The 72,089-nt window shown below is 31.1% G+C and overlaps 3 protein-coding genes across 3 annotated transcripts; 2 read left to right on the forward strand and 1 right to left on the reverse strand.

Annotated features, from left to right (window-relative positions):
• Positions 1-6,600: 6,600 nt before the first annotated feature.
• LOC112763841 (uncharacterized) lies at positions 6,601-7,367 on the forward strand. Its single transcript, XM_025809400.1, has 2 exons — positions 6,601-6,696; positions 6,987-7,367. Exons 1-2 carry the CDS (start codon positions 6,601-6,603, stop codon positions 7,365-7,367), a joined length of 477 nt encoding a protein of 158 aa, XP_025665185.1.
• A 12,617-nt stretch (positions 7,368-19,984) lies between these two features.
• Positions 19,985-23,846, reverse strand: LOC112767421 (probable indole-3-pyruvate monooxygenase YUCCA10). Its single transcript, XM_025813277.3, has 4 exons — positions 23,006-23,846; positions 21,810-22,043; positions 20,998-21,123; positions 19,985-20,319 (listed from the first exon to the last, which is right to left on the reverse strand). The coding sequence occupies exons 1-4, from the start codon at positions 23,621-23,623 to the stop codon at positions 20,110-20,112; spliced, it is 1,188 nt and encodes a 395-aa protein (XP_025669062.1). The 5' UTR covers positions 23,624-23,846; the 3' UTR covers positions 19,985-20,109.
• Positions 23,847-41,776: 17,930 nt separating this feature from the next.
• LOC140180739 (uncharacterized) lies at positions 41,777-42,772 on the forward strand. Its single transcript, XM_072222025.1, has one exon. It carries the CDS (start codon positions 41,777-41,779, stop codon positions 42,770-42,772), a length of 996 nt encoding a protein of 331 aa, XP_072078126.1.
• Positions 42,773-72,089: the final 29,317 nt, after the last annotated feature.

The raw sequence follows: 72,089 nt of genomic DNA on the forward strand, positions 1-72,089 counted from the left end.
TTAAGGAAATGGCTATAAATACTAGAAGGCTCGAAGTCACAAAGATTGTAACTTTGCTTCAGAAATTACTCACGCACACTCATATCTCCAGCGACTTATTGAGTCTACTTTGAGTCAATTTTCTGTAGGGTTCCTTCCACTTATTTTACTTTCCATTTATATTTTCTGCAAACTTTACTTTTCTTGTAAATTTATCTTTCCAGCAACATTTAATTTTCTTGTTCAATTTACAATTTTCAGTATTTTTATTTTCGAAGTTTAAAAGTCCTTTGATCTAATCAAAGGCATTTTATTGCTTTATTTAAATTCAATGCAAACCATTTCGATTTCAGTCAATTTTACGTTCAAAATCTTTATCTTTCAGTCCTTCAGTCTTTTTCTTTAATTTTTGTCTAATTCGAGGAACTTTGATACACTTCTAGAAAACTGGTACTCGCAAAAAAGAGGAGTAGGTTTCGCTCCCAAACCATTAGAATCGAACTACCATTGATTTGCTAAAAATCGCAAAACAAATTGGCACGCCTGGTGGTGGACAGTTTTTAAATTGAAGTGTGTCAAATGATTTTGGTGTCACTTGGTGTATGCAATTAAGAAGTGGAAGGATTGTTCACATGGCTGATGAAGTGTCGAATGTGAATGGTGGTTCGTCCACTAATGATAGTGCACCAATAACTATATAACCTTCAAAAGTTACTTCACGTTCCGAAAGGGTGGTTATCAGTGAAAGTGTGGCAGTTATAAATATGCAGGCTGAAAATAAGGGACGTAATACTCGTCCACGTGGTAATTCACCACCAATTCAACCTCAAGTAACTGCTGGTTGGCCTCCTTATGGCCTTCCTCCTGGTTATACTCCGTCAGTGAGTGGTTTTGTACCTCCAATTTGATTTGGGAGGGCATAAATGGAGTAAGTAATGTCCAAAATTCACAACAATCCGAGTTTTCTCGAGATTGTAATATGGGCTCTACATCAAATGCTTCTAATTCAATAGCAGCATTTCGGCAACATGTGAAAGAAAAACATCATGATTTAGTCAATCTATTCACCCAGCAAATGACCACAATTTTGAATCCTATGATGGCTGATCACAAATTGAAATTCGATCGTCTTGCAAGGCAAGTCGAGCGAATTGCTCGAATCGTTGATTATGATGAAGGAGAAAGGCAGAATGCTAGAGGAAATAACGAGGGTTTTAAAATTTATTTCAAAATGAGAATGATGTTTATAGAAATAGAGAAAATCCTCAGTTAATTCTTCATGGTCAAAATGCAGAAGATGTCCTGGCTCGATTACGCGTTAATCCAGTTGGTGAACGTTATCAAGTTACTAGAATTGTGGAACATGTTTTAAATAGGGTTGGATTCAATATAGGATTCATGAATCAACCCCATTTTGTGTCAGCTTTTTTCCAAAATGTTCAAATGGCTGAAGTGTCAAGAGGAATGAAAAATCCTAAAATAATTACGAAGTTTGCAGGAGAAGTTGGAGAGTCAACTATTGAACATGTTGCTCGATATTTGGTTGAGATTGGAAATTTAGCCAACGATGAAAGTTTGAAAATGAAATTTTTTCCTTCTTCGTTAACGAAGAATGCATTTACTTGGTTTTCGAATCTTAGACCAAATTCGATAACAATGTGGGCTCAGTTAGAAACAGCCTTTCATGCCCAGTTTTATCGAGGAGAATTGATTGTGGCAGTTACTGACTTAGTGGCTTTGAAACGAGAAGATGGTGAAACCATTGATGATTATATGATTCCTTTCAAGAATGCTAGAAGTCGATGCTATGTATCTCTTCTTGAAAGTGAAGTAGTAAAGATAGCAGTTATGGGGTTAGAATTTTATATGCGTAAAAAATTACTCAATGTGCATATTCCTAACTTAGCCCATTCAGCAGAAAGAGTTCGCCAGGTAGAAATTTTGAAGAAGGAAAAAGAGAAGTATAAGAGCGAAAGGAGGTTGAAGAGTAAAACTTTTTCTCGAAAGGAAAAATTTGCTCTCGTGGCCCTGGAATCCTCTGAGGAGGAGTCCGATTTAGAGACGGAGGTTGATTTGGCCGAACTTAAGAAATGTCCTCCTTATGTGTGTTCTTTACTTAAGAAACTCCCTAGCAATGAAAAGTCGAATGATTCAAAACTGAAAAGTGGAAAGAGATACAATTTTAATATTTCGAAATCTGATAAGATTTTCGTTGTATTGCTTAAAGATAAACAGTTAATTTTACCAGAAGGCAGAACTTTGCTTTCGGTGAAAGATTTAAAAGGAAAACCTTATTGTAAGTTTCACCAAGCAACTAGTCATTTAACTAACAATTGTGTTTGTTTCAGAGATTTAATACAAGAAGCCATCATGGAAGGACGATTGAAGTTTGATGATGGTAAAAAAGAGATGAAAGTTGATTTTGATCCTTTCGATTCTGAAGCCAGTTTTGCTGAGCCATATTTGGGGGTGAATACGGTTGGAGTGTCTTATGGCTTTGATGTGACCTTGGGGGACTTCGGATCGAATATCCATGCTGTCTATCCCGATGTAGGAGATGGGTTATCGGAGTTTTGATGCAGCAGAAACTCAAGGATCGAAACGTATCTCTATGTCTCCGATGCAATTTAGTATTCGATGCTGAGGCTACAGCAATTTTTGAAAAAGAAAGAATGAAGAAGGAACTGGCTCATCGAGAGGAGCAGGCTCGTCAAAAGCATCCTGTTCGACGAGTAGAGGGTTAAAGTTCTAGTGATCGTCAGAAAAGTACTATGGCTCCTATAAGCCGTTCTCAGGCTGTAGGTGTGCAATGGATTCGAAATTGTCAAGAGTTCTAGAACAGAGATACTCATTACAGGCGTAACCCACAGTGGGGTATAGGGGGCCTCTTCGAGGTCGATATCCTTATTTCTATGGCCGAGCCAGGGGAAATCCAAGGGGTAGAGGAAGAAGGGGGCAACCGCTGTCTAAAGTGGCTCATGCTGATAAAGGGCAAAGGGGCAACTCCATCGGTGCATTCTCGAATAGTCTTTTTGGTTGATGGAGAGACATATCCGAAAGGAGTTCTTTCTCCCGTGAAGTTGGACAAGGGCAAAGTAGTGGTTAGCATTCCAGTCGTTGATAAAGACAAGGGTGCTAATCTGGATGAAGAATATTTCGAAGAAGGAGACGAGGAAATGGTCGGTACCATTTTGATGATTCCAACTGAGTATTTGGGAGAATATGAAGGTGATCCTGAGGTTGATTATGACATTGATGATGAGGAAGCCTTCTCGTTCATTCGATTTGAGGATGAACCAGGTTATTTTCAGAGGCCTTCCGAGAAACAAAAATTCTATCTGCGCCCACTTCACATTACTTCAATTATGAGTGGGATTAAAGTAAACAAAGTTTTGATAGATGGAGGAGCAGTTATAAGCTTGTTGCCTGAGAAGATGCTGATGAAGGTAGGCAAGCATCTTGATGATTTGATCCCAACCAATATTTCAGTGACAGACTTTAGTGGTGCTTCGACTCCTGCTAAAGGGTTAGTTACTCTGGGGGTGAAGGTTGGATCTTCTTATCGAAACACTATTTTTGTGGTGGTGTCTTCGAGGGAAAGTTATAATACCTTGTTTGGCCAAGACTGAATTCATGGAGTTGGGGTTGTACCATCTACCGTGCATCAGAGTATTCTTCTTTGGACAGATAATGGAAAACCTGAAGTAGTCAAGGCTGATTCGAATTTATATGTCGAATAGTTTCATGTTGATTTCAAGGTGTATAGTCCAAAACTAAAGCCTTTGAATGTTGACAGGGTACTTAATTTGTTCAATTGTGAAGGGTGCTATCTGACTTCAGAGGGTATAAGTGTGAAGCTTCGCTATCCACAACTTAGCGTTCCTCCAACTGGGTGGGATTGTTCAACATAAATGGTGATTTGAAGACGCTTTTCGATGGCAAGGGAGCAAGATGTCTCGGATTATCTAGTAACTTTAAATAAGTATCTAAATAATTTCCTTTTAGTAGAAAAAAAGGTGATTCTTCTGATGAAGTTGGATCATTTAGGAATGTAATTTCTTTTTCTTTTCATACTAAAGATTCGATCTCTTCGATCAAATTTTGTCACGGTTTAAGATCTTCTTATTTACATAATTCTAATGATATTGTTAGTTAAACTCCTGTTGAAATAGTAGAAGTTCAGTGTATTGAAAATGAAGCTGTTGTTAATCTAGCAAATAATCAAGTTCGTTTTAATCCTAGTGAATCAGTTGATTTATCTTTTGATTGCATCTATGATTTAGAACCTTTGAGTTTTGAAAAATACTTAGTAAAAGATGATGAACATGCAAAAGGGTTTGAATCATAGGATCCCTTAGAAGAAATTAATCTGGGATCTATTGATGATGTTAGAATTACTTATATATGTAAAGGTCTTGCGGCCCCATTTCAAACTGAATTATACCATCTTCTACATGAGTTTAGAGATTGTTTTGCTTGGGATTATTATGAGATGCATGGTCTCGATCGTTCTCTTGTGGAACATCGATTAGCACCGAAACTAGACGCTCGACCTATAAAGCAAATGCCTCGACGATTTGCTCCTGAAATTAATCAAAAGATTAAAGAAGAGATTGAACGCTTGATTAAAGCAAAATTCATTCGAACCGCTCATTATATTGAATGGGTTTCGAATATTATGCCTGTGATGAAAAAGAATGAAAAATTAAGAGTGTGTATTGATTTTAGAGATTTGAATAATACCACTCCGAAAGATGAGTATTTTATGCCTATAGCAGATATGTTAATTGACTCTACTGCAGGGAATGAAATTCTAAGTTTTATGGACAGTTATTCAGGATATAATCAGATCTTCATTGCTGAAGATGATGTGTCCAAAATTGCTTTTTGATGTCCCAGGGTGTTGGGCACTTATGAGTGGATAGTTATGCCATTCAGTTTGAAAAATGCTGGTGCAACATACCAATGTGCTATGAATACCATTTTTCATGAGTACATTGAAAAATTTATGGAGGTATATATTGATGATATTATGGTTAAGTCAAATTTGGTAACTCAATACATCGATCATTTGAGAAGAGCATTTATTACTATGTGGAAGAAAGGATTAAAAATGAATCCTTTAAAATGTGCGTTTGGTGTGTCAGCAGAAAACTTTTTAGGATTTGTCATCCAGAAAAAGGGATTGCTATCGATAAGAATAAGGCTGATGCAATTCTGGCATTATCCCCTCCCAAGTCAAAAAAAAGTACAATCTTTTCTTGGAAAAGTTAATTATCTTCGAAGGTTCATATCGAATCTTTCAGGTCGAACTCGAATATTTGCAGCTTTGGTAAAATTAAAAAATGAATTACAGTTCGAATGGACAGGAGAACATCAATAAGCTTTCGAGTCAATTAAAGCTTATTTGTCCAAAGCGCCAATAATGGCGAATGTTCGCTTCATGACCTTTGAAACTATATATTGCTGCATCTGGGAACACGATTGGGTGTATGTTGGCTCAGGATGATGAGAATGGCCATGAACGAGCTGTTTATTACCTTAGTCAAGTTTTAATTGATATCGAGACAAGGTATTCACCTATTGAAAAGTTGTGCTTATCTTTGTATTACGTTTGCACAAAGTTAAAGTGCTATATGGTTGCCAAACCTGTGAAAATCATTGCACAAATTGACCTCGTTAAATATATGTTGACTTCTCCGATGTTGCAAGGTCGACTAGGGAAATGGATGTTGGCATTAATAGAGTTTGACTTGCAATATATTCTGAATGAAAGGACAGGTCATTGCAGATTTTCTAGTTGATCATTTGAATAATCCGAATGATTAGGGGGCAAATATAATTGACGTTCATGTTGATTTTTGGAAGTTATATTTTGATGGTTCAAAGCACAATGATGGTGCAGAAGTGAGAATTTTAATTATCTCACCAAAGGAAATTCCGTCAGAATTTTTGTTTGAGTTAAAATATTCTTGCTTGAATAATGTGGCTGAGTACGAAACTTTAATTTTGGGCCTTGAAATTTTGATCGGAAAAAGGGCTTTAGAAGTTCAAATCCTTGGGGATTCTCAGTTAGTTTTGAAACAGATATCGAAGGAGTTCAAATGTAACAATGAGAAGTTAAAAAAATATTTAGCAATGGCACGAAAATTGCTAACTTCCTTTCGAAAGGTTTCATTAGTCCATATTCCGAGAATTCAGAATGAAATTGCTAATGAGTTGGCTCAGATTGCTTCAAGATATAAAATAGGCCCTGAAACACTAAGAAAATTGACAAAAATTTGCCAAATATTAGTGCCAGTGGATGAAAGAAAAGCTGTGTTTGGATGAATAGGAAGATGATGATTGGAAAAAACTTATTGTTGAGTATTTAAAGAATCCCAGTATTCAAGTGGACAGAAAGATAAGGTTGAAAGCAATAAATTTTGTAGTAATGGATGATGAGTTATACAAGAAAGGGATCGATGGAAGTCTTTCGAGATGTTCAAGCCGATAAAAATATTGCTTTAGGGGAAGTCCATAGAGGTATATGTGGCGCTCATCAGGCTGGGATAAAAATGAAATGGGTTTTACGTCGAAATCATGTTTATTGCCCTTTAATGGTTAAAGATTTCATCGATTATGCGAAGGCGTGTCAAGAGTGTCAACGCCATGGAGTGGTGCAACAGATCCCAGCATCTGAGTTACATTCGATCATTAAGCCATGGCCATTTCGAGGTTAGGATTTAGACCTAATTGGGTTGATACACCCTCCTCCTTCGTCGAAGAATTATAAATTTGTCTTGGTGGCCATAGATTATTTTATGAAGTGGGTCGAAACTATTCCCTTGATAGAGGCTGGGCAAAATGAAGTAATAGATTTTATTGAGGAATATATAATCCATCGATTTGGAATTCCTCAAATGCTAAGTATTGATCAAGGGACTATGTTCACTGGTCAGTGAATTAAGAATTTTGCAGTTTCGAGAAATATTAACATGATTACTTCAACCCCTTATTATGCACAGGCCAATGGGCAAGTCGAAGTGGCAAACAAAATTTTAATTAGTTTGATTAAAAAACAGATTGGAAGCAGACCTCGAACATGGCATGAGACTTTGAGTCAGGTATTGTGGGCTTATCAAAACTCACTAAGAGGATCAACAGGTACTTCTCCTTATAAATTAGTATATGGGCATGATGCAGTTTTGCCTTTAGAAATTAATCTAAATACGTTGAGGATTTTAAGGCAAGATGAGTTGCTAGTTGATGGTTATTGGAATGCAATGTATGATGAATTAAATGATTTAGTCTCCGAGCGTGTTTTGGCTCTTGAGAATATGATTCGACAAAAGGAAAACGTTGCTCGAAGTTATAATCGTCAAGTAAAAGAGAAATATTCAGTATAAGAGAGTTGGTCTTGAAAGTTGTATTGCCAATGGAAAACAAATCGAGATTTCTTGGCAAGTGGTCCCATACTTGGGAAGGACCTTTTCAAGTAATTGAATTGTATTCTGGAAATGCATATTGAATTAAAGATATTGATTCTGGGAATGTGATTAATTCGATAAATGGAAAGTATTTGAAGGAATATCGATGTATGCCGAGTCAAGATTAATAATGCAAGTAAATAAGTCAGGATACAAAAGAGTTGTTACATATAAAATATCCTAAGGTGGTAGAATAGTAGGCGCCAAAAGTTCTCCTAAGTTAGAATGGAGTTGGACTCTCTCACTGTCCAAGGTATAGAATGCTTCAGTTTGCTCGTACTCCTCATTTTTGTGCCTTGTCAAGTTGCCTTTCACAATCTTCTTACTTGGCTTCGATAGTGCGGAGCTCCTTGAAGAGTTTTTATTGTTTGTTCTGGGCGGTAGCCAAGGGTATTGCCATGTCAGCCTTTCTCTTCCGAATCTTGGCTAGTTTTTCATTGATCTGGACTAGCTCTGCTTCAAGTTCTTCTTCTTGTTTATCATAATGAGCTCGAGCAGTGAAGGCTTGAGAAATTCTCAGATCGAATTCTTTGTAAGAAGCCTTTATTGGTCGAAGAGCTTCGCCAAATTTTTCTGACTCAGTTCTGATTTTGGCTACTTTGCCCTGGGTTCCTTGTAGTTTATCTTGGAAGGTGATGCAGTCATTAGAAATCTTTATGAATTTCTTGACTATAGCAGAGAATTGAAGAGGAACTCGAAACTTAAGGGAGGAACTCAAAATTTCTGAAAGGAGTAAATTCAGATCTGAGTGGCTAGTCCATTCAGTAGGTGGATGTGATAAAAGTTGAAGAGTAGTAGTTAATTGTTCACGGGTGTTTTCATTAAGTTATGAGGGAAGGTTGGATGTAGAAGGACCTGTAGGAGTTGGAGTTGAGATCGGTACTTCATCTTCTTGAACGATTTGGTTCAAAAAGGCAACCAAACCATCGAGGTCGACATCAGATGGTTGAGAGGGCATATCAGGGACTTCAAAGGATGGTTTTGGACCATGAGAGGTGGAAATCTCAATGTTTTTGTGTGGGCTTGGAGATTTCTAAGGAGAAGGAATAGTTTCTGGCATATGAGTGGGTGAATCGGAGTCAGGAGCAACGAGAGAATCAATGAAATTTTCAACTCAAGTTGGAGAATGAAGGTTGTCAGCATTTTGATTTTGAGAGAGTGAAGGCTATTCTTGTGTCAAATCGACTACTTGTGTATCGATCGAAATGGGTGGAATGACTTGAATTGGTTCAGCAGATATAATAGTTTGAGTTGGAGAGTGAGATTTTTGTTGCTCTGGCCTCGGTTGATCATGTTAAGTGGTTTGTTCAGGAGCGAGTGAGAAAAATGTTGACTGAGGAATTATTTCAACCTGAAATAAGACACTTAGTAAGTCAAATCTTTCAACCAAGTTAATATGTTTAAAATTAATATGAAATTACCGGAATGGATTTTCTCCGAATCAATGGTGGGGCGGATTCAGTTGTGGAATCTTCATCTGAGTCAGAAGGAGCGGCAAGAATATTTTGTATGGACTGTTTGCTTTCCTCTACAGAGCTTTCACTCGAAGATTGAACCTGATACTAAAGAAAAATCAAAATCATGACAAGTTCGAATGAATACAATTGAGAAAGGTTTCAAAGAGTTTGATTGAAAGATTACCCTTCTGGAAGCTCTTGTAGGAATTTGTCGATTCTTCTTTGGTGGTTGCCTTGAAGGTACTGCAACCTCGATTCTCCTTTTTGAGGTTCTTCTTGGCGAACAGTCAGTGGTTGTGGCGGTCTTGATGGCTGAGTTTTTAATCTCTTCAAGGGTGCGACTATACTTAGAATAATATGTGGTCCACCAATCAAAAAATGATTTGGTGATGTATGAACTACGCTCCTAAAGAAGGTGATTGTAGTTCATCTTTTGTTTTTTATTAGAAAGAAGACAGATATCGAGTGCTTCCTTCGAAACTAACTCGACATGACAGAAAGCTTTGCTGTTTCAAGGAAGTGGAGTTGGAATGGTTTGAGAAAAGCCCAACTGCCTGGTTGTGTAGTGAGGAGCATAGAGAGTTGCCTTGAATTGTTTCTTTTTGTATTGAGGCAACCTAGTTGGGATCACCTGAATAGCCCGTAGGTTTGCCCAATTTCTATTGGCAATCTCATTTTCTTGATCATCATTTAGAAAGAGAAGGCGTTCGAGCCATGAAGGACCACAATTTCGACGCAAAAAAGGAGTGAAATTGAGGTCATTATTGTTGAAATTATTGCAAGAATGAAAAAGAGAAAAAACAGCCCAGAAACGGTCCTCAGTCGAATGGGCATCTGGGAAGTTTGGTTGGAAAGAGGACAATCGAAACCTTTCGATATGTTGTTTGTCAGATGAGCTATGCCCATCTTTCTGCATGAATTTCTCAAAAATAGCATTCAACCAGAGTTGGAGGAGCCAGAGGGGACCTCCTACGTTGATTCGAGAATTGTTTCGAAGGCAATTGACCAGATAGCCAAGTTCTTCGAATAAGTGACCCAACATCAACTTGGCCAAATTAAATATGTTTCCTTCATGTAAAATGGCAGCAAGAGGGAGAAAGAGTTTTTGCATCTGAACACTTTGAGAACAGAAGACAATGGCATTTAGCCAGTAAAACAGAAACGTGACGTGTTTATAGTCGGTCACAGGTTCATTTTTCTTACCCATGTTGTGGATGATAAAATCACTATAAGAAGTTCTATGATCTATTCTGTATTCTCAGTTTGGTTGTGTGCTGAGCGAATATTTTATACGATTTTTACCATCATTTTCATATAGTTTTTAGCATGTTTTGTTTAAGTTTTGTTAAGTTTTCATAGGTTTCGGTACAAAATTCATATTTTTGGATTCTACTTTGAGTTTGTGTATTTTTATACAATTTCATGTATTTTCTGGCTGAAATTGAGGAGCTGGAGCAAAAGTATGATTCAGAGACAGAGAAAGTGCTGTAGATGCTGTCAGGATCTGACCTCCTTGCATTCGAAAGAGCTTTTCTGGAGCTACAGAAATCCCAATGGAGCGTTCTCAATGGCTATGGAAAGCTAACATCCAGATCTTTCCAGCAATGAATAATATTCCATACTTTGCTTCAGAATTGAAGGCCCAAAACTAGCATTCAATGCCAGCATCCTTCCTTGTTCTAGCGTCCAACGCCCACAAGGAGGAGACCAGCGTTCAACGCCCTAGCCAGTGTTCAACGCCCTAGATTCCTCCTAGCACGTGGATCTCAATCAAGCTCAGCCTAAACACTCACCAAGTGGGCCCCATAAGTATATTTTAGCACTAAAAGACTATTTTACCCTTCTTATATAATCCTTAGTCATTAGTTTAGTATTTATTTGAGAACTTTTACATTCTAGAAAGACTTCCGACATATTTTCAAATTCCACATTGTATTTTCTATCAGTATGAGTTTCTAAACCTCCTAGATTGAGGGGTGGAGCTCTGCTGAGTTTTATGAATTAATAAAGTATTACTGTTCTATCTTCAATCCGTGTTTGATTCACTTCGTTCTTCATCAATATGAATGCGTTGAACCGACACAAGGTTATCTCATTCTACATGGGTTCAGAGTGAGCCTTTTATCGGACAATGATGAACCACTAACTTGATTATACATCACTTAGACAACTAATTCACGACTTCATTGGGGTCTTCTCGAGACACCAGTTCAGCCGAGGTATGGGGAGATTAGATTCTTTGTGGTAAAGGTTAGAACCAAAGGCGCAGCATTCTCTGATCCGAAAGATTCAACATTGTCTGTGGCGTTTTGAGTAGGATCACTAAGCGGAATAAACTGCAGGAGCTTCACCCTCAATCAACATGGATCCGCACTAACCCTGGGGTTCAGATCTGGAGGAGCATTAGCGACCTCTCAAGAAAGGCACTGATCACATACAGCCAGCCATAGAAGAAATCATTCACAGTTGGAGTAGACAGTAAGACTGAATTGATTCAAAAGAGTAAAGCATCTCCAAGCCTTAACCATCTTCATATCATTACATTCACCATCAACTGAGTAACGTTTTATTTATTTTCTTTTTATGCGTTTAAATAATCAAACAACTTTTCTATCCGTCTGACTAAGATCTACAAGATAACCATAACTTACTTCAAATCACAATCCTCGTGGGATCGACCCTGACTCACTCAGGTATTACTTGGACGACCTAGTGCACTTGCTGGTTCAGTTGTGCGAAGTTTAATTCCGCGCACCATTGTGCATCAGAGATCAGTTCAGGGGAGCTTATGGGGAGACCAGTGATGGTAGCCACGTCAAGGAGTGAAAGGCCAATCATTTCACAAGGGAGGTGGAAGTTGTTGGTAGTCCTGTTCCAAAACCACCGCTCCTATCATCCAGGGGTGAGCGATTGGTGTGAAGTGAGAAAGTCGTAGGAGCTCTTGGATGCCAAGAGCTCTCCAGGCAGTATTTTTCTCCGATTCAAGATGCCTGTGCCAGGTTCTAAAATCAGCCCCTCGTGGAGTAATTTTAGGGTTGTTCCTGAAGAATTTTTGAGGATTAACGAAATGAAAAATGACAAGGTTCTGGTTGATTAGCAAGTCTTCTCCTTGTGCATTGGGGAAGTAAGGGATATGTTTGTGTGCCCGTTCCATGTTAAACAATGAGTTTCATCGTTGACGTTGAACGGGATGAAAATCCTGGTGTCATCGACTTGAGGTTGAGGATCTTCAATAATTTTATCATTAAATTTATTGAGTATTTTCAAAGTTGGAGGAGCATGAGGTTGAACCATAGAATCTTTGCCCTTGTCTTGTGCGGCAACACGGGTTAAAGAGGAAGCCATTGTTGATTAAGGTGAGAAATGAAAAGGAGGATTTGCAGTTGTAGAGCAGAAAAGAGTACATAAGTAAAAGAAGAATTATCACTTTGGAAGATATGGATTCAGGAAGGAAGACAATGGTAAGAAGTTTTAATTTAAAAGAAGAAGATTTGTTTCTTAACCATTGTTACAAAGGAGAATTCAAAAGAAGGAGACAACTTCGTAGAGAAGGTGAAGTGTTGGAAGAGAGAGATTGTGAATTGTGGGAGACGTGTCAAACGGCTGGAAAGTTAATGGGCGAAGTAAATGTCATTTATGGCTAATCATGGTGATCCTCGTTAATGATAAAATTAGGATTAAATGTTTTACCTTCTAAAGAATGATTTCAAGAACAAACACATTAATCTTAGGGGGTAATTTGTTAGTAAAAAATAATTGAATTCGAAGAAGAAGGTTATTCGAATTATTAATTAAGCTTTCGGAAGAAAAGTTAGTGTCGAAGGAGATGTATTTGGGGGCATTGAATAAGAGATCGATTAGCTTAGCAAATCGAGGAGTTACTCGAGTTAAGAAGATCGAAGATTCTTAGAATCGAAGGTTATTCAACAGTCGTTACAGAATCAGGCAAAAGAGCGGGAACGGTTACCTGTGTTTTTGCACACGTGGGATTTTCATTTCGAAATGATTAGTTAAGGAAATGGCTATAAATACTAGAAGGCTCGAAGTAACAATAGTTGGAACTTTGCTTCAGAAATTACTCACGCATACTCATATCCCCAACGACTTACTGAGTCTGCTTCGAGTCAATTTTCTATAGGGTTCCTTCCACTTGTTTTACTTTCCATTTACATTTTCTGCAAATTTTACTTTTCTTGCAAATTTATCTTTGCAGCAACATTTAATTTCCTTGTTCAATTTACAATTTCCAGTATTTTTATTTTCGAAGTTTAAAAGTCCTTTGATCTAATTAAAGGTATTTTATTACTTTATTTAAATTCAATGCAAATCATTTCGATTTCAGTCAATTTTACGTTCAAAATCTTTATCTTTCAGTCTTTCAGTCTTTTTCTTTAATTCTTGTCTAATTCGAGGAACTTTGATGCACTTCTAAAAAATTGGTACTCGCAAAAAAGAGGAGTAGATTTCACTCCTAGACTATTAGAATCGAACCACCATCAATTTACTAAAAATCGACAAAATACCTTTACTTTAATTAAGTTGTGAGAAGTTTAGTAAAAACTAATATGTGCGTGTTTCACATACTTTTTATATGCACTTCTATTGATATAATATATAAATTTTTATTAAAAAAATACATAAATTTATTAATATAGTACCAAAATTTTTATAAATAACACACAAAATTTATTGCATAATTAAAAATTATTTTATGATTGTTATTCTGGATTCTAATTGTACATCAAAATTTTTACTACTCGATAGTTTTGTATGCACAATTTAAATTATTTTTATTTTTACTGTTTTAGATTCTGTAATATATATACACTAAAATTTCTGTTCTCAATAATTTTACTATATATATATATATATATATGAGGAGATGATAATAAATTAATAATAATAATGATAATGAAAGAAGGAGGAAGGAAAGAAAAAAAAAAATCAAACAAAAGAAGATGATCACAACAATGTTAAAAAAAAGCGTATATACGATAAGCATGACTTGATTGAATTTGGCCTAAAAATTAATTGGCTGCCTAATATAAGTTGTTATATAACATTATTTTGTGCTTTATATACAGAGATGTTGTGGGCTAACTTTCTACATCATTATTAACCTTCCATTTCCAATATCTTCTATTCTTCTAGGCAGTTGTTCTAACTACCATAATATATTTAGAAGAAAGATGGTTGTTACAATTGAAACAATAATTAGTACTTATTCATTATTACAGTTAAATTAAAATTAATACCACTGAAATAATTATTATAATTTTGATATTAAAGTTAAATAATTATTTTAATTTATAAACAATAACAGGACATATAAAATACAATTTAAAATTCAAAAAAGGTTACATTCAGTAGCATTATGTTACATATTGTTACATAATACAACTTAAAATTCAAAAAATAATCAAGAAGAATAATGGTTGTATATCTTAAAATTTACGACACAACAAAACTCTACGGAAACATAAAATTAAAGAACTTCTCCCAGGTTGTAAAAAAATTTCGCAATTTGCGAGAAATTCTAAGTACATATTCTCATACTTCACCAACAGAGCACATTTTGTAGTATTACACCAAAATTAAAATTACATCAAATCTTTTTTGAAAATGTTTAATAACAAAAGAAAGTTAGCCAAAAACAGTTATAACTTATCTTATTTAATATTCATTAATTTTTATAATAATTAATAAATACTAAATAAGACAAGTTCTGCCTGTTTTTTTTGTCTTCCTAACATTACCATCTTTTTAACGAAAATTAAGTGCTTTATTTGGAAAAGTATATGGAACCAAGAGGTGATCAGCCAAAAAATAAACAACTTAACTAATTTATAATTATATTTAATTAATTTTATTTATTTTTAATTTATAATATTTGATATTAATTGCTTCTCACCCCAAATTAAAATTCTGAATGATACGTTGAAGAAATAGGGGCGGAGATCACGGAACTTTCAACAATCCCAATTCTTAGTATATAAAAAAAATTATAAAATATATAAAAGAACATCTATTTAGTATGAAAAAGAAACATTCTGATACTTAATAGAAGAAACATCCTAATATCTAGTATAAGCACCATCTACGTAGAGGTTTTGAATTCATCCAAAAATATCTGGCTGATTTTTTGCTGGTATCCTCTTGATTCCCTAACATTGTTGGCTTTATTTTTAAAATAAGGTTACGATTATTCAACCAAAAAAAGTTCAGCACGTAATAAGAATGTTTCATTGCTGTAGCATCACTAGCATGTCCATGGATATGGTGTGTGTAGCGGCTAGTTTGGTTTGATGCAAGCCACGAGCCCACGACTAAGTACATGAACAAAAGATGACATCAACGGTGATGATTAAATTAAGATTAAAACTCAAATGTAATTATCTTTATGTGAAATTAATAATTAAAATTTATTAAATTAAATAATTTAATTAGTTTAATTAAATTATTATCTAATGATTTACAGCTATCTTAACTACACATGAATTTTCAATTCAGATTAAAACTGTTACTTTAATTTCTCGGGGTTTTCGCAGGTGCCTAACGTTAATAACGACGAGATAATGAGACAATTTCGTCTTAGGCTCGCTAGCTGTACGTGTCCTTAACTGCTTTCGTGACAATTTTGTATTTTGTCGTCACAAAATCATATTGAATTGTCGTCGATTATAATTAGGTGAGTCCATTGAAAATTCTATTTCCTTTCATGCGTTAATCTTTGCATACTTTTTGTCATTCAAGATCCTTACAAGAAAAAGATTTCAGGCTCCTAGGATTTCTCTTTAATTTTATAAAATTTTATAGAGTTTACTGATTACAAAAAAATTAAAGCAAATTGCGAGATTTTTTTAAAATACTTTTCTTCATTATAATAATTGGTTAATATTCTTGGTTAATATTTTATTTTAAATACTTTTCTTCATTATAATAATAAATCAAACTTTTAACAATTGTTTATTATCTACTATCTTTTTGAGTGATTATTAATAAAAAAATATTTTTAAAAAAATTACTAATAATTTGTATTAGAGAAATAATGGTTGATCAATATATATTATTTTATATTCATCTTATATTTGAGTTAATATTAACCAACTCTTTATATTTTTAATAATTTCTTAGTTAAACAGTAAAATTATCTAAAAAACAGTATTCAAAGATAAAAAGAATTCAAAGACTAACAGAATTTATTATTTTTAGTCAATATTTTTAATTCATACTTTAAATATTATTAGTAAAAACAATAAATTCTAATATCTCTTTAGCATTCCTCTTCAAAGATTAAGTTAGCGAATCATTATATTATTTTATAATGGGTTATATTATGATATCAAACATGTTATCGTGGTGGATTCTGCTGATAGTTTGCATACATTTTTTTTTCAATTATTTTTTAAAAAGGATTATGCAATCAATCTGACAAATTAACATTTAATGACTATTTGTATTGAAATTTGTCAATAATTCTAATATTTTATTTTATATTTTTTTAGTAATTATTATTAGGATTCTTCTTTATATTTTAGTGAGTCAATTATCAATAATCAATATTTTTAATTCTATAACAGATTATATTCTTTTTTTTTTGGTTTCCCATGGTATCCCTCAACCCGGCAGGTCAAGGACTAATCCGTCGCGGTACTGAGCTCCATTTAAGGGTTTACCGCTGGCCAATGGGTTGCTGCATGCACAAGGCGAGATTCGAACCTCCGACACTTGCTTAAGCGGACTAGTGAACTAACCACTAGACCAACCCAACTTGGTTAGATTATATTCTAACGCCAAGTATATTGACGTAGTAGATACATTTTGGCCGGTGCCAGTTTGGATACCTCTCTCGTCTCAACTATTTTTTAAGAAAGTATATGTTATATAATCAATAAATTAATATTGAATGATTAATTATCTTGAGATTTGTTAATAATTCTAATATTTTATTTCATACATTTTTAATAATTATTATGATTCTTTTCTTATATTTTTATGAATTAATAATTCTATTATTTTATTTTATATTCTTTTAATAATTATCACGATTATTTCTTGTATTTCTAAGACTGATATATATAGTATTTTGTCTTACCATTTATAAATGTAAGTATTAGAGTCAAGTATGCTACATAGTGCATTGTAGTGTCAATCTATATGTTAATATTATTTTTTAAAAAATTATATATTAAATAATTAAATTTATTTAAATTTAATAATTAATTAAAGTGAGATTTATCAATAATTATAATATTATATATATATATATATATATCTTTTAAATAATATTTAATTTTTTATATAACATTTTGAATATAGTATTTTTTTATTTTTGTCTATTAAACTTATCTAAATAGTTAAAAAATTATTTGTTAATATTTTTTAACAATATATTATTATTTTCTGCTACTACTCAAATTAATGTTTTAATTTTTTTTATTATTATTATTGTTGTTGTTGTTGTTGTTGTTGTTGTTGTTGTTGTTAATTTGATAATATTTAGTGAATACATATAAATTTTACTTTAAAATATTTTAGTTTATTTTTTTTATAGACATTGAGTTATTTGTTTTCTTATTAAATATAAGTACTTTGTGAATTCCTTTATTTTATAGATTAGTTGATATTATTAGTATAAAATAATATATAAAAATATTTTATATAAAATAGATATATTTTTTTCTGTACATCATACGGATGTATAGACTAATAAGGTTATTAAAAGAAATTAACAAATTAATAACAAATAATTATCTAGCTCTAGTCTTAAAAAAAATATATTAATAGTAATATTTCTTTTTTTAACTAAAAATGAAAAAATTTAAACTTGTAATCTCTTAGATGAATATGAAAAGAGTATGTCATTTGAGTTATAACTAATTAACGTAAAATGTGTTGTTTGACCTAGACTTTCTAATGTATATTCATTCACAATTAAATCCCTTAATATGGTATAATAATTAATCTGGACTACTACGTACGTATTAAAAGACATTGATTCGTCCATTATTAAATATAGTCACCTTCCTCTCTCCTCTGTCACACCTATAACCTTGTACTTCCGAGGTTTCATTTCCAAAGTCCTAATCCTTGGAGAAGAAATTAAAACACCAACAATATAATAATAATGAATACAGAACAAGAACAACAAAGATGAAAGTTGTTGGGTTCTTTGGTGTTTACCAAGAATCCTTCAAGATCATCCAATCCCACACAAAGATCTTCACTCAAATCACCTTTATTCTCATTCTCCCTCTCCTCTCATTCATCTTCTTCATTTTCAAACAACAATCCAATCTCCTCTTCAACGAAATTCTACATGACTCGCATCAATTAACCAATATCAACAACCATGACACACCACAATACCAGCACCTCATTCGAAAAATCTCTTCTAAATGGGACACTTTCTTGTTCTTCAACTTCATCTCCTTCACTCTCATCCTCATCTTCTCCATCCTCTCCACCACTGCGGTGGTTTACACCGTCGCCACTTCCATCTACGACGCCGGAAAAGAAACTATGATAAGTTTCACTGAGGTCATCACAGGCATTGTCCCAAAGACATGGAAGAGGCTTATGGTAACTTTTCTATGCGCCATCTTAGATTTTCTAGCGTACAACTTTTTGGCAATGTTAGTTACTTGGGAACTTGCAAAACCGGTTCGAAATTACTTCGGTGTTGCGGGTTCCATTATTATGGTGTTCTTATATCTATCTGGGTTCGTGTATCTGATCATGGTGTGGAAGATTGCCAGTGTTGTTACCTTGTTGGATGGAAAAGCGTGTGGATTTGAAGCAATGAAGAAAAGCAAGGAGCTAGTGAAGGGTAATATGGGATTTTCCATATCCATTTTTCTTAGCGTAAACGTTCCCTTCTTTGTGATACTTTTTTTGTTTTTGGAGAAAGCAGCGTTTGGGATTTTGTGTTTGTTGGTGTCATCTCATGTGTTGGTGTTTGAGGTTGTTCTTCTAACACTGCTCTGTTTTGTTTGCAATAAGTCTTGTGAGAATAATGTTGAAAAGGTTGTTTTAGTGGATCAAATTATTGATGAACATCATGTTCATAATAATGTTATGATTCCATTTTGATAGATCTATATATGTTCTATATGCTGAAAACTCATGGGAAGTCGATTTCATATGAAATTAATATTTTAGAGTCGTTAGATGAAAATTTAGTTAAACCAGTCAAATCATCTAACGGCTCTCCGATATCAACTTCACCTGAAGTCGACTACTGTACCTGAGTTTTCACCATTCTATATACTTATAATTACTGCTCAGTTAATCAAATTCATCTTTTCATAGAAATAAGAAAAATAGAACACAACATAAAACTAATTAATATAATCAAATTTAAAAATTGATAATGATAAAAAGACAATAAAAAATCAATCCAGACAATAAAAAAATATATATCAGCAAACCATGCCATAATCCTCTAGCTCCTCGTTAGTGGCCACTTTTATTCTTTTGGATTGACCCATTTAAACTTTTAAATTTTGTTCTCATTTTTTTTAATTTAATAACTTTTAATAATTCAACTCAAATATTTCAAATTCTAACTAAAATATATTAATTTCTAATCCAATAACATATTACAAATAATTTGACCCAAAATTACTATTTCAATAATCCAAAAATTAATTTTTATTTTTAATTAAAAATGGTATATTTTTAAACAACAAACGAACTGACCCGTTTAATCTACTAAAATTATATACTATTAGATCTTTTTGGAATACTGGGTTTTGCCTTCCTGCTAAAATTTTTTATGACCCACGCACTACGATTTAGATCGGAAAAACCAAATAACTAAATCCCCACCACGTACTATTAAGCAAATATTATTCTGATTTACTTTAAATCATTATTATTTTTGTAATTATATTTATAATATTATAGAATTATTTATTATTAAAAATTTAAGGTATATAATTTAAGGATAGACTTAACATGTTAGAGTTTAAGATATAGATTTAGTTACTAAATTTTATATTTAAAAGCTGTATAGACCTTAGGAATTTACTAAATTACTTAACCTTTTAAGTATAGTAGATAAGTAAATAAATAACATAATTAAAAAGATCGAATCAATAGGATCATGTAGACTTTATTATATATTTTATATACATTGCAAAATAACTTAATCATACATACAAACAAAGTCTACAGGGGAAAGCAATACACATTTCGATCGATCAACTTTCATTGGATAAATATGAATGATTAAAAGACACCTTTAGATTGATAGAATATTGGATATGGTTTGCTATATTCTTGGCATCATAAGAAATTCCTTCTAATCCCATTTTTGAAAAACCAGCACAGTAGATTCCTTGTTCTCCCCCCCAATGATTAGGGTAGCTTGGTTTAGGCATTCCATCCTCATTGAACAGAATCTCATAATCCTGCATGCAAAAATTTTTTTGATACAATTACTCAAACAATAACTAAGTGGTCTTAGGGTCATTAGGCACATTAATCTAAATTCAACTTTTGGATTAGAGAAATATTTTTACTATACGTGCATATTAAAATTAATCAAATATATACATGTAATTTAATTTATTCTTAATATTTATTTTATATGAATAATATTAAACGGCTAACACAATTCACTCTTTTTAACTAGCACTTAACCATCAATATTTTATAAAATAATATTAAAAAAAAAGTTTAAATACACTAATAGAATTTGTATAATGACTAAAATTATTAGTCAATATAAATAAAAATTCATAACCTTTGAATTTTTTATTTTATATATATATATATATATATTCTATATTAAGGAGTAAATTTAATAATTAATTTTAATATATACTTAAAATAGTTAATATTTTTAGAGCACGGTTAGTTAATGCTTGCTCTAATAACATTTATAACAACCGATTTAATTTAATCTCTATGTGAAAAAAATTAAAACAGTACTATTAAAAAGACAACAAATAATCCGTTTAAAGAATCTAAATTTATTTTATTATGCATTTATAGAGTGAATTAAATAAAATAAAAAATAATAAGTATTGACAGTTTTTTACTAATATTTTTTTGATACTAAATATTTTTGAATTATAAATATTCACCTTAAGCCACGTCAGCACATTGGTTCTGTATCCAGTAGCAAAGATGATCATATCAAATTGAGCACGTTGTCCATTGGTAAATTGAACTGTTTTAGCTTCTTCGATGTTTAAAATAGCAGGGACGACCTGATTGAAGAGGAACATCATTATGAATTCCACCTCATCCATTGTTATTCGAGAAATTAATTTATGAAATAGATTAATTAACTTATTGATGTCGCTAATTAATACCAAATATGATGCAACCAGAAATCTCTTGTACATATATTCATTCTTCTTAAATATATTAAGCCAACTTAGTTTTCTTTACAATGGACATGATGCATGAATTGACTTAATACATAAGCTTTGTTAATCAACATCTATCTTTTAAAGGAAGAGTGAATACCCATTCGATCCCTGACAATTATTTCGAAAGGACGAGACCCAAAAAAAAAAAAACTCAATCCACCTCCTGATATTTTGTTTTTTGGGACTGATTAGTCCCTGTATAAAAAAAAATAATATTAATTTATTTTGGCACAAAAATCTCGTTATCCTTTCGAAATAATTGTCAGAGACTAAATTAGAATTTTTTTTTTTGTCAAGGACCTCGTTGTCTTTCGAAGTAATTGTCGGGACTATTTTGGATTTTTCTCTTTAAAAGAATTTGGTTTAAAGTTTTTAAAGTAAAAACTTTTCAAAAGTCAAAACATTCAATCTATTAAAAATTCCACAACTTTTGACCACTAAATCAATATAATTATATTAGAATTTGGATCCTCTAAAGTTTGAATTTCATTTTCGAGAGTAAAGTCCTAATTATTAATTACCTTCACTTGGCGATCCTTAATCTTTTTGACGCAACCCATGTCAATGATAGGAGTAGTTCCATTCTTGATTTTCATTGCAAAAGGTCCCTCCTTTGGTCTAATCAAACCATACTTAGACATATTTCCATACATTAGTTTGCTCATAAGCACCATGAACTTGTCCACCGTTTTTACCTCAAAGTGTTTCAGCATCGACATTCCCGCGTACATCGTTTCCTTACTAAAGAAATGCACCTAACAAATAATACCAAATTTTCTATCAAGTTAATTTTAGAGTTAAAAACTCGAACCATGTAACTACAATCGATGGAAGAGACATAAAAAGGTTGATACCAAATGAGTGTAAAAACGGAGAACTAATTTTCCTTTTTTATTTGTATTTTTCAAAATTATTATATTATTTAATTAGAATACACCACCGTGCGTACCCATGAATGAATAACACAAAATTACTTCACTCGTTCTTTATCCATCTAGAATTTAATTAGAGAACCAATTATCTTTTAGCCATTTAATATATATTAAGAAAAATATATTTTTTATCCCTAGTATTTGTGATTTTTTTTAAATATTTCTAACATTTAATTATATTTAATTTTGTTTCTAACGTTTTTTATTTATATATCAAAATAATCCATAGATGTTAATTCCATAAATGTTAGAGACAAAACAAAAAATATTTATAAATAATTTTAAAATAAATCGAAAATATTAAGAATAAAATTGAATGAATCTAAAATGTTAGAAATAAAATCAAATAAAATTAAATATTAGATATGTTTTTAAAAAATATTATAATTGTTAAAGACAAAAAATATATTTTATTTTATATATCAATTAATTTTTTTAAAATTATTTTTTTATTTTAAATTCTAAATTCTAACTCAATCTTGATGCTAAACATTCCAAAAAATAAGTTACAAACATAATTTTATAATAAAAAATTTATTAATATTAACTAATTAAAAATTAATTCTTGTTATTACTATTTTTCCCCAATTTTCAATTAACTTTGAAAGGAATAATAATCATCACTATATCAACTGGTAAATAAAATAGAATAAGATTTTCATCTTAATCATTTTGACCCAATCATTTTAATAAGGTTAATCTAACCCAACCTTATAAAACTAACAAAAAGATCCTGAACACACATGTAGATAAAGTTGGAATGAAAAAAAAAAAAAAAAACTTACAGGGCTTCTGACAACAATGGATGTATATGCACCACAATTTGAGAGATCATTAGCGATATCCATTCCAGAATTACCAGATCCAACAACCAAAACATTCTTTCCATAAGTGTCTCTTCCATTCAAATACTTGCTAGAATGAATGTAAACCCCTTCATACTTCTCAAGCCCCTCAATCTCAGGGATATACCCTTCACTATATTCACCGGTCGCGACCACCAAGAAATCCGAAACATATGTCTCGTAGGTTCCGGAAGATGTGTCCTTTGCAACGACCCTCCATTTGTCACTCCGTTCATAAAGAATAGCAGAGTCCACGGTGCGGTTATATTTGATATTAACATTGAAATATGCAACATAGGACTCTATGTAACGCAAGAACTGAACCCTAGTAATAAAGTTTGGTAAGCTAGCGGGAATTGGATAATGGGGTAGGCTACAAAACTTTTTGTCTAAGTGGAGTTTCAAATTATCATGGGCTCTTTTCCTAAAGAAAGATGCATTGCAATCATCTCTTTCAAGAACAATGTTAGCGATGTTGAGTCTGTTGAGGCACCCAGCGGTTGCTATTCCAGCAGGACCTGCACCCACAATCACAACAGGCACTTCAATAATCTCCATTATTAATATAATTAATATTAATTATATTATTTGGAGTTATTTAATTGGTAATGCTTGTTGTTTTTGTTTCTGGGCTTGATTTCCTAGGGTGCTGGGCACCTAGTTTTGACCAGATTCTCTAGTTGAATTTATATTGTAGCTTTAATTGTCACTAATAGGTAGCTGAGTTGTAATCCAGAGTGAAATACCCTTTTTTTGATAAATAAAATCGGGACAACCAGTTATTTTTTTGTTTGGTTTAAGTAAGTTGTTTAGCAATTTTCAGCAAATGAATATAATTTAGAAATTTTTTTGAAACATAAATAGATCTATTTACTAAATATTGTCAATTTGTTTAGAAAGATATCTTACTTTTTCTTTTTTGAGCTCTGGCAATTTGTTTATGGTTACAATTTTTAGGGTATGTGGATGGGTGGTGTGGGAATTTCTTGTTGTCAAGTTGTTATATATATATATATATATATATATATACACACGAAGACTACGATAATTATCAAGTATTATTAAAATCAAAGTTATATTTTTTTATATTTTAATAATATTTTAAAAAAATATTGTTAAATAATAAAAAATATTATTTTAATTTTAATAATATTTTTAAAAATATTATGATTACTTTAGACACCGTTTGTAACACCTTTACTATCAGAAATTACACTTCCGGCTGCGCTACTCTGATAGAAAAAAGTATTACGACTACTTTACATACTAAATATTAAAATAGGAGCCTGTGACTCGACAATGTATCGCTGATTTCTTTGAAAATCGGAAATAAATACTTTATCTTAAGAAAAATACAAGCAGACATAGATTCATATACAAGACTCCTTACATAATATCTCATAATATAATATACATATAAAACATACAACTCCTATCCCTCTTACAAACTTGTAATAACAAAGACGAGTGAAGAAAATAATCTAATTAACACAACAACATATAAACCAAACACAGTATAACTCTTCTTAATGCTTCTTCATCCGGTTCCTGAAAAGGTAAAGCTGTAGGGGGTGAGAACCTAACCACACAGTCTCACCACGGAGTTTCAAAGTTGTCATAAGAAGATATTTAATAAGAAAACTCTTTTCAAACTCAGTGATTATCGTTGCCTTATGAATCTTTTAAAAACCAATAGGTAAGCGTTCAAAACCTTTTCAAAGAAACAATATTTAATCTGTCAGAAATTTGAAACCTTTCCTTTCTTATAAGAAAATCTCAATCAGAAACCAACCACGCAATCAAACAACACAATCATTAATTCAGCACCAAAGTTCATTCTCAAATGTAGCACGCCAGGACAAACACAGACAAGACAGACAAGGAAACCACATGTTTAGGTAGCAGTTACAGCAAATAGTTCAAGTAGCAGTTAAGAACAATTTAGCAATTAGGCAAACACAAACAAGTTCAAACCCAAACAAAGCATACAAATGCATATGATGCATGTCTGTCCTATGGCTGATGAGGCTCATCTGTCGGTTATCCAGCCAACCCGACAAGTCTGAATTGACCTTAGACTGTCCCCCGACGTGCATCCCCAAGAGAGTCTATGCATAGTTTTTTCTCAAATAATCAATATTGCTCAATGGGGGTAACATTCCTAAGAATTTATATAGTGCCCGGTCACACTTACGTCATAGGGTCAACAGAGTATCGAGTTTTCAACCTGGTACACGCGGTGGCAAGCCACGGCACTTAATCCAGGGAACCTCGTATCTCAGATATTTCAAATTCATAAGCCATATAAATAATTCATTCATCATTCATCATTCATCAATATCTAAGCCGTTCTCAATATCATCATCATTCGTCAATCCATATCCCATTTCCAAATTCAATCAAAAATCACATTTCAAAGTCAATCCTCATCATCCTTCTTTCCGTTCCATTAATCAACAACCTATTCCAAAACATAATTCTTTCTTTTCTAAATAAATCAATATTAAAACATATAATGTTTAAAAACTAAATCTTTTTAAACAATTACTTTAGGCGAAACTTCCAATTTTATAAAATTTCGGCAGCATCTCCTCTAAAATTCAGACTCTGTCACCCTTTTCGGGTCCCAACCAAATTAAACCAAATGCCTGTTAATCATTTAAATCACTTCCAATTACCATTATTACAACAACAACACTCAACCCAAGGAAATTACAAAATCTAGAATTCAATCAACCAATCCTATAAATCGCAATTTAAATCATCTTCAATTGATAGCATCAATCAATAATTAAGAATCTTCGGTCTTCTCAAACAGTTTCAAACCAAACCATTCCTCAAACCCTTTTCAAATCATTTCCAAAATAGCAAATCATTCTCAATAAACAAACCGCTTTCAAATATCAAGTCCTTTCCAAATTTGTTTTAAAATCAAATTTCGATATCAAGTCAGATTCAATATCAAATCGAATTTCAATATTAAATCTTTTCTAAAATTAAATCGTTTCCAAAATTAAACTAAATGTCAATAATAAATCTCCTCCAATAATTCAAGAAAAATCACTTTAACAACATCAATCAACTAATCAAAATATCCAACTTTTTCAATCGATCAATCTATCAATCAAACTAATAATCTCATTCATCCAAAATAACTCAATTCAATTCATAAGACTTATGAAATTACAAAAAATGTATTTTACGCATTAATATCGATTTATAATAACTCTGGAAAGTAAAACAAGTTTAAGAAAAGTACCCATACCTCAGTTAGTCGAACCCATCGTTAAACGCAATGATCCCATCTTTGTTAATTTCAGCAGCGGCAGCAACACTAATAGCTCGTTAGTACCATTAATACTATCACCTATGATAATTCCATCAGCAAACAGGAATGTAACACCTTCACTATCAGAAATCACGCTTCTGGCTGTGCTACTCTGATAGCAAGAAGTATTACAACTACTTTACATACTAAATATTAAAATAGGAGTGTGTGACTCGACACTGTATCGCTGATTTCTTTGAAAACCGGAAATAAATACTTTATCTTAAGAAAAATACAAGCATGCATAGATTCATATACAAGACTCCTTACATAATATCTCATAATATAATATACATATAAAACATACAACTCCTATCCCTCTTACAAACTTGTAATAACAAAGACGAAGGAAGAAAATAATCTAATTAACACAACAACATATAAACCAAACGCAGTATATAATTCTTCTTAATGCTTCTTCATCCGGTTCCTGAAAAAGTAAAGCTGTAGGGGGGTGAGAACCTAACCACACGGTCTCATTATTTTCAAATTTCCAGAACTTTAAATCATAAATAGAAAAATAATCCATAGGTGTAGAGTTTGGATAAAAACCTTAATTTATTTCAAGTCCAATTAATTGCCTTTAATTATTTTCAATAAAAATAATTTCTAAAATTAAAACCATAAATAAATATATAATTTGAGATTGATTCAAAATAGGACTTTTCAAAAGTCTTGGGTCTTACATCCTACCCATCTTATAAAAATTTTCGTCCTCGAAAATTGATATAAAATAAAAGAGATTTCATATTACTTCACTCTTGAACTTATTTAAAGATATATATATATATATATATATATATATATATATATATATATATATATATAGTTTCAAATACCAGGATTTTCATATGGCATAAGGGTATTAAAGGGTATAAGTGTGATGCAAACAGAAGTTACAAAATAGGCTTGATGTACAAGATAATATGTTTTCAAACATGTGATGGTAAGGCAAGGCGTCAAAAGGTATGAAACCTGCCGGGGTTTAAACGATGTACTTAACGTCCACATACTGATCTCATACCAACTTCAGAGATTCAACTATTCAAACTTCAACATAACTTATCTCCACCATTTTCAACCGTATTTCATTGGGCAACTCATCTGACGGTTCTTAACTTCGTTAAACACTTTGCAAACCTTATTACTGGTCATAAATTTCACATCAACAGAACTATGTCATGTAAAACAAGGTTCCACGATTCCCTATGATGTCGTACATTTACGAGTTTCACCTTTTGCGTTCACCAAACGTACCCTAAAGAATTAATATGTCGTTTACTAAGTCCAACAGTCACACAAGATACCAAAACTAATCTTGAGTATACACAGAAGGATAACAGACCTTAGAAAAGAAAGAAAAGCGGCAAGGATCGTATTCGCGAGAATTTGAAAGAATTGTTGAAATCATAAGTAGACAAGAATAAACAAGTAATGAAGAATGCTGGAAAGAGAATCAACTGATAACTTTAAGGGTAACTCTCGAGTCGAAGGAATTCGATAGGACCTATAAGATGAAAAACAACACAGTATTTTGAAACCAATTTAAGCTGAATCAAAAAAATATGAGGTTTACAGAAGAAGAATATCCAAACCAAAGACAAAGTTTATAGAACTCAAGAGTATGGTTTAAAAATATTTTCGAATGCATTGTTCGTAAAGAATGGAAAACTTAAGAGGAAATCATTTCATGTTCTAAAAGAGAAAATGGGTAACAAAAATCCTTCAAAAGATTAATAAAAGCATAAATGTTGCATTATTTCAATATAAATTCAAGTGGAAATAGATTACACAAATTTTTTAAATGGAAAGATTAATTTGGCTAAGAACAAAATTGTATTTTCTCTTCTTTTTCAAGCATGTATGAAAACTACAATCTTGTTGGAAGAAAACCTGACATAAAGTTTTACTCATAAAAGAAAAGATGATGCATTACAATCAAATAGGTTTAAATCACATACAGAAATTTTCAGAGTATAAGGTAAAGGAGTGTTGGCTGAATTGAAAGCGATTTTATTAAAACTTCAATAGACGGTTATATCGCTCCAAAATAAGTTCAAATCACATCAAAGAGAGGCACTACTCAAGTAAAGCAATTTAAAGTTAGGGACAACTTTGCATAAGAATAAATCAAAACTTGTTTAAAAAGGTTTAAACCAAAACTCCAGTAATATACTTGAAGTCACAACTTTATAAGGATGCTCAATAATATTAAGATATGCTAAAAAGGAAACTAACTCATTTTAAGAAAGGAACTTAAATCAAAGGATTTCAATTAGGATTCTTAAAACATGTCATTCATAGAAACGAAAAGTTTAAAAAGGAACTCAGCAACTTAAAAAGTTGATTCAAAACTTAAATTTCTTCAAAAGAACTCAAATCTTCGTCAAAATGGTCCAAAACAAAATTTTGAAAGTATACTTGGAATAACCACCTCGCAAAAAAATCATTTAAGAAAATTACGATGCGCTTAAAAGGAAATCAGCCCATGGAAGAAAGAATCTTTAAATCAAGGGAATTTGAACAAGAACTCACTAGGCATGGATTATCAAATAAGTTTCCAATTGGTCCAAAGGAATACAAAACGCATCAGGAAAGAAAAATTAATCAATAGAAAATTCTCAAGAAAGAATCTTTGACTAAAGAAAGACAAATAAAAGGACAAATGGTGCATTAGATGGAAACGAATTCAAGTTGACTCGGATGAGCATGAGATTCACAAGAAATGGAAAACTAAGACTAATGATGACGTTCAAAAAAAAGTAAGAGAGTAATTAAAAATAGAATCAAATATGACATTCTCAGAAATGAAAAGCTTAAGGAAGAAATTGGTCTATTCACAAGAAGAAAGACACGAGTCCAACATTTTTTCTAAAATAACAACAATTGCATAAACAATGTAGTATGCTAAACCAAATTCAAATTAAAAATAAAATAGGTGAAGTTTACCAAACAAAAACCAACTGGGAAGAGATAAAAATCTTTCTTTGAAAAATATCTAAATATATAATCAAATAAGGATATTCATAAAAGATGTAATAAAATTGTTAGAAAATCAAATTGTATTTAAAGTATATATACATTTCCATAAATCAGTGAAGAAACAGGCGAGGTATTGGAAACAATTAGTTTTAAACTGTATAAGAAAATTTCAACGTTTATATAAAGAAGTATATATCAAATTAAAAGCGATTGTATATTTCAAATCAAAAGCGGTTTTGTTAAGATTTAAAGAATGGCTGTAATTATCGTCAAATAAGAAGAAAACTAAGTTACAATTTGTTTACAAAGGACTCGAAATATGAACTTAAAAAGGTGTACTGCATCAAAACAGATTCAAGAGGAAGTGCCTAAATAAAGAAGGTAAATACGCCAAGGGTTTTAAATAGGCATATGCAGTCAGGATCAAATAAGGGTTTTAAAACGTGTATTTTTAAGATGGTTCACAAATAAAAATTTTAACTTTAATAGAAAACCAGATATTTATTTCTTCCACTGATGATACTAAATCATTTTTTAATCTTTAGATTACTGATCCCATATTCCTTAATTTTGACTCTTATATTTCTCAATCTTAAAAGATATAATTTATGCACTTGAATGATAAAGTTCTTTTGTTGAAAAAAGTGGAAAAAACCTATAAAATTTGATATGGTTCAATTTCAACTGTTGGCTTCCTCATTTGCTTCAGATTGGAGCTATTTATCTCTTATATTTCTAATCATTGAATGATACCTTTTTATGCATTCAATTTTAAAAAATGATCTCTTATATTTCTAATCATTGAATGATACATTTTTATCCAGTGCTTTTGACATATGGTTATGCTTATTGATCTCTTTCTGTCTTTCATATTCTCATTTGTTGATTCACAGTTTTTTCACATTTCTTTGGCCTATTGTATTACTTTTTTACAGAATTTGTTTTATTAACCGAAATCTATTTTTTCTTTCACCCTTTTAAATATATATCTTTTTTTCTTTTGAGCTCAATTTTTGAACTTTATTGATGGCCACTTTGTTTTTTGGTATTTCATTACATAGATAGATAATTATCTTGTGTGTATCGTCATTGGGAATATGATATATTTTCTATTGGAAATATAATTATAAAGGAAGCCTAATCAAATAATGATGTCTATACTAAAAGGTGTCCTCATCTGAGTCTACCACTCCTAAATCTATGCATATGTTTTCTTTTTATTTTTAGTTCTCACCTTTCTCTAGGTGTTACTTCATGTTGTCTTTGTTATTTGTCTCTTCTCTCTCATCCTCTTATCATCCCATCCTCTCTTCTCCTATTAACTTAAAATTTATATAGAAGATAACTTAGGGTTAATATAGCTTACCATTTATATACTTTATTTGTGTATCAATTGTTGTTATCTTAGGTCCTATATATAGGATTATTTAGTGGAGCCCGCAAATATCTTTCGATTGATATCTAAGGTCAATCAACATCAATATCTTTCAAATGTCTATCTTGCTTCTTTTTTTCACTCCCAAAATAAGGGTTCTATGGATTTCAAAATTCAAATTACTCAATTGATTTGTGTTTATAAATAAAGGCAGAACCCGTTGATCATGGCAGATTTTTCTCACATTCATATTGCTATTGTATGTGTTTCTTAGTTGGTGTTTGATTGATTGAAATCTCTTTTCTCTTTCATCCATTTAATTGCATTTCAATATGACAACTGCCATGATATGGTTAATAAGATTAATCCTGAGAAGGAAGCATGGAACCTCAAAGTTAGGGTGATTAGGCTTTGGACTGTTCCTACTTTCACTGGTCAGCTTCTCCCAAATTCCATGGAGATGATTTTGGTTGATGAATCTGTGAGTTATAGTGGTCTAAATCTATTAAAATTTTTTGGCTGTTTGTTTTTTGTATTTAGATGTGTTTCTCCTTACCTTTTTTATATCGAGGTCTAAAATTTTATTTCATTTAAATTTGTTTTTCTGTTTATTCAATTTGTCATTTATCATATTTTTAGTATAATTTATGTTGATTGGTAGGGGTGCAAGATACAAGCTACTCTTCGGAAGACTATGATTTACAGGTTCAAACAACTTTTCTCCGAGGGTCGAGTATATGTAATGAAGCTCTTCTCTGTTGTGCCAAACCAAGGATCTTATAGGGCCACTTGGCATCAGTTTAAGTTGATTTTCCAATTTAGGACCACTGTTTGGGATGTATCTGTGATTTTATTCCAAAATTTGCTCTTACAATCTCTCCATTCACTGAACTTTTGGAAACCAAAGAGGATTTCGGTTTTTTAGTTGGTATGTTGTGCTATTTGCTCATACTTTTTTGTCTGGAATGATTGCAGTCTTGTTTCTTTGTGATTTGTAGAATGTTGCTTTGTTAAAAGTCTTAATCTCAGGTCGTAATGCTCATACCATATCATACAAAGCTGGAAAACCTCCACAGGAAGTAAGATTACCGCCTTCCCAGGCCTACAAGAATAGACGAAGCTAGCTGGTCACCTGCTTTCGGTAACTCATGCGAACTCTCTCCCTGGGTATACACAGACCACGACTAGAGAGAATGGCTCCAGTGGCTACATTTATGTTAAGTCTGGTCACTCGGGCCGTTGTACCTTTTCATTATGGTATGGTATTGTCAGATTCGAACATAGGGCTACTTTATTTGTTTGCCATATCTTCGTTAGGTGTTTATGGAATTATTACAGCAGGTTGGTCTAGTAATTAGGGGGCGGCCGTTCGATCGCCTATGAGACTAGGACCCATAGGTCAAAAATGGGTTAGTACCGCAGGTGTTGAACGATCTACACTCTTGTTACCGGGGAAAGCTCCAACTTGAGGCTTTAGACAATGATAATTGTCGTGGGCCCTTCACTTTCATTACATCGATGTGGATTGCCTCGTGAAATAGCGATAGAGATTGGACCACTTACCTTTTTGTAATTCGTGGTCTAATTAGACAGCATCTTGCTTTGAACATAGGGGTTGCTGCAAGTGTGAGACATAAATGAGCCTTCTATTCTAAAAGGGATTCATTGAATCAATTTACCTCCGAGACACGAAGCAAGTTGAGCGAAGCGAGGGGAGCTAACGCCTTTACCTTACATAGAAGAGATTAGATGTTAGCACCTTAAGCTCTCTTTCTTAACTATCTACTGTACCAGTGAAGTAGCCCATGGGTATGGGATACGAGCGATTCTGAGTCTTATTGCTTTCACGTAGTCAATGTAGGTACGTACTTACTCATTTACTCATATAGCTGAAAGATGTTTACTTTTATTCCATATCTCTTGATCTTAGATACTATATTTGACTCTCTATCTCTATAAGACAATAGCAGGACTTGCCAGCATGAGAGGAGTGAACCATGTCTATCTGTTGGGAAAGCCCCTTTATTAGTAAGGCGATATGCTCTCCAATGCAGTAGATCAGTGGACCGGAAGATTAGTCATTATTTCTTAATAGTTTTTTTTAATATTTATTTCAGATGTGGTGGGTCTGTTGGTCTCTGTGTCGGAAGAGAAAGAATATGATAAAGATGAAAAGAAGATGAAGATGGCTGTGATGGAACTTGCTGAAAATGAGTTAGTGTTCTTTAATTTCTACCTCTTCCTCTTATTGAGATTCTTTTTTGTTTTCCGTGTGTTTGTATAATCAAGTTTCTAATAGTGTAGGTGATTTTGTTGGTTGTTTTCAGTCATAGGATTCGGTGTGCCTTATTTGGTGAATATGTTGATGAACTTAATCGATTTCTGTCTTCTGGGTATGCTGAACAGCCAGTTGTGGTTTTACAACTTGCTAAAGTTAAGGTTTTTAGAAGTTTGTATCATGTAAATTTCATTTCAGGTGTGTCAGTTATCCAAGATCACTTGGTTTTACCACTATATTCCTGTAACCAATGTATCTATTTTTTATTTTCAGGTAGAGTTGGACTTCAGAATGTTATGTTTGCATCAAAGCTTGGATTTAATCTTGACATCCCAGAGGTGGCAGCTTTTCGAAAAAAAGTATTTTTGTACATGTAGTTTCTGTTGTGTTTTTTGTTGTTGTTGCTGTCATTGTTTACTTATTTAAGTTGGTGCTGTATTTATTAACAGTTCTATTCCACATGGAGTTAGTGCATCCCAACCCATTGGCATTGTTGGATCTGGAAAAAATATCGGAATAGAAGATGATTTTATGAAGCTCACACCTAGGTGTACTGTGAAGTCGCTTGATGATAACAATCGGGTTGGAACCAGTTTAATTTTTTTTATCATGTTTACTCTTGATAATTTGTGTTAATTTTTTTTCTATTCGTTAGTAAATACTGCTTTGTTTTGGAATGATATTAATCCTTTTGTCCTCCTTTGTACCTGAAAATACTATGCTGTTAGTATTTATTTTAGTTTTTCAGTTTTAGTTTGTATTACAACTATCTTTGGTTATAATGTCTTAACATTTATAGACCTGGTCTTATATTTTTAGGTTGGAACTTTTGTTGTACTAGCGAAGATAGCTGAAATAGTTGAAGATGGTCCTTGGTGGTACTCTGCTTGTATGTGTGGCAGAGGTGTTCAGGCAGAATCTGGGATTTACTTTTGTCAATTTTACAACATCCATGTTACAAATGTGACTCTTAGGTATAAATATTTTACAATTCTTCCTTTGTGCTTTGTTAAATAGTGAATTATTTCTGCGTAGTTGTTAACCTTAGGCCAGTATTTATGTGCATCTTAAAAAAATCCAGGTTTAGAGTGAAGGTGTTGGTTGAGGATTCAACTAGTGTTTCTATTTTTTTCCTCTTTGATCGTGAGGCAAGTTACCTACTGAATAAGACTTGTGCCCAGCTGTTTGAACAACATCTTAAGGATGTTGATGTAAGTCAATCGAATGCTATATTCTTTTTATCTACTGAGTTTATTGTTAAAGAGTTTTCTTATCCTTCGATTTCTACCGATTCATTTTTTCTGTTGTGTCTATTTTATATTGTTCATAGGTTGTGTTTGGCACACAGTCTCCTCCTATATTCCAAGAAATTATTGGAAAAATTATACTATTCAAGGTTCTTAGTAGGCCTGTTGGGATGGAGAAATTCAAAGGGACTTATCCAGTGAGGTGTGTTTGTGATGATGCTGCAATAGTTTGAATGTTTGAGCTCTCTGGTTCAGATTTGAGTCCTAAAAAGGTATAAAACGGAATTCGCACCTATTGTTTCTATTTAATAAATTCTTTCTTAAATTTTTCATTTTTTGGTTGTTCCACCTTTATTCATGTCTTATATCGGATGTGCTTTGTATTATCCAAGGCTGGGTTTGTACCAAAAGGAGAGGGATCATTTGGGGAACTCTCTAAGGTTACCAAATCACCGAATTTAGGATTGACTCCTTCCAGCTGCTCTGAGCTCTTTGTTGGTTCGCCTCAATATACCTTAAAGGAATCAAGTGTTGTTAACTTGGGAGTTGATGAAGATGCTAAGGTTCCATGCTTCCAGTTTCTTCTATTATTTTTTTGTATTACTTTTCACCCTTTTTTGAGTTGTGTTTAAATTGAACCTAATATGTTGTGTCATTTAATAGTGTCCTCTCCTCAAGAGAAAGTCTGCTGATGCTGTGGTGGATAAGTTAAATGAAGTGGATAGTTCTGAAAATTCATGCGATGAAGTTGATGAAAGTGAAGAGGTGAGTAGTGTTGCCAATTTTTTTTTGACAGGGCGCTTAATTTTATGATCAAGTTCTTTTGACTAGAACTCATTAATTATCCCTCTAATTAGGTTTATATTTTCATGCAATTATTTACACTAGGAGTATGTGGTTGGCCTTAATCGAGGCTCTCTTGATGCTGAGAAAGATGTGAAGCCTTCGTTGAAGAGGTTGAGAAGATTCTTGAGGCTACAATTTGATGAAGCTGATGAGTCTCGTGGCTCGGGGAATGATGGCTCCTCTAGACATGGGGTTAATTGAGGTGGCTGCCCATAGTAGTTAACTAGAGCTACTGATTAGGATTAATCTAGGGCATTAGGTATTTTGGTTGTGTCCATGTAATAGTATTTGATGCATTGGATTGTAGTGGATGAGAATATGTGTGTGTTTTCATGTTTTGTATAAGTTGTTTGGATTGTTTTTTGGGCATCTTTCTCATGTAATAGATTAAGTGCTAGGGTATGGACACGATATCATTAGCCACTAGGCAAATTAGCTATTTAGCCTTTTATGTTTGTACTTATTTCTTTGAAATTCAATAAAATGCAGTAGCTCTTTTATGATATAAAAATCTCTCCTTCCACAATTTAGTTTATTTCGTAACTTATGTGGTTTTGCCAAGTGAATGCTTTATGGTATTTAGATGACACAATATTCATGTGTTGTTGAATTGATTTGTACTTTCTTGATATATCTATATTGAATAGGTTGGAAGTGATCTTTTGGCCATTTCTTTTGTTTTGATGGATTTCTTAGGTGCATTTTGCCTAGAATGACTAATGTAGCTTAGGTGTTAAAAAAGTTCATTCTTTGTTAAAATGATGAGAAGGATATATGTACACCACAAAATCAGTCATGATTTTCTATTCGACTGTTTGTTTTTTTATTAGATAAAGTAATTTAAAAACATTTGGATCTTATTGGCTCTCTCATGTCAATTTGAGAGTCAAATACGCAATTCTCTGAATACACAATTTTGACATTAACGGCACAAAATTATAAGTAAAAATTTTTAACAAAAAAAAATTTCATTCTCTTGTGACTCAACTCGAACAGTTTACTTATGATTAGTTGATTTACTGTAGAGTAAGTTTAACTATATATTTTATAATAATAACTCTGTTCTCATTGTCACTGTATACGGAAACACTATGTTTTTTTGAATATAATGAATGGTGTATTCACTATATTTTACCCAATTACTGTTGAATCCATTTTTCAATATATGTTGAATATGTAAATTGTAAATAGGTAAAAAAATTTTGCATCATGTCATAATGTAAAGATTAGCAGCAGCAGCATGCGCTAGACCATTCAATCCATGAAGTTCTCTATATTCAGAAAGACCACCAAATTTTGGATGAAGCTTATACATACAAACTTTGTCACTTCATAATAACATAGACGTTGAAAACACTATAATATTAACAATACACTTCATGAGTTCAAAATATGGTGAATGTATATTTTAGGATCCCAATCAATCACAAGCTTTAAGATCTTTGAATTGTCATATCTATTCGGCGGTTTTGCAAGGAGTCTATCTTCAGGATAATGGTGTTATTTTCCTTTAAGTTATAAGTTTGACAACATTCGGCCCAATCCACCCCGAATTTTCACTCTGTATTTCTTCTTCCTTGACTTTTGAGTAGATGGAAAAAAAGACGTTGTTACCTCCGCTAGATGATGGACCAACGATTTGCCAAATTGAACCATGTCCAAATGGAATGAGATGTGCAGCAAAACTAGCACCCATGTACTGCAAAAAATGAAGCATTGTTAGTGTTTTGGGAGAAATTATTAAGGTTATGTATTGTAAATGGATAATCAAAATTTGATGTGTTTGCATAAAATTGATATGAATTATTTAGAATGAACTTACCAATCTACTTTTGGTCACGTCAGTACGTGTCAATCTCTTTCTATAGGAAATCTGTGGATTGTACGTGCTTGAGGATAGTTTAAATTGTTAGTCTCCATCCTAAAATTTATCTCAATGTTATCTAGAAATAAAATTTATGGATAAATACATAAATTAAGTGTCACATTACCTATTGTCAGCTGTTTCTTCTCTTTCATAACTGTCTTTGCTCAACTCAATGATTGAATTGCTTTCATCAGACATAATTATTGGATTGTTAGGGTTATTACCCTCCATTGTCGAATCTTCATCCTCATCTGATGAGTCTTGAAGCTCGGATGGTTAAGACCCAGACAGTATCATAACATCAGGTGAGGAAGAGTCACTGTTGCTGCTGTAATCTAGATGAAATGCTCTTTTGACATTGTTTAGTGTGTTTTGGTCTAATCGGTCCCCCCACATAATAGTTTTTATCAGAAAAAATTTTAATTGGTTGGTTCATTTCATTGAAAAGTAAAAGGAAAAATATCCCAAAACCCGCATAGGTAAACTGTATAGTATTTCCTCTCGCGACAAAATAAAATTCCCTAATCAGCTCGAATGAACTCTTAGTTATAGCCTTCTGTTTATTTTTACTCTCTATATCCAACACTAAGCAATTATCTCACTCATAAATTACGTAGCATGAGGACCCTAAATCATGCCCATAAATTGCTTCAAAACACAATGGTAGAGCTCTGTCTCCCTATATTACATGTTACAGTTCAAATTAAATGCTGCAACTTACATGCTATTTACGATACATGACATAATATTATATATATTTAGTTACCTGCCCGTCATATAGTCGAAACCTCAGAGTTGCTTCTTTTCCTTGTATCCAGTGTTGTTGGGTTGCCAGAAACCTCCTGAGAGCATATAACAGTACCATAATAAGTTAGTGAGACTTCGATTATTTGCAGCATAAGAAATGGACTTGTGCCGACTTAAGTAAATAGTCATCTTAAAATCAACTATTCTTTTGATGGGTATATATTTTTAATTACTTAAAATCATTTTAATAAGATCTGGATGCCTTATATTATTGATCTTTCCATTCTAATTAAAATTTCTCAAAAAGTAAAAAAAAAAAAAGAATCAATAGGGCAAAACTTAAGAAGCAAAATACTTCAAGGACACCTACAGTTTTCCTTTTTTTAAATACAACAACAACAACCACTATATAAATTAATTAAGGGAGCAAAGAACAGATAAAAAGATAATATACGCCAATAATAATCCTAAACATTAGCAGCGACCCAACAAGAATCAAATTAAAGATGCTAAACTCCCCAGGTTACGATCTTGAAACACAAAATTTGATTAGCATACATGTACCATCCAAGGTTCAATCACCTAATTTGACCCTTCTCTAATAAGGATTCAGATTTTTACCTGTTGGCATCATTCCTGTCTGTATGCACTGCCATCAAATTTTATGATGTTGTAAACTGCGTTCTCAGCACTGAAGAATAGACCAACGATTTTTTCTCTTAGTACAAAATATTATATTAGAATAATTAATTAAAAAAAAGGAATTTTTTTGTTTCTTTTTGTGTTAAGAGAGACGGTTAGAAGTTAGAGAGATAGGAACATTTCATATGGATAGTGCAAACCTTGCTTTGTTCTTCGGAAGGATCTTGGATAGATACTGCTAGTCTAGATTCTTCTTTTGTACTTCTACTCCTTGCTTTCTAATGTTTGGTTTGCCTTGCTCACTAAAGACAGAGGAGTTACACTCTTTCATTCTCCTGGACTCTAAAGGAAAATTCAATGCAATTATTTTAGCATGTGCGTTTAGTTTAGATAGACCAAAAGGTATCTTTTACTTTACATATGTGTATTTTTTATTTTCTTGGGCCCAACTTTGGGTCTTCTTTAATTTTTTCAATTTGTTGTTGAAAAAAGCTACAACAATAATAGAAGTATAATGTCCAAAATTAGTTTTAGTATTTAAAGTATATAAGTATAAGTTCCGGAATCAATTTAGGAATAAGATAGTTTATTACAGTGCACAAAATGAGTTAAATAAACATTATTATTAAAAAATGTCTCTTTTATATAGGATTAAAGGTTTTTTTTATTATCTTTGTGTAGTATCTTTTTTTTTGTAGTAATCTGATATTGTGAATTATGAGTATTCTTCTATTGATTTTTTAAAATTTGCTCATCATATTTGCTTTATTTATTTATTTATTTATTTTCTTTTAAAATTTCAGTTCCTGTGATAAATGAATAAAGTGGTAAAGAAATCTGAACTGAAAAATCTATAGTTAGCCAATGACATAAATTACTTCAATCCAAGCCAAGTTTGATAAAATATGACATATAAAAAATGGTTATATAAACAATAATTATAATTAATGAGATTAAAAATTAAGAAAACTTTTGGTACATAATAACTTATTAATCAGTACAGTTATTTTGTGAATGTCATGCTAATATATCTTTTATTTGATTCCAAAAAATTTATTCAAAACAACTACATAAAAAGTTATATAAAAACTACTAAAATAATGAAATTGTTAAGAATTGTTTTTTGTTGAGTTGGGTTAAATATCAACTATTTTTTTTATGGGTATTTATTTTTAATTACTTAAAATCATTTATGTTTGTCAATATCTCTACGAAGCAAAGTATGATGAACAAAAAATAAAAAGATAAAAACTTAAAAAAATAGGGGCCTTTTTAACCAATAGGCATGCTAAAAAATACAGATAAGAAGCAATGGCTGAATTCAAATATAGCACAATAATAAATTCACAAACTACATACATTTAGATGTTAACACTATTAGTATTTCAATAATTCAATATTTATCTGATAGTATAATACTAGAAATTTTAGATTGAAATAACTAAAGTAAAATTATAGCCTCTGTTAATTCAGAATTGAAATTCACTGCAAAATTATTTTCAATTTTTTTTACACAAAATGTTATTATTATAAACAAAGTAGCTAAATTTAATATATTTAAAATAATATTGAAGAAGCTAAGTTTAATATATTTAAAATAATATTTTGGAATTCAAAACTTAGTCCATGAAGGTGATGTTTTTTTAAAGAAAAATTTAGCTAATTTACTAACCAACCATGGTTAGTAAAGTACCTCTTGATTACTGTGATGGAAGTCATCATTTCACAATTCATATTTTAAAGTAGCCTCATTTGTTAACACAGCTACTTCATGCAGAGGAAGTATAGTTTACAACTATTTATTGGTTTTTTACTTAGAGTTAATAATACCAAAAAAAAAAGTAAATGTCATTGTCAAGCATTAATGTTTGTTTTCTAAGAAAACATGTAAATTGTATGGCTTCTATATAGCAAAGTCATAGAGTTGGTATTGTCCTTGCGATTGATGTAGTTCTATCCATTCTATTAATTGCACCAAGTTCTTAATAACAACATATATTTACAATAGATGACCTAAATCATAATTTAAAACCTATTGAATAACGTTGGATTAATTTTTGGTTTGATCGCATACTCTAAACATAGGCACTTTAACAATTTGACAAAAGTATCGTCATTTTTTATAAATATTAGTCTTTTGAAAAAAAATTTCATTTGAACATGTTTATAAAAATCATTAACTTACTATATTATTATTATTATTATTATTATTATTATTATTATTATTATTATTATTATTATTATTTAAATCTGTCTTATGTCCAACAATTTATATAGTATAGTAAAACAAAATTAAAAAAAAATTGCCAAAAATGTTTTTCAAAGGGACATTTGTTCAAAATTAAAATAATAATATAATTACATCATATGCAAATTATGAAAAATGATTAAAAATTCTAATTATACTCTTATTTTTTAAATATATAATAATTTAATGATTAATATTTGAGTAAATTAGCTTATACCATATTTTTTTAATCTTAATTCTCAGTTATCATAGCTATTTTAAAAAACATTTAAATCATTATAAACAGTTATTTTAAAAAAAATTGTCTAATTATATATTAGAAATAATTAAATAAATAACAAAGATAAGATTAAAAAGAATTTGTACAATAGTTACATTTTTTGCGTTTCAATAATAGTTAAAAGTTTTGAAAATATTCATCAAGGTTTATTTTGTTTCAATTTTATTCTAGGAGAAGTTTTCACTTTCAATTAAATATACTCTTCCTGAGTATTTTTTACACAATTTTACAATTCTTTATTTATAGTTTTGTTCTTCTATACTATATAAATTGTTGGACACAACATAACTTTGAATAATAATAATAATAATAATTTAATGATTAATATTTGTGTAAATTATCTTTCATACAACTTTACTGTGAACGATATATTTAATTTAAAATTAAAAATTTTTAGGATATAATTAAAACAAAGTAAAACTTAGAGTATTCATTAAATTTTACACAAATTTCAGAGACCAAAAATATACTTTATCCAAATTTGTAATTATCATCTGTTTACAATTCTAAACTCTTTTGGAGTTTTGTAAAAAAAATTCTGAAAATACAATTTTATTGTAAACAATTAACATAGTAAGTTGATTCTTGCTCCTTAATAGCTCAGCTTTATTTATCCATCCCAACTCTTTCACTGTTTAGTATTTTACAAGGTCATTCTGCACTTAATGTTAGTTAAACCATGCAATACCTAAAACTTGTGAAATTTATTGCATGTTAGGAAGGTAGTTGGCTTTCAATGACCTATTAACATTCTATAAATGGAGTTCAGCGAGCATTGGTCACCACAAGGTATTGTTTGGAGTTTGTCAAATACTCCATCTTATACTTTAAATTCCTCCTTTTGAATTTCTCTTACATCTTGAGACCAAGTATGAGTGATATACCTCCCACAGAAGTAGAGGTTCCACAACTCCCTGATGAGGTTATAAGTGAAATCTTCTATTTATGTGACACTCTAACCATTGTCAGTTTCAGTGCTACTTGCCGTTATTGGAGGCAAAGGATAACTTCATTTGACTTTCTCAGTCAAATCTCAAAGATATGGAAAATGCGTGGTTGCTCACTGTTCACTCACTTTGGGTTTGCATCTCCTGTAATCACGTCAGTGGATTGGATCATGAAGATTGATGCCGTTACTGGAGAAACTGGCTACCTGAACTTGCCTTTTCTTTTAACCCAACACGGTTGGTTTCAGCTCATTAGAGTCGAGATGGGAGTCTTCTGTATCCGTTACTCCTCCCTTGGAAGAAGAAGCCACTTGGTGATTTGGAATCCACTTATTCAAATGCCTCGGGTACTAGATGATCCTTTGCAACGTAGTTCTTGTGAGGGTTCCTTTACTTATGCCTTTGCGCACTTTCCGAATAGTGTTCATTATGCAATTTTGCATGTTTTTAAAGATGAACCCGATAGCACTGCTTACACTTTATCTATGTATACAAGTTTCACTAGGAACTGGCATGTTAGGATTTCATGTCCTTTATATGTGCAACGGTTGGATCCTTCGTATGTTGTAGCCAGTGGTGTTGTGTATTGGCTTGCTGACCGTGAAGACGGTGATCAACCATATATTGTATCTTTCTCATTGATGACATTGACTTTTGGCCAAATTTATGTCCCTCCTAAATCTATGTCTCATTGTGGTTGCCTTTTTGTTAGAGATGGATGTCTATGTTTGGCATCAAATAATCACACATTCTATTCATACAACTCAGTTATATGGCAGGTAAGTGACACCGATGAAGGTGTTAACTGGTCACAACTATTTACATATAATGGAATAGGTACTTTGTATGTGCCAGTTGTCATGGTTGATCATGATGTTATTCAAGTTATGGAGAGGCACCTACAACTGGTTGGGGCTTAAGTCATTGCCTACTCTCAATTTTTTTTGTTCGATATAACCCCATTGAAGGCACAAGAAACAGGCTTCATCGGGTTTTTTATGATAATCATGTTAAAATTAGATCTATCCATGCATATGAAGAAACTTTATTTCCCGTCTGATGGATTACTTAGAAAGTTGTAATAGTCATGCTTTGCTACAAACTATGCCTGGTAGGACTTAGGGTTTAAAGTTTTAGGGGTTGGGTGCTATTTAGAGTTGGTTTTAGTGGAATACTATGTCTTTGTTTATTGTGATTTGTTTAGTGTGTATGAGTGTTACCACCAATGTCAGATATTGGTTCAACTTGCATTGCTCAAGGAAGACCATGCATGGCATTGCTGGTTCATTTGTAGTATTTATCCTTTATTTTTAAGTTCATATGCATTATTTGTGTTGTAAAGATTTTTATTTAACTTGGTGTAAAATATTTTATTCATTATGCTATGTTTTTATGGTTATATACTTCCATCGGTTTGAAAAGAAATTGTACAATCTCTTTCTCTTAAAAAGACATAACACATAGTGGGAGTTTGCCAAATGGTTTCCAGTTGTATACCGTTTATCATGAGCAAGTTATATTTTAAATATAAAATATTACAACTTTGAATGACTCCGAGAGTTTGATTTTGCTATGAAACAAATTTGGATAAATGTAAAAAAAAAAGTTCGTCACACTAAACATACCATCCGACTTCAATTTGAATACAATTGTTTGGAAAAAAAAGGTAAAAAATAATATTTTTTACATAAAATTCTTCTAACATTTACTACCATAATAAAAAAGTTATTTGAAGAAAGGAAATAAACGATTTTATCATACACACAATTCTAATAAAATTAAAAATGTTTGAAAAAACTAAAATAATATTGCTATACATGCACCCCTAGCATTAGATAACACATTACATGTTAAAGTACCATTTTGTTAGTGTATTAACAAAAGTAATTACATTTAATATTTGTTAATGTCCATGTTACTTGAGTTATAATGAACTATGTTAAATAGGTCTTGACTTTCTCAACATATTAAATGGTAGGTGTAGTCATTACTTAACAATCTACTTTTACTTATATCTATATTTATTAGTTTGCATCTTTTAAGACTTCACTCACTTATTATTATCAAGTGGTTCAAGATAAAAAATTAAATGAAGATGGGACATGAAATATTGCTTCAGGAGTTCAGGTCATTTCTAAAATCTTTTGTTTCTTATTGTGGAGTACTTCAAAACAAAGAATTAAATGGAGATGAGATATGAAAGATTTTCTCCTGTCATTTCAATCTTTCTTATAGTGCCTTTAGTATACTTAAAACTTAATAGATGCTAGATCAATAATGAAGAATAACTTTAATGGAGATGAGATATGAAAGATTTCCTCCTGTCATTTCAATCTTTCTTATAGTGCCTTTAGTATACTTAAAACTTAATAGATGCTAGATCAATAATGAAGAATAACTTTAATGAATGAAAAGATGGTTTAAGCATTGCAATAATATTTGTGAAGTACTAATTCATAAGTACTAACATTTTGAAATAGATTTTTTACAGTGTAATACATATAAAAAAAGACATAAGTTTGATTTAATATAGTTGTCAATGAATAGTTGGAATGGAATTAATGAAATGAGCATGTTAATTATTAATATTTTGTGACAATAAAATATTTTATTTGGCAAAATGTAAAGCAAGATAACTATTAATCCTTTGTGGCGCTTCAAGTTCTTTGAGTTCATCAGTTGTTCCAATAAGTTCATCAAAGGAGTGAAAAAAGATAAGTTAATATGTTTATAATGTGAAATTTTGGCCGCTGATATTTTGTGTTGTTTGGCTGTTTCGCAGATCTTTGGGTTATTTATTTATTTATTTATTTTATGCTAAATAAAAGATCTAAGAAAGTGGCGTTTGGATTTTTGTCGGGGTGGAACTCATACTTTTGGATAACTTTACGTTTATTTATTTGTTTTATTAAAATCAAATTTGTTTTGTATCATCATGTTTTCTGTGTTATTGTGTTTACCATTATTATGAATCCACAGTTATTTATTCTTAGGATTTCTGAATGTCTTTCAAAATTTACAGGCTTTTGTGAGATTAATTGTTTTGTTTTAAACTGCTACTTTTTATGTAAATAAATTTTCATGATTTTTGTTGTTAAGTTGTATGTGATTATGACAATGTTTTCCTCCACTTATGTTGATATTTGGATGCCAATTAACTTTTTTATAATGTGATTTCTTCGTGGATAAATATGTATAAGAGAGCGATTGAGGTTGTTGTTGGTTTCGGTTCTCAAATTGCAAGACAGTTTTATTGCATATGGAAATGGGGTCAGAAAATTTTCAAGAAAGTTAAAGTAAATAATTTTCTCTTTGACCTATTTGTGTATAAACTATGATAAATTGTGATCTCTTTGTGTATGGAGTTTATATTTCATTTCCAAATAATCCATTGAGTTTGTTGGATGTCTGAACTTCTTTGATGAATATTTTTGGATGAAATTTACTTTTATTGCCACATTTGACCTGTAAAACGTGTAATTTTAAGATGGTATATCACAAATAAAATTTTTAACTTTAATAGAAAACCAAATATTTATTTCTTTCACTGATGATACTAAATCATTTTTTAATCTTTGGATTACTGATACCATATTCCTTAATTTTGACTCTTATATTTCTCAATCTTAAAAGATATAATTTATGCACTTGAATGATAAAGTTCTTTTGTTGTAAAAAGTGAAAAACCTATAAAATTCGATATGGTTCAATTTCAACTGTTGGCTTCCTCATTTGCTTCATATTGGAGCTATTTATCTCTTATATTTCTAATCATTGAATGATACCTTTTTATGCATTCAATTTTAAAAAATTATCTCTTATATTTTTAATTATTGAATGATACCTTTTTATCCAGTGCTTTTGACATATGGTTATGCTTATTGATCTCTTGCTGTCTTTTTGAAGTTGGCATTTCATTGATGGGTTATTGTCTTATTTATCTTAATTTTTCTAATAGTAGTTTTATATCCTTTAAATTTGAGAGTATTACTATTATATTTTTCAAAATGTATTTTTGGCATGTTTTAAAATCTTGATTTAAATTTTTACATAACTTCTCTGCAACTTATATTTTCAATAGATTATTGATAGAGACTTAGTAGTTCTTCTTTTTCTGGAGACTATCTCGTGTATAATTGACTTTAGCCTTGGTTTCCTTAAGGATTTTTTTCTTAAAAATAAAAATATATTACTACTTGGGTTAAAAAAAAGCAAGTTTATTTTTTTAAAATTCTGAAATCATTTGATGAGATGTTTTGGATTAATTTTACTGTTTTCTCATCTGTGAGGTGTTAAATTTTGGATTAACTTTAACTGTTTATGTGATATCTTCAGATCTGTATTATTGTCATAACCTGAGAAAAAAAAATAAGCTGATGTCATGACAGATTTGTATTATTCTCTTGTGTATAATTGACTTCAGCTTTGCTTTGCTTAAGAATTTTATTTTAAAAATAAAAATACCTTGCTGCTTGATTTGAAAAAGAAAAGTGGAGAATTATAATTTTTAATTGTGAACTGACTTGATGAGCATCTTTGGATTAAGTTTACCGTTTTTCCATATGTGATGTGTTAAACGTGTAATTTTTGGTTGGTGTCATTGTGCTTTTTTTGTCTTACAGGTGCGTTTTTATTTTCTTCTAAATCTATATGAATTTCCTATTGTTTTAGCTCCAATGCTTTTGGCATATTGTTATGCTTATTAATCTCTTGCTGTAATTTTGAAGTTGGCATTTCATTGATGGGTTATTGTCTTATTTATTTTAATTTTTCTAATAGTGATTTTATATCGTTTAAATTTGAGAGTATTACTATTATATTTTTCAAAATGTGTTTTTGGCATGTTTTAAAATCTTGATTTAAATTTTTACATAACTTCTCTAGAACTTATATTTTCAATAAATTATTGACAGATATTTAGTAGTCCTTATTTTTTTTGGAGACTATCTTGTGTATAATTGACTTCAGCTTTGGTTTTCTTAAGGATTTTTTTCTTAAAAATAAAAATATATTACTGCTTGGGTTAAAAAAAAGCAAGTTTATTTTTTTAAAATTCTGAACTCATTTGATGAGATGTTTTGGATTAACTTTACTATTTTGTCATCTGTGAGGTGTTAAATTTTGGATTAACTTTAACTGTTTATGTGATCTCTTCAGATTTGTATTGTTATCATAACTTGAGAAAAAAAAAACTGATGTCATGATAAATCTGTATCATTATCTTTTGATATATGGTTATGCTTATTGATCTGTTGTGTTTTCTTAGGATTTTATTTGATGTGTTTTGAGTAAATACACATGAACTAACTATTTTTTGTTTTTTCCCCTTTTATATTGGGGTCTGATCACGCTGGTCCCAGAGTGCCGCTCTTGCTCTCGCTCTCTAACAAGGTACTCTTTATCCTGTAATTTGGACCCACGTTGTGTGGAAAAAAAAATAATGGTGTCACATGATAAATTCTTTATCCTGAAGCTGAAGGTTATCATCGTGTTTTCTAGGATTTATTTGATTATCTTTCAAGTAAATGTTAATTTAGTATTATTTTTTATTGTGATTTGTTGGTATACGAAGGTGTTTAAAAGATCAATTGAGGATCCTTGCTGCATTATGATATGAGATTGTAGCACAGTTCTTCTGGACAAGGAAATGGGCTCAGAAAGTTTGCAACTTAAGTCAAATAATTTCTCTTTCTGCCTTTTTTTTATATAGAAATTATGTTTAATTTGTTCTTTTTTTGTGTTTTAATTTGTTATTTTAGATAATGCTTATTTTAATATACATATTTATTATTTCCAAAATGTAATTAGTCTAAGCAAAACATGAACCCAACTTACTTAATTAAGAGGCCTGCTTAAAGTAAAAATATAATATGGGAGCTCACAAACTAGATACCTCATGCATCCATCCAAGGGACCATTTTTGGCAAACTAGACCCTTTTAAGTGTGGTTCAACTCTTTCGTACTTCTTTTTTGATTTTCCAATCATATCTTTTGAAGTCATTTTAATCATAGATAAAGTTGGTATGGAATCTTGCATCATATTTGCCCTTTTATATTTGAAATTGATTTAGTCAAGAATCTAATTTCTTTTAACTTATGCTAAACATATCCCAGGAAAAATATGACAACACAGTTAAAGAATGCACAAAAGCATTAGATCTCAATCCAGTGTACATTAAAGCTTTAGTAAGAAGAGGAGAAGCTCATGAAAAGCTTGAACATTTTGAAGAAACCATTGCTGGTAAGTTCAGATCTTATATTAGGGGTTATTATACTTTAAGCAGGACTTGAACTTTATTCTCTTTTGCACAGTAAGGGGGTAAGTGTAGTTTCTCAAACTGGAAAGATGCCATTGTTATGTGGTATTTGCCAACCTAGGGAAAGCTAGTATGAGTATTATTATGCATTCCTTATTATTAGATCTTAATGAAGAAGTACATGTTCTGCATACTGGTACCATTCAGTTTTTTTTCCTTTTCGCATCATTGAGTTCATTCATACCATAATTTTTTCACTTCACTAATTTTAGTTATTTTTTCAAATATCAATTGACAGATATGAAAAAAACCTAGAAATTGATCCTTCAAATGATCATGCTAGGAAGGCAATCAGACGAGTTGAACCGCTTGCTGCAGAAAAGCGGGAAATGATGAAGAGATGATTGGCAAGTTTCTATTATCATCTTTATCTTGGATTTCAATTATAGTTGCTATTGTATTATGACTTTGCGTAGAATAGTGCATGGGCATTATTTCCTTACATGACCTTGATCCTTCATGCATACATTTATAATTTGTTATCCAAATATGATGCTCTTTTTTTTATTTCTTCTTGCTACTGCAAAATTACCATTAATGACGGAAAAACATCCTGTCATGATTTCTGTGTATTTATTGGCACATTCATCTAGCTTTTTCGTCCATCCGTAAGATTTATTTGTAATCTTGTGGTTGAAATTGGCTAAGTCCATATGTTTGTTTAGTCAGATGAAACCCTTTTTGAAATAAATTATTTTATCAAAGGAATTTATGGATGGCTTATTGTGATATTTCCGAAATCACCAATTCCTTTGGATAGATGCTGCTGGTGTAAATTCTTCTTTTCTATGCCTTCTGAAACTCCTTCCTTTCTTATCTTTGGTTTGCCTTAGTCACTAAACAAGAAGATGAAAGAAGATGAAGAATATTTTGGAATTCAAAACTTAGTCCATGAAGGTGATATTTTTTTTAAAGGAAAATTTAGCTACTTTCTTTGTAATAATAGCATTTTCTGTAAAGAAATTGGAAATAACTTTGCAGTGAATTTCAATTCTGAATTAACAGAGGCTATAATTTTACTTTAGTTGTTTCAATCTAAAATTTCTGGTATTATACTATTGGATAAATATTGAATTATTGAATGTTGCTTTGTTGTCGTTATTTTTCTAATAGTTTTTCATCTATTTACAATTCAATAGTTGAAAATGCTATGTAAATTGAGCCGGTTCACATTATCTCCTTAAGTTTCTCTAATTTCTGTGAGAAATATTTTATCCCACTTTATAGAGACGAATCTCAGGTTCTAGATTTGTTGAGTTGTATTTTTAAAAGTTGTTTAGAAGTTTTGTTACTATTCTTTGTTTTGTTCTCTGTGTTTTTCTCTCTTTTTTATGTTTTTATTTGCTTTGTTTTTTATTTTGGAGATACTCATCAAATTTTATTTTAGTTTCATTTGTGATAGTAAATCACTTGTGGTATTTATTTTAGTTTCACTTTAATAGAAAACGAGAAATTTATTTTAGTTTCACAACCAAATTGAGTGTCAAATTCACATGTGTGCCTTTTTTTTCTCTTTTGAAAGTCAAAATTACCTGGGCATTATTTATGTACAAGTGTACACCAATTGATTTTTATTGGTAAGCTATTTAAAATACTTTTTTTTTTATTTTGTATCCCTTCGTCTTGAATTATCAAGGGTCTGTTTGCTAGGGAAAATGAGCTGCTTGATGAAGTTAATAGATATTTCTCTTTGTGTATGTTTACTTAAAATAGGTTTTTATTTTCTATTTAGCTATCGAGCTTATGTTGATATTTTTTCTGAGAAGTTTGAGTCTTTGATTCTGTTCTCTTATTTTTTTTAAATAAAATTAGTAAAAAATGTATTCTTATTTGTTACTCTCTTTTGTTTATACCTTCATTCCTTGATTGTATATCTTTTTTTCTTTTGAGCACAATTTTTGAACTTTATTGATGGCCACTTTGTTTTTTGGTTTTTCATTACATTGATAGATAATTATCTTGTGTGTATCTTCATTGGGAATATGATATATTTCCCATTGAAAATATAATTATATAGGAAGCCTAATCAAATAATGATGTCTATACTAAAAGGTGTCCTCATCTAAGTCTACCACTCCTAAATCTATGCATAGGTTTTCTTTTTATTTTTAGTTCTCCCTTTTCTCTAGGTGTTACCTCATGTTGTCTTTGTTATCTGTCTCTTCTCTCTCATCCTCTTCTCATCCCATCCTCTCTTCTCCTATTAACTTACAATTTATATAGAAGATAACTTAGGATTAATATAGCTTACCATTTATACATCTTATTTGTGTATCAATTGTTGTTAGCTTAGGACCTATATATAGGATTATTTAGTGGGGCCGGCAAATATCTTTCGATTGATATCTAAGGTCAATCAACATCAATATCTTTCAAATGTCTATCTTGCTTCTTTTTTTTCCTCCCAAAATAAGGGTTCTATGGATTTCGAAATTCAAATTACTCAATTGATTTGTGTTTATAAATAAAGGCAGAACCCATTGATCAAGGCAGATTTTTCTCACATTCATGTTGCTATTGTATGTGTTTCTTAGTTGCTATTTTATTGACTCAAAACTGTTTTCTCTTTCATCCCTTTAATTGCATTTCAATATGACAACTTCCATGGATATGGTTAATAAGATTAATCCTGAGAAGGAAGCATGGAACCTCAAAGTTAGGGTAATTAGGCTTTGGACTGTTCCTACTTTCACTGGTCAGCTTCTCCCAAATTCCATGGAGATGATTTTGGTTGATGAATCTATGAGTTATAGTGGTATAAATCTATTAAAATTTTTTGGATGTTTGTTTTTTGCATTTAGATGTGTTTCTCCTTACCTTTTTTATATTGAGATCTGAAATTTTGTTTCATTTAAATTTGTTTTCCTCTTTATTCGATTTGTCATTTATAAGATTTTTAGTATAATTTATGTTGATTGGTAGGGGTGCAAGATACAAGCTACTATTCGGAAGACTATGATTTACAGGTTCAAACAACTTCTCTCTGAGGGTCGAGTATATGTCATGAAGCTCTTCTCTGTTGTGCCAAACCAAGGATCTTATAGGGCCACTAGGCATCAGTTTAAGTTGATTTTCCAATTCAGGACCACTGTCAGGGATGCTATCTGCGGTTTTATTCCAAAATCTGCTCGTAAAATCTCTCCATTCACTGAACTTTTGGAAACCAAAGAGGATTCTGATTTCTTAGTTGGTATGTTGTGCTATTTGCTCACACTTTTTTGTCTGGAATGATTGCAGTCTTATTTCTTTGTGATTTGTAAAATGTTGCTTTATTGTCATTATTTCCTAATAGTTTTTTTTAATATTTATTTCAGATGTGGTGGGTCTGTTGGTCTCTGTGTCGGAAGAGAAAGAATATGATAAAGATGGAAAGAAGATGAAGATGGCCGTGATGGAACTTGCTGAAAATGAGTTAGGGTTCTTTAATTTCTACCTCTTCCTCTTATTGAGATTCTTTTTTGTTTTCGGTGTGTTTGTATAGTCAAGTTTATAATAGTGTAGGTGATTTTGTTGGTTGTTTTCAGTCACAAGATTCGGTATGCCTTATTTGGTGAATATGTTGATGAACTTAATCGATTTCTGTCTTCTGGGTATGCTGAACAGCCAGTTGTGGTTTTACAACATGCCAAAGTTAAGGTTTTTAGAGGTTTGTATCATGTAAATTTCATTTCAGGTGTGTCAGTTTTCTAAGTTCACTTGGTTTTACCACTATATTCCTGTAACAAATGTATATATATATTTTTTTCAGGTAGAGTTGGACTTTAGAATGTTATGTTTGCATCAAAGCTTGGATTTAATCTTGACATCCCAGAGGTGGCAGCTTTTTGGAAAAGGTATATTTGTACATGCAGTTTCTGTTGTGTTTTTTGTTGTTGTTGCTGTCATTATTTACTTATTTAAGTTGGTGCTGTATTTGTTAACAGTTCTATTCCACATGGAGTTAGTGCATCCTAACCCATTGGCATTGTTGGATCTGGAAAAAATATCGGAATAGAAGAAGACTTTATGAAGCTCACACATAGGTGTACTGTGAAGTCGCTTGATGATAAGAACCGGGTTGGAACCACTTTAATTTTTTTATCATCTTTACTCTTGATAATTTTTGTTAAATTTTCTTTTTCTATTCATTAGTAAATACTGCTTTATTTTGGAACGATATTAATCTTTTTGTCCTCCTTTGTACCTGAAAATACTATGCTGTTAGTATTTATTTTAGTTTTTCAGTTTTAGTTTGTATTACAACTATCTTTGGTTATAATGTCTTAACATTTATAGACATGGTCTTATATTTTTAGGCTGGAACTTTTGTTGTACTAGCGAAGATAGCTGAAATAGTTGAGGATGGTCCTTGGTGGTACTCTGCTTGTGTGTGTGGCAGAGGTGTTCAGGCAGAATCTGGGATTTACTTTTGTCAATTTTGCAACATCCATGTTACAAATGTGACTGCTAGGTATAAATATTTTACAATGCTTCCTTTGTGCTTTGTTAAACAGTGAATTATTTCTGCGTAGTTGTTAATCTTAGGCCAGTATTTATGTGCATCTTAAAAAGATCCAGGTTTAGAATGAAGGTGTTGGTTGAGGATTCGACTGGTATTTCTATTTTTGTCCTCTTTGATCGTGAGGCAAGTTACTTACTGAATAAGACTTGTGCCTGGCTGTTTGAACAACATCTTAAGGATGTTGATGTAAGTCAATTGAATGCTATATTCTTTTTATCTGCTGAGTTTATTGTTAAAGAGTTTTCTTATCCTTCGGTTTCTGCCGATTCATTTTTCTGTTGTGTCTATTTTATATTGTTCGTAGGTTGTGTTTGGCACACAGTCTCCTCCTATATTCCAAGAAATTGTTGGAAAACTATGCTATTCAAGGTTCTTAGTAGGCCTGTTGGGATGGAGAAATTCAAAGGGAGTTATCCAGTGAGGCGTGTTTGTGATGATGCTGCAATAGTTGGAATGTTTAAGCTCTCTGGTTCAGATTTGAGTCCTAAAAAGGTATAAAATAGAATTCGCACCTATTGTTTCTATTTAATAAATTCTTTCTTAAATTTTTCATTTTTTGGTTGTTCCACCTTTATTCATGTCTTATATCGGATGTGCTTTGTATTATCCAAGGCTGGATTTGTACCAAAAGGAGAGGGATCATTTGGTGAACCCTCTAAGGTTACCAAATCACCAAATTTGGGATTGAATCCTTCTAGCTGCTCTGAGCTCTTTGCTAGTTCGCCTCAATGTACCCAAAAGGAATCAAGTGTTGTTGACTTGGGAGTTGATGAAGATGATAAGGTTCCATGCTTCCAGTTTCTTCTATTATTTTTTCTGTATTACTTTTCACCCTTTTTTGAGTTCTGTTTAAATTGAACCTAATATGTTGTGTCATTTAATAGTGTCCTTTCCTCAAGAGAAAGTTTGCTGATGCTGTGGTGGATAAGTTAAATGAAGTGGATAGTTCTGAAAATTCATGTGATGAAGTTGATGAAAGTGAAGAGGTGAGTAGTGTTGCCAATTTTTTTTGACAGGGCGCTTAATTTTATGATCAAGTTCCTTTGACTAGAACTCATTAATTATCTCTCGAATTAGGTTTATATTTTCATGCAATTGTTTACACTAGCAGTATGTGGTTGGCATTAATCGAGGCTCTATTGATGCTGAGAAAGATGTGAAGCCTTCGTTGAAGAGGTTGAGAAGATCCTTGAGGCTGCAATTTGATGAAGCTGATGAGTCTCGTGGCTCGGGGAATGATGGCTCCTCTGGACATGGGGTTAATTGAGGTGGCTACCCATGGCAGCTAACTAGAGCTACTGATTAGACTAATCTAGGAAATTAGGTATTTTAGTTGTGTCCATGTAATAGCATTTGATGCATTAGATTGTAGTGGATGAGAATATGGGTATGTTTTCATGTTTTGTATAAGTTGTTTGGATTGTTTTTTGGGCATCTTTCTCATGTAATAGATTAAGTGATAGGGTGTGGACACAATATCATTAGCCACTAGGCAAATTAGCTATTTAGCCCTTTATGCTTGTACTTATTTCTTTGAAATTCAATAAAATGCAGTAGCTCTTTTATGATATAAAAATCTCTCCTTCCACAATTTAGTTTATTCCTTAACTTATGTGGTTTTGTCAAGTGAATGCTTTATGGTATTTAGATGACTGAATATTCATGTGTTGTTGAATTGATTTGTACTTTCTTGATATATCTATATTGAACAGGTTGGAAGTGATCTTTTGGCCATTTCTTTTGTTTGATGGATTTCTTAGGTGCATTTTGCCATGAATGGCTAATGTAGCTTATGTATTAAAAAATTTCATTCTTTTTTATCCATAACAAGTTGGAAGTGATCTTTTGGTCATTTCTTTTGTTTGATGGATTTGATAGGTGCATTTTTCCTAGAATGGTTAATATAGTTTAGGTATTAAAAAAGCACATTCTTTTTTATCCATCACATCTCATGCTCCTAAAGTAGGATTTTTTTTAATTAAAATTGGTAGACTATAATTGCTATTAGGCAAAGAGGTCTACTTGCTAAAATGCCCTATTCAACTAGGGTAGTCTATTTCTCTTTCATATAAAACCAAAGGTTATTCTTTTTTTATTTGGTTTGGACATTCCATTTAGTTATTGTTTCTTGTGTTATTCTTTACCAAACAATACTATGAGTGAATCATCTATAGATGCTAGAAAGAGAAGAAAATTGGCAATGAAGAGGAAAAAAGATGAGACACTTGGAATAAGAAATGGTTAGTTTGATTCTTTTTTCAATTATTGTTTCTTTAACAAATGACGTATTACTTAGCTAGGGTATCTCACAGATTTTTTTATTTTTCTTTTTGTATTTTTCTTATATAGCTCAACCGGCCTTTTTATCTCAGAGTATTCTATCTTGTGTTGGATCAATATATACTAATGAAGGTATATACATATGTGTAAGCAAGTATTTTCAGTATGTTGTTATAAATAGTTGTTTATAATAAATGAGTATTGATATTATTTTATTCTTTAAGCTATTTTTTTATAACTACATAAATGTTCTTTGTTAGATGAAGCTGTTATGCATGATATTCTTGATGATGTATTCACAAGCTTTGTTGATATTAATGACCATGTATTGTTTGCATCAAGTGAGATGAAAGGTTTGTGTTTGGTCTTAGTAAATAATGCCAATACTTTTTCTTTCTTCTCTGTGTTAATCGGTAAATTTTTTTCCTTCAACATATAATAGAACATTGATGTTCATTATTTTATAAATAGGATACTTGGACCATGGTGATTGTAATTACACTTGCACATGGTGTGGTGCGGGCTTTTGGTATGATGAACGTGTTATCAGAGAATTTAAAGTTAGTCAACCAGTATTTTCAATGTGTTGTCTTAAAGGAAAAGTGCAATTGCCATTGTTGAAGGAGCCACCTGAATTGTTAGTTTCGCTTTTGAGTGGAAATGATCCAAGGAGTAAACATTTTTTTAAGAACATTCAGGCATATAATAATTTGTTTTGTTTTACTTCTATTGGTGGAAGGGTTGACACGTCTCTTAGTAATGGATCAGGTCCACCGCAATTTATTCTCTGTGACCAGAATTACCATAGAATTGGTAGTTTACTTTCCGTGCCTGGACAGCAACCAAAATTTGCTCAGTTGTATATTTTTGACACTGAGAATGAGCTGTCAAATAAAGAGGGAGTTTTTTGGTATGGTTTGAGTATGGTTGATGAAATCCCAATTGTTGTATTTTCATATTTGTTTTCCATTAGTTATTATATGTTTCTACTTGACAATTATTTTTATATGTAGCTTTAGCAGTCGTACGGGTTCTTTGGATTCAACATTAATTGAAGATTTATTAAAGATGCTTGATGAGAATAATGTCGTTGCAAAATATTTTTGAATGGCAAAAGAGTTCTATCAGCAACGTCCTACTGAGGCTTTTCCATTCGTTTGTTTAGGCATCGAGCAGCAGACCCTCGAGTGTATAATGAGCCCACAGTTTCTGAAATTGCTGGTCTTATTATCGGGAATTTTGATGGATCGGATACTGCACGTGATATTATTGTTCAGTGGAGAAATGGAGACTTAAAACGCATTCATGAGACACATATGTTGTACTGGCCGTTGCAATATCCTTTGCTATTCCCGTATGGTGAAGATGGATACCAAGAAGATATACCATACCATTGTATTAGAAGTAGAGAAAATATACCAAAAAGACAAAGAGTTTCTTTGCGGGAATTTATTTGTTTTCGAATCCAAGAACGAGAAAATGAGTTTGGGACGATACTCAAGTCTAGAAGGTTATTTCAACAATTTATTGTTGATTCGTTTTGTATGGTTGAATCACAACGTCTTATGTATATTAGATTTGACCAGAAGAATATAAGATCTCATATCTTGCAAGGGGTCGAAGAAGCCATGGAACGAGGAAATGTTGATGCGTGTTCCATTGGAACCAGGATTCTGTTACCGTCTTCTTTTACTGGGGGTAGAAGATATAATGTTTAATAATTGTTAAGATGCTATGTCTATTTCCAAACAATATGGTTATCCTAATTTATTTATTACTATAACTTGCAACCCGAGTTGGCTGGAGTTTCAAAGATACACTGAACGGTCTCATATTGCTATATCTGATCGGCCTGATCTTGCATGTAGGTTGTTTGAGTTGAAAATTCAATCTTTGATGGCTGATTTGAAGGATGGAGTCTTCTTTGGACCTGTGAATGCCGGTAAATTTTATGTGGTTATTTCTGCTTATTTAATAATGAGTTATATATGCAAAATTAAATTTTTCTTTTGTTTAGGGATGTATACAATTGAATTTCAAAAAAGCGGTTTGCCACATGCACATATTTTGGTTTAGCTTCAAAATGCGGGTAGGTTACAAACAACTGAAATCATGGATTAGGTTATATCAGCTGAGTTACCGGATCCAGTTAGATTTCCAAAGTTGTATAGTGTTGTTACCAAATATATGATTCATGGTCCTTGTGGTAAATTAAGACCTTATTCTCCTTGCATGAGAAATGGTGGCTGTTCTAAATTCTATCCCAAGAAATTTGTTGATGCAACAGGTTTTGGTAAAGATGGTTATCCAATATATAGAAGGCAAAATATGGGGATTACTTATAAAATAAATGGTGTGGATGTGGATAATCGATTTGTTGTTCCTTATAATCCTATGCTCCTTATGAAATATTGATCTCATATCAATTTAGAGTTTTGTAACAAGTCAAATGTCATCAAGTATTTATTTAAATACATAAACAAGGGGCCAAACCGCGTCACTGCATCAATTAGAAATGTACAAACTCAGGAACATGGCGGTCAAGATGTTGATGAGATTAAGCATTCTATGATTAGTTGCTATCTAGCGCCTTGTGAATATGCTTGGAGACTATTTGCATTTGATATTCATCATAAGTGGGCATCTGTTCAGCGGTTGATATTCCATTTTCCTGGAAAGCAGAATCTATTATTCAATGATCATGATAAGATTCCTGAAATTGTTGAGAAGAACAAGTATAAGGATATAATGTTTACTGCGTGGATGCGAGCTAATCTTAAGTTCCTGCATGGTAATCAGTTATTATATTCTGAATTTCCAAATCATTTTGTTTACTTGCGTGATTCTCAAGAATGGGTTCCAAGGCAGAGAGGGTTCTCAATTGGAAGGCTAACTTTTATCCATGTTGGTTCCGGTGAGATATTTTATCTGCATTTGCTGCTCAATGTTCAAAGGGGTTGTAAAAGTTTTAAAAGCATCCGCACTGTTGATGGTGTTATATATGATTCTTTCAAGGCTACGTGCAATGCTCTTGGTTTATTGAGTGATGATCAGGAGTTCATTAATGCTATTAAAGAAACTGCAGAATTGTCATCTGGTTTTCAGTTGCATCAGTTGTTTGTTACACTGTTAGCATCTAATTCAATGAACAAACTAGAGTTGGTTTGGAGAGACACTTGGAGATTGTTAGCTGATGACATTTTATATTATAGAAGACGGGAGTTGCAATTGCAAGGTCTTTTTTCAAAAGTCTTGTTCTATTTATTATTATTCAATAAGTTTATTTTTAGATGGTTATATCATGATAAGTTTACCTTTTATTTGTAATTCATGTGCCTTTCTTTTTTCTTACTTACTTCGTAGAGCTCGTGATGACAGAAGAGGAACTTGAAGTTCTTTGTTTGATTGAAGTTGAAAAATTATTGCAAATGAATGGTAGAAGCTTGAAAGATTTTTCCCAAATGCCTTTTCCTAATCAGGATTTAGTTTCCCATTTTTCAAATTCTATGATTATGAAATGAGATGAATTATGATGTAGATCAACTTCGGGAAGAACATGATGTAAATTTGGACAAATTGACAGATGAGCAAAAACTGATCTATGAGAGAATAATTGATACAGTTGCCAATAAAAGATCTGGATTCTTTTTTGTGTATGGATTTGGTGGAACTGAAAAAACATTTATGTGGAGATTGTTGTCTTTCCGTCTTCGATCAGAACGGAGAATTGTTTTAAATGTTGCTTCTAGTGGTATTGCATCTTTATTGCTCCCTAATGGGAGGACTGCGCACTCATTGTTTTGCATTCCCATTTAGCTGAATGAGGAATTTGTTTGTAGTATTAAGAAAGATAGTCAGCGAGCAGAACTCATCCATTGTGCTTCTCTAATAATATGGGATGAGGCACCCATGACGAACAAGTTGGCGTTTGAAGCGCTTGATAGAACTTTTCGTGACCTAATGAGTTCAAATGTTGCTTCGGCTCGTGATATTCCATTTGGTGGGAAAGTTATTGTTCTTGGTGGTGATTTTAGACAAGTGTTGCCAGTTATTCCAAAAGGAACTCGTGCTGAAATAGTTATGGCTTCAATTAATTCATCAATTCTTTGGAAGCATTGTAAGGTAATGTGGTTGACAAAAAATTTTAGGTTGGGAAAGAACTCTGTTCTGTCAAATTTGGATGAAATAAAGGAATTCTCAGATTGGATTTTAAAGATTGGTGAAGGTTCTTGTGGGAATCAAAAGGAGGATGAAATAATTGTTGATATTCCAAGTGATTTACTTATTCCTCCAACTGACAATCCTATTCAGGATATTGTTTCAGCTATATATTCAAATATTCATGATAACTATGGTAATGTTTCTTATTTTCAAGAATGTGCTATACTTGCTCCTACTGTTGATATTTTGCAACAGATAAATGACTTTGTTGTTGACAGTTTTCCTGGGCCTGAGAAGGTTTATTTGAGTTCTGACTCTATTTGCTGCAGTCATTTTCAAGATGGGATTGACACTGATTGGTTGACAACTGAGTTTTTGAACCAGATTACATGTTTTGGGATACCAAAACATGCTCTTAAATTGAAGAAAGGTGTTCCCATTATTTTGTTACGAAACATAGATCAAGCAAATGGATTGTGTAATGGAACTCGACTCATTGTTCAAGATCTTGGGGAGAACATTATTGGTGCTGAAATTGTGTCCGGAAGTAACATTGGTGACAATTTTTATTCTTCGGATGAATTTAATACCCAGTGATCCTGGAATCCCGTTTAAATTTCAGCGTAGACAGTTTCCAGTTAGTCTTTGTTTTGCAATGACTCTTAATAAGAGTCAAGGGCAAACATTAGCTCTGGTCGGTATATATCTTCGAACAGCAGTTTTTTCTCATGGTCAGTTGTATGTTGCAATATCCAGAGTGACGACAAGGTCAGAATTGAAGATATTATTATCTAATGAAGATGATGAAGTGTGTAACCTCACATCAAATGTTGTTTACAAAGAAGTTTTTCAAAAAATATAATTTGGTAAGTAGTTTCTTCTCTATGCTATATGAATTCTTTGTTGAAAAAGTTGAGGTTTGTTTTACAAGTATTCTTTTTCTGTTTATTTTTTATTCTATTTGGGGTCTATATTTTATTTTTTGTTCAAAATTTTGTTAAATTCATAGAGCAAAAGATGTAGAAAAATTATACAATTCTTCTGTATAAAAAAATGATTTATTTTAAGCTTAAAACTTATTTGCTAAAAACTCTTTAATTGTTATGTACGTTTTTTAAAGAGGCTTTTATTTTTAGGTTTTTTTTTGTGTCGAATAATATCTATTAGCTATTTTTTTAAAATGTTCATTATATATTTCTATAATATTATTTTTTTAATGAGTTGATGATTTTTTTATTCATTAGTAAATAATTTATTTTTTTGTAAGAGTTAATTGTAAATTTTTTATTAATATATTTAAAATTTAAGTTTTATTCAAAAATATTTTCTTATAGTTTTATGTTATAGATTTATGATCTAAGTTACTTAGATATTTTTTTGTTTAAATTGTATCGTATCTATTTGTTTTTTGTATATAAAAAAAAATTAACTCTTAAAGAATGGTGCACACATATTGAAATTTAAGTTATTTAAATTTTAAGATGTGTTTAGATTATTAGATGTAACAAATACTCTTAAGAAAAATTATTTCATAAAAACTGGTGCACACCTACTATTAAGAAAATTAACTCTTAAAATTTTTAGATGTATTTAAATAATTTCATATTGTTTAATAAATAAATATATTTATTATTTAAAAATTATATTATATTAATAAAAGATGAAGTTATTTTTTAAAAAAATGTAATTTATTTTATAAATATTTTAAATACTAAAATTTAATTTAAACCTAAAATTTTATTAATTCGTTTTATCATTAAATTTTATTTTATTTCCAATTGAAATTTAAGTTATCCAAAGATGCAATTCAATTCTATATAACGAATAGAATGTTATACTATTCTTTTTTATTTTTCTGTAATATTTTAGTTTTGATTGAATAGAGAAAGATTGATGTGATAGAAAAATCCCTCTTCCAAGATAAAATGATTATGTGAAATCCTCACCCATTCTCGATATCCTTCCAATTTGCCTCATCCCTATAAACCCCTTTTCTACAGCTATCCTATTTTACTTTTTCTTATCCCATACCCTATAAACCCCTTTTCACTCCGGTTCTTATTTCAATTTTAAGGATCTTTTCCACAGGGCATGATGGCATTGCGTTCTTCTCCTTCCCAGACTCTCCGTTTCATGTCACTCAACATCTCTTTCGTAGACCTGGAAAAACTACCCGCTATATGAAGGGAGCGCTGGCTATCCATTTCATGTTGCTCAACAGGTCTTCCCAGGCTCTCCGTTCCATGTCGCTCAAAGACGATATATTTTCCTGCTGCAGCATTTCTTGGGTTTCGATGATGGCGGCGATGAAGAGCTTCTCTCTCCCACATGATGGTGACATGGTGAAGATCTTCTGTCAGAACATGCATAGGGTTTTCCATTTATTTGACGAATGTTTGTGGTTAGCAATCATAGGGCACAGTAGGATTCACTACACAGGTACTCTATTTAGATTTGTAGTTGCCTATCAAATCACTAATTGTAACTACTTCTACTTCTGTACCGTGATTTTGTATCTAACTGAGTCATTTTTTATGTGGAAGTGATTGATGGATTTGAATAGCTATTCCTTACGGTTGCTGTTGATCATGATGATTCTAATATCTACTGGCTGTACTTTAGTCGAAATTCTTTTGGAGTAGGTGTATTAGGGTTTTCATTTCATTGATTTTAAATGTTATTGGAATTTGTTATTTCTGATTTTTCAAATTGCTTTATTGGTCCCAGAAAAAGAGTTTCCTTTTGTATGCTCTTTCTTCTCCGAATTATTATTCAACATTGGGTATATCCTTTCATTTCTTGTGCTGGTTCTGACGATGGATGTAGCAAATGAGATTTGTATGGTGTCAACTAATTCATAACAATGCCTTCGTAACATCACTCCTTGGAAGGAGTATTGGAAAATAACCATTAGGGTGATCAGGATATGGAGTTTATGTGATCCCAGAGAGGAGACTGACGAACCTGCTTTTCTTCATATTGTGGTCATGGATAAATCAGTGAGTTGTTATATATGTTTTGAGACATTTTTTAATCCGAGAGTTATTATATATGTTTTCAGACTTTTGTTTAATTTTTCAAGTTTACTTTCTGGTGCAGATTCAGTCTATTTAATTTTGTTTTGTTTTGAGTTGAATCAGATATTTCAATAGAAGGTTTTTCATCATTAGAAGAAGCTATGTGAAATGTGGAAAATTATAATTCATAGTTTTATGATTCCAAATTTTTGTTGTTGTTGTTATTGGTATGAGGTCTTTCTTAATTGTTTGGTATGCATAATCTTATCTGTGTAAATTAATGCATGAATACTGCTTGATAGAATGTCTATGTGAATAATTTGAAAGCTAAATTTAATGCTATATATCTTTCGCATTAGTACACAGTTCAATCCTTGGCATTTTTTCTGTGACTTTCTTCATTTGTCATTCTTTCAAACATGTTATTTAATACAAAGACATGGATATGTTGATCACTTGCTTTGTTTAACTTGTGTTGGTCTTTGGAATCTGTTGATAATTGAAATTTTGCTATTTACTACTTTATTTTTTTTATTTTACAAGGGCATGGATTCAAGAGAACTAGACAATCAATCATGGTGGTTTAGTTTTAATGTGTTCTTTGGATAGGACAGTGCTTATTTAATGTGTTCTTACTTGAGTTGAATTTTCGTTTAACTTGTGTGTCACTCTAGAATATGACAATGCTTGAGATGTTGCTAAAAACTACTTTATGCTTTTTCCTCTACAAGGACATTGATTGAAGACAAATAGACTCCCAAATTTACTAAAAAATCCTAGGCGTATGATTTTTTATATATATACTTTGATCTCACACTTTTACTACATTGAAATTATTGAGAGAGATTCTTGAATATGAATTAGGACATTGAATGTTTGCTTTGTTATATTCAGCTCATGAGTTATGGTTGAATGCATTTGGTGACAAAAAAGTAGATAGATTTTTTTGATACAGATTATATTTTAAGCTCGAATGGTGCATCAGTCAGAGAAGTTAATGGGTTTGAGCCATTGACCATATTCAATCAGTTGGATCTTAGGGGACCATAAATTGAAATGATCCAACCACATGTATACATGCATCTGAATACTTCAATACTAATACTACTTAGTCTCATTATTTGCTTAATTTCTGATTCTCTTTTAATTTTATATTTGGTATTCTACGTATCTTTATTTAGTTTCTTATCTCACATGCTGTGGTAGTTCTCATTCAGTGATTTTTGGAAATGACATACTCATTTAGTGCAATGACATGCTTTATAGTTTCTCAAGTAAAAGTTTACCCATAATAAAGTCTGAATTTTCTGTATAATTTGTTCTGAGTTTTGGCGTATTATTTCTACCTTTTATGTTCGGTTTGAAGATGCAGAACTTTTATTTCGTTCTTTGTTCTCAGCTTTCCTGTGTTGTTTGTGGATTTTATTCTAGGGTAAAAATGCTAAAGTAATTGGAATAGCGTAAAAGTGTAGTCTGTGTTCAAATCTGTTTAATGAAAATTTAATTTCTTCAATTACTCACTTGAATTGGATATTGCCTGTTTAGTGAAATGACATGGTCTAAAATTTCAGTTTTTTATATTTTCTCATTAAAAGGTTTGAATGTTTTTTTTTTGTCAAAAGTTTGGGTGTATACTTTAGATATTTAACTTGGAGTTAGAAAATCCTAAAAGTTTTTCAAAATAATTGAACAATTGTGATTTTAACTTAATCAATTTGTGTGCACTTTCTTAAAAGTAGTTGAGTTCAACAAGTTGTATAAAAATTCCAACTGCTAACCAAGCTTTATGTTCTAGACTACGTAGTTTATCATTTTATATTGTATTTTGTGTCACATAATTTATGAAGTTAAACATCTTTCTTTAGAAATTGGAGTGTGTTACGTTATTTCTAAATTAGTGTGAGAGGAACAAATTTGTTTACATGGTTAAAAAAAATAATTCACTCATATTTTGAAGTGATTTTTTGTAAATTTATTTAAAAATAAAATTTTCTATCTTTTATAATTAGTAATTTTATGCTAACCGTTTTTTTTTCTTTTGCCAATGGCAATCAATTAAAAAATAATAAAAAAATTTAAGGATCAAACTTCGAATAATGTTTTTAAGAAAAACATTATTAAATGAATATATAAATTATTTGTTACTTATTAGAAGATAGTGCATTTTTTTGTAAACCGGTACAAGTTTAATTAGAAAACTAATATACCATTTTTTAAAAAAGCAATTTTATCAAAAGAATTAAACTATTTAAGAGACAAATAATAGTTTATTACAATTTTAATTAGAAAATTAATATATTATTCTTTTAAAATCTATTTTATCAAAAGAATTAAACTATTTAAGAGACAAAATAATAATTTATTCTCAATTAAATTTTAATATGATTACATCAATGGTTGGTTTTTGTACCCTTTAGAACACACTGGAGGAAGCAATTCTAAATGCAGTTTAATTTTCCAACTGCTTGGACAGTTATCCCATATATATAAAATACAATGATTCATAAAAACATATCACTTACCCAATAAAGTGAAACAGAGCGCGGCTTGTGTGGTTTACTACAAAAAAATCTTATGGATTTTGCAACATTAGGATCCATGAATGGTGGCGGTGGTGGCTTGAGTTGTGCCTTCAATTAAATTTGCACTTAATCTCATTTGTATTTTTAAAAATTACATGGAATCAAATTAGGAAACTAACTTATTATTTTTAACAAATTATATTTATTGTGGTCTGCTGAATATTTTAATATTTATTCTGTTTTTCACATGGTTAATACATATGTAAATTTTCAAGTTGAAACTCCTAACATGTTTTTATCTTCAATCTTTCTTATTGATGGTGATAGTATTGTGTTTGCATGTGAACAAGACACTGTATATTACTAACTTTGTTGTTTAAATTTGTAAATTATGTTTGTTGTCATGTGATTTATGAAGTTGAATAAGATACAATGTACTTTGAAGAAGGAGGCCATTAATCAATTTCGAGAAATTCTCAAAGAAGGAGAGCTGTATTCTATATCTCGATTCATGATAGTTTCGAATATTGGTGCAGCAAAAGTTGTAAAGCATCGATATAAGTTGCTTTTTCGGTTTGACACGGAGGTTATTCCAATTTCTGATGTTTAGTTTCCAGAGGCTTCGTATTCATTAGAGACTATTGAAAGTGTTGTTCAGATGGGACAAGATTTAGTATACTTGTTCGGTATAATTATGATTTACTATCTTAAATGTACTCTAATCACAAATAAAATGGATATGTATGTTATAAATCATTGTTGTGTGTTAATCTCTTTCTGTTTGATGTGATCAGATGTCATGGGTTTCTTGATAAGTGTTTGTGACTATTCTGATGTTGAACTTGACGATGGAAAAAAGTTTAAATTAGTTTTCATCCAGTTGTATTCAAATGGGTTAGCATTTTATTTGATTGTTTATTGTTTGTTGTGATTTTTAGTATTTGATTTGGATTTTTTATTCTTTATATGTCCGTATTCATGGAGTCTATTAATAAACAAATTAGTTAGTACTTATGTTGAACACATCATATTGTAGCTCTTATCTCACCGGTAATTTATTTGGAGATTTTTTAACAAAGATGCGGTTGGCTCTTATGAATGCTGTCTCGCAACCGCCAATCATTTTACTCCAATCTGTCATGGTCAAGATTTATGAAGGTATTCTGAATTTTCTTTTAGAATTCGTTGTTTCGTAAAGAATTTTAATACTAAACATATGGCTTCAAATATTTAAGTTACACCTGATTTACATAAGTTTTATAAAAAATTAGTAGGTTATTATAATGTGTGAATAAAGTTAATGTTTTAATTAATGTCAATCTAATTATAAATGAATAGTCCAAAAGTTAAAAACAAAGATAATGGAAAGATTAGAAACTCTAGAGTATGTGATAAATATGATATTTTGAGTATAAACTCAGTCAAAAAAGAACTGTTAGAGAGGTTTATGCCCCTATTAATATACTATTGATAATAATATTTGATTTTATGACTTCAATTAGTATTGTTTTCGGATGATAAAGTTTATTTTGATATTATTTTTTTCACAGAAAAATAATATATTGATTTTGATTATTTTTATTTTTCCAATAATAGGGAAGGTTGTAGTACAGAATGTAATAGATTGTAGTAAAATCATGATCAATCCTGATATTCCAGAGGCTATATGCTTTATTACTAGGTGAGCATCAATTTTTCTTCTAATTGGTGTTATGTATTTTGTGTATATTGACATTAATGTTGGTATTTAGTAACTTTTTTTGTGACTATAAAATATGTAGATTGGATTCTTCGGAGTCATATTTTATTGACTCTATCACCCTTAGTAATGGATTTATTGTTGCTAATGTCGATGATGATTTTGTCAATCTCTCTATGAATAGGAGTATTAAGGAATTAAGAGAAAATGATGCGGTTAGTGGAACTTAATTTGACATTTTTAGGATTGTTGTAAACTATGTGTAACTTTGCTTATTATAGTTGTCTTTCTTTGAAATTTTGTTTTTGTGTTGGTCATCATTGTAATTATTTCTAATTTAATATTTGTGATATAGGATAATTTCTTCAATGTTGTTGCTAAGATTAAAAGTATATGCAACAATTTTGATTGGTGGTACTACTCATGTGTCTGTGGTTATCCTTTGGAGCTTTTTAGAAGTCATTTCAGTTGTTCCGAATGTGGAAGGAAAATAAAGAATGTTGTGAAGAAGTATGTCTGATTTACTTCTAAGAAATATCTTATGTTATATAATTTATGTGAAATTAGTTCATTGTTAAAAGATCTTATAATTATTTTATGTCTTAATTTAGGTACAAGGTTTTAGTAGATGTTGAGGATGCTACTGGAAGTGCTAGATTTGTTTTGTATGATCGTTCCACAGCGCTCTTATTCAGAAAAAAGCTCATTGAAGTTCTTCGGGATTTTGATGCTGAGCACTCGGTATAGATATATATTTCATAATACCAAAACACATATTTTATACTTTTTCATTTATTAATGATATTTGGTCTTTTGAGTGACATTCATTTATTTTGGTTGACTTCATTTTTATTTTATACTTTTCTGTTTAATTGTAGGTTGTGTATGCAACCCCTTATCCACCATTCTTTGATGATGTAATTGGAAAGGAAGTTGTGTTTAAAGTAAATCGGAAAAAAAAGTTGGAAATAGACTAAATGTTGAGACATTTAAAGTAGTCAACTGTTCTGATGATCATGTGATTGTAACCAAATTTAAGACAGATCCTGTTTCCAGTGTTAGTAGTTCCATTCCATACTTTTACTTTAGACTTTGTTTACCGTGAATTGATCTTTTGTTCTTTCAAAGACATATAGTTACCATGCTTTTTTTGTTTTTCTTTTTTTATTTCTATCTTGATTAATTAACATTTTGTGTAGAGACTTCTCCCACCAACTGTATTTTCACCGATTTATGAGGATGTCATTCAAAATCCGCAGCCTCATGATGAAATATCATCTCTTGGTAGTAGAATCTCAATTAATTCTTACAACATGGAATCTATTGAAGTTGATATGGAGGCTTTGGGTGATGCGTATAACCTTACAAAGCCGATACAAAATAGTTTAGGTTATATTTGTAGATTAGTTGTCTAATATGATTTTATATAAATATAAATGATATTAAACATGCTGTTTGGATTCAATTTAATTATTTTTCTCATGTTTCTTTCGTTTCTTTTGGATCATAAAATTCAACAAATTGTAGGATCCTTGTGTTCTGTTGGCTGGTACAATTATATCTATCTCTAATGATAGGAATTGGTGGTACTCAGTTTGTTTGTGTGGTGAAAAAATAGATGCCGACCAATCTAAGCTCTTTTGTCACCTTTGTTTGACACATTGTTCTGATGAATTTTTGAGGTTATCTTTTGAACTATGTTCATTTCTATTTGTCTATTATTTAATTAGTATATTTTTGGGTTAGTTTAGGACTTTTGAATTATTTTAAAATATTTTTACTGTTATTTTGTTATTGTAGATACAAAGTAAAAGTTTATGTTAATCACGCTGGTGGTTGCAATGCATTAATTCTCCATGATGGAGATGTGCAACACTTAATGGGGCAAAAATGTTCTGAGGTTTTAAGAGATGATGGCTCCTTTATCTTGGTTAGCTTCTTCACGAGTTACTTCTAAACGAGATTAATTTATTATTTATTTGTTACATTGATGCGTATAATTTATCTAAAAATTGTGAACTATTCAGATATGGATTTTGATAACAATCATTTATTTCATATGGTGCTATAAGTAATACTGAAAATCTGTATTTTTTACAACTAATATTGAAATAAAATTAGTGAGGAGTTTATTCTTATCTGTGTTATTATACCCCACTTGAATTTTAGTTGGATATGTTTAACATTTAGTTATTTATTGTTTGTAATCTAAAACTGATGAGTGAGTTGTTTCTCTTGGAATCGGTAATGTATTTAGGAGTTGGTTGTGTGTGTGTGTGTTTTTTTTTGTTAGTGATATTTTTATTTTAAAAATTTTTTATGTCTTGCAGGTCACATTCTTAACTTTATTAGAAAACAAGACATTTATTTTAATTTTATTTATGATGCTAAGTTAGTTTCTAATCTTTGAATTATTAATGTTGTATTTCTTATTGGGGATTTAATTCAATAAATTAATAATGTTGATGTTCTGCCTTTTTTTTTTCACCATGTGCTCTAGATTGGAACTCTTTATCTCTTATATTTCTACCTGTTAAATGATATATCTTTATTCATTTAATGTAAAAAAAAAAAACTGCTGTGATTAAAAGTGGAAAATTCTGTAAAATTCTCTCTAGTGTGATATCAATTGATGGTTTCCTTAATTTGTATCTTAAAGATACGTCATGTGTATTGTTACTACTCTTTAATTTGTTCTCTTTCTGTGTCTTTGATTTTTTGGATTTGATATTCTATTCTTTTTTTTTCTCTGTATATTCAGATACTAATTTCTCTATTCTTCTATTGTCAGAATGAAGAATTTCACTTGAATGCATCCGATTTTTTGTACAAATTGATAGGAAAAAAATTGGTATTCATGATTGATCCTCAGCTCGTTGAGAGTGACATAATATGCCCTACGTATAATGTTTTTAAAGTTTCTACACTTGAGTTTATGTTAAAGCTGATTGAATGTGTTGAGAATCATGTTTCGAATGCGGTTAGTTTAGTTTTCTCTATTGACTTTTAATATATATTTTTAATAAGTATTTATTCACTTTTTTAGTATTATGCGTAACAATGATATTGTCTTTTCTATCAAAACATGTATAATTAGTGTGCTATTGTTTCAGCTTCAAATGTGACTTCTATTGAAGACCCTGTTTCACATATTTCTGGTTCAGTATTACCTGCTGTAAGTTTTCATCTCTATGTTGTATTTCCGACCATTATTCCTTGATATCGCGTTTTTGTATGCTTAAGTATTTCTTCTTTTATTAAATTTCAGTAAATTTAACATATTTTATTTTTGTTGTCTTATTTCTTAGTAGAAATTTGTTCGTGTGGTGAATGAAATTGTTTGCAACAAGAGATTGGCATCCCCATACCGTGATGTACCAAGATCTACAAAGCAAAAACTTGAAGATGCCTTTTCTAGGAGTATAGATGAAACTTGGAATAATAATGAGGAGGCATCGTCATCTATGAATATTTAGGATCAGATTTAGTTGTTGCTAATGTGATTTGCCTAGAATGTTTAGTTACAATGTATGATTTAGTTTCTTTGTGTTAAAGATATGGTGTTGTAGTTTTCTTGAATTGGGTTGTTGTAAGTTAGCTGGACTTAGACATTCTGTTAACATTTTACTTGCTGAACTTTTAAATTCATATGTTTCCTTTTATTTGAGTAACCTACAATTTCAGATGTAACTTTATTAGTAAAGAGTGGAGTTTATGTTCTAATTAAGAATTTTTAGTATATGACTTGCGGAATTGATGCATGCATTTCTAACAGGTGGTTTGGGAGAAGCAGTTCTCCCAAACAATTAAGGTAAATATTTTGTCCTTTTTCTTTGGTCTTATATCAACTATATCTGATCATTTGTAATTTATTAGGATTTTTTCGGATATCTTTCCTGTATATATGAATTAACTATTCTTTTTTCCTTTTTATATCGGTATCTGAGTACACTGATTTCAAAGTGTTGTTTGCGGTGGAGTTACTGGAATTGATGGAGTTGGTTGTGTTAGGAGAATTACTTACATTTGAGATCTTAGGTCAATAAATTAGCTACTTGCGTATGTGTATGAATTTTTTGTGTTATTATTATGTCTTACTGATAACATTTTTAATTTATTAGGAAACCAGATATTTCTTTCATGTTCAAGTATGAAACTAAAGCAATTTTTACTCTTTCGATTACTGATGATTTTTTTCAATTTTGACTCTTATTTATCTCAATGTTAGAAGATTTAATTTTATGCATTTGAATAATAATATACTTTTGTTGTAATACGTGGAAAAACCTATAAAATCCTATACGGTTCAATTTCAATTGCTCCCTTAAATTTTAATGCGATGAAAGAATTTGTTTATATACATAAATTATATTGGTTTTGGTTCTTATTTATGTTTATCTTCTTAATTGTGTTGTTTATATCTTTAAGTTGTATTTGTTGTTGCATAATTTATGAAGTTGAACAAAATACAATGTTCTGTGAGACAGGATTTTTATAGCCAAGTCTAAGATGTGCTCATCAAAATTAAAGTTTTGAAAAGCAACTATACTTATGCAAACAATGAAGAATTAAAAAAAATACTTATGTATTGAGTGGTGATAGAGTAAATAAATCTGTTACATTTAATTAAGAATTGAATAACAAAAGTACTTTTGTTTAACGAAAAAAGTGACAATCCAAGAACACTGAAAAAAAATCCAAAAGAAGGAACAGAAATTTTCAATCCATGCATTGCATGAATCTTCTGCTAGTATATAGTAGTAAGGCGTATTACAGGAGAGTAAATTTGTAAATAGTCTATTCCTTTAATTTGATGGCATTCCTTGGCCATTAGACGAGTCTTACCGTGAATTTAGACCGACTTTTAAAAAAATATTTTTTTTTATTTTTTTAAAATAGATATTTTTTTAATAAATAAAATTTTTTTGTTTGAATATATTTTTTTAAAAAAATTTTAAATATTAAAAATATCTTTTATTTTTATTTTTTTTAAACAAAGTATTATTAGTTTTCAAAAAAATTAAATAATTTATTTTTTTAATAAAAATACTTTTTCAAAAGACGTATTTAAATAGATTTTAAATTGAATAAAAATATAAAAAGTCAATCCAAACTACCACTTATATTTCTTGATCACATTATCTGAACCTTTTTTAATGACATATACCCGCTTATGTCTCACAATTGTGAAATTTGGTGGTGGTAAAACTAAGTGCTAAGTCTTGTTAGTCAAAAAGGTATTATATTCTTCTCTCATTATTTGAAACCAGTGTTGGCAACCTAAAACTTGAGAGATAATTTTAGGACGATGATTATCAATATCAATGTTAGAAATTGAGATGTCACCAAAAAAAAAATGTTAGAAATAGAGATAGCTAAGGCTTTTTGGTTTAGTGAGGTCAAGTTTAAACTTAGTTATCATAAAATCAATGTTATGAGGGTGTGAAAAAGGTTATAGGGAGATGAATTTTAATACCAGAGATAAAAATTTGTTCAAATAAAAATTTGTGATAAGATATATCAGGTGCAGTGTGAGAATCGAGAGGAGAAATTGGTGAAGGTGGTGAAAGGAGATAGAAGAGGAGGTGTGGTATGATGAGAGTGAAAAGGACTATTTGAAGAGAAATTACTATCAAAGCGAAAAAAAAAAAGTAGAAGGAATTATAATTCGAGGTTGAGAAAAGGATATATAAGTTTGTTGATTTGATCCTGAAACAGATTATATTAACTTAAACTAGA

The sequence above is a fragment of the Arachis hypogaea genome, chromosome 17, assembly GCF_003086295.3.
Source record: "Arachis hypogaea cultivar Tifrunner chromosome 17, arahy.Tifrunner.gnm2.J5K5, whole genome shotgun sequence".
Taxonomy (NCBI): domain Eukaryota; kingdom Viridiplantae; phylum Streptophyta; class Magnoliopsida; order Fabales; family Fabaceae; genus Arachis; species Arachis hypogaea.

What these genes read in the sequence shown, in the direction of transcription:
- LOC140180739 (XM_072222025.1), top strand. Translation starts at nt 41,777, where the DNA reads ATGAGTGATATACCTCCCACAGAAGTAGAGGTTCCACAACTCCCTGAT.
- LOC112767421 (XM_025813277.3), bottom strand. Translation starts at nt 23,623, where the DNA reads ATGGAGATTATTGAAGTGCCTGTTGTGATTGTGGGTGCAGGTCCTGCT. An exon ending in CCATTGTTGTCAGAAGCCCT is followed by an intron (nt 22,044 to 23,005) that starts GTAAGTTTTTTT and finishes ATTATTTGTTAG; the next exon opens with GTGCATTTCTTTAGTAAGGA. An exon ending in ATGTGCTGACGTGGCTTAAG is followed by an intron (nt 20,320 to 20,997) that starts GTGAATATTTAT and finishes TTTTGCATGCAG; the next exon opens with GATTATGAGATTCTGTTCAA.
- LOC112763841 (XM_025809400.1), top strand. Translation starts at nt 6,601, where the DNA reads ATGCGAAGGCGTGTCAAGAGTGTCAACGCCATGGAGTGGTGCAACAGA. An exon ending in TAAGCCATGGCCATTTCGAG is followed by an intron (nt 6,697 to 6,986) that starts GTTAGGATTTAG and finishes TATTATGCACAG; the next exon opens with GCCAATGGGCAAGTCGAAGT.